Raw genomic sequence first — 72,089 nt, forward strand, 5'->3', positions numbered from 1 at the left:
GACGTACTTATGAATATAATTATTTTCTGTGACTGTATCTTACATTAATTTGTAGGATCCTTTACTATAGATAATTTAGCTGATCTGTAACAATAACATCTTCGTGCCTTATATATCATGTACTGTAGTACGCCGCTAGATTAAAACTGACGTGGAAAGGTAACATATGGCCACCGAAAGCTCTTTTATTTGAGAGCCCAGGTGGTCGTGTGGTCTAGCGGGACGGCTGCAGTGCAGGCGATTTGGTGTCACGATATCACAGTAGCATGGGTTCGAATCCCGGCGAGGGAAGAACCAAAAATTTGCGAAAGCAAATTTACAGATCTAACATTGTTGGGTTGATGTTTAGACGAGTTGTATATACATTATGTACACAGCCATGTATCACCATCATTGATGGCGATCCGATGGATACATCTGTTGTAGGGTTGTCACTGACTCAGACGTACTTATGAATATAATTATTTTCTGTGACTGTTTCTTACATTAATTTGTAGGATCCTTTACTATAGATAATTTAGCTGATCTGTAACAATAACATCTTCATGCCTTATATATCATGTACTGTAGTACGCCGCTAGATTAAAACTGACGTGGAAAGGTAACATATGGCCACCGAAAGCTCTTTTATTTGAGAGCCCAGGTGGTCGTGTGGTCTAGCGGGACGGCTGCAGTGCAGGCGATTTGGTGTCACGATATCACAGTAGCATGGGTTCGAATCCCGGCGAGGGAAGAACCAAAAATTTGCGAAAGCAAATTTACAGATCTAACATTGTTGGGTTGATGTTTAGACGAGTTGTATATACATTATGTACACAGCCATGTATCACCATCATTGATGGCGATCCGATGGATACATCTGTTGTAGGGTTGTCACTGACTCAGACGTACTTATGAATATAATTATTTTCTGTGACTGTATCTTACATTAATTTGTAGGATCCTTTACTATAGATAATTTAGCTGATCTGTAACAATAACATCTTCATGCCTTATATATCATGTACTGTAGTACGCCGCTAGATTAAAACTGACGTGGAAAGGTAACATATGGCCACCGAAAGCTCTTTTATTTGAGAGCCCAGGTGGTCGTGTGGTCTAGCGGGACGGCTGCAGTGCAGGCGATTTGGTGTCACGATATCACAGTAGCATGGGTTCGAATCCCGGCGAGGGAAGAACCAAAAATTTGCGAAAGCAAATTTACAGATCTAACATTGTTGGGTTGATGTTTAGACGAGTTGTATATATATATATATATATATATATACTCAGTATGCAGGCGCTGCTGGAATGTTACTACATCGAAATGGAAAGTTTAAAATCCGGAAGCTGAAATTATCTCTTTCGTTCTTAAGTTTTGTTTACAACCGATCACTATTACCAATATCTAAATGTGATTCAATATATGAGACATACTTATCTGTATCTGAAGTATCCTTTATCTAGAATTCGATGCGATAGATTTGCTAAAAAAAAAAATTGTTTAGAGAATAAAATAATAGAGTTTGAGCGTTCATGAAATAGAACATAGGAAGCGCGTTGGATGCAAGGTGTTTCTGAAAGTTTGTTTACATCTAAGTTCAGATTAACTTAATCTTATAAATATAATCTAATCGTTTTACGATAACTTATTTGCACGTTAATTTATACTTATTAGATCATCTTTTAATTACACATCATGAACACGATAATAGTTATCTAGCATTTATTGAAACCTTGTTATATTACATCTATGCGGAGTATCAATTACATTTATCTTATTTCATTCAAAGGCCTTCAACCAAGGTAAAACAGGATTTTATTTGATAGTCGTGTTTATATGTAGGCATATTTCATCTCGGCCTACATTTAATTACATTTTGGATTTACAAATAGTTTGACATAGATAATATTTTTGTCAAAATGCAAATTTCCAGAGTAAAATCTTTCACGTTTTTATTTGGCCATTAAACTGTTTCGATTCGAGGGCAACTGTTTTATAAGGACGAAACGAAAGTCTGGTGTACCTAAAAAGACGCTGAGTTTTGTACCATTTTATGTTCTTACAATCTTTTTTTAATATTTGCGTGGTGTTTCCTTATATAAAAAATTGACTATATTCGATATGAAGTCAGAATTGCTTACACAGTATTTTGGCTTAAACTAGTTCCAATGCAGCATACTATATGTGTTAAATGTGTGGAATCTTCGTAGGCTAAAATATTGCCTAAATTATAATAAGAAGCACAAAACTGCACCGTTGAGCACACCCAAACAACATAGTCAGCTTTAAATATTCCCAAATAAGATACGATTCAAACAGAATAATATAGCAACCTGATTTATGACCAAACAATAACGAAATATATAAATACTTCTGACTTGGAACTATAAAATATGGGGTTTAACATGATAATGTAACTCCGATTTCCCCCTAATCTGGGACAGTGGTAACTTTGTCTGTCTGTTAATTTTCTTAATATAATAGGTAAAGGGCTAATTACTTGACATAGTTCTGGATAAAAGCTTATTTATATCTACTACAATTAGTTTTGCTTAAAACAACCTACTAATACTCATGATATTATGATAGCCTATAATTGTTGCAGAAGTACTCGTATCTTAACGTCGCAATGAAGATCTTCATGGTGATGATAATACACGTAGGTATATGCAGCACTACTATTTTCTAATTATGAAACATTGGTAGCCAATGCTCTGTGTTAAATTTTGCACGTCAGACGCGCATTTTGTATGTATAAGGATCATAAGTGAGGCTTAAAAAAACAAGTTGGTTTCGCACCATAAGATGAAAAATGAAAAAGGCACCGTGTTGAATGCCGTACTTTGACTTATACTGGTTTACTTTTATAAATTGTGACTTGGATGGAGAGTTGTCTCATTGCACTCATATCACATATTTTTTATGTATCATTTAAGAAAATTAACTATATTAAGCATTATATACTAAAGATTTCGTTCATATGGCATATTCGTAGCATATGACTTGCTTATCATATTTGCTTTTGAAAAATTCTTTCTATCTTTTATTGTTATCAAGATAAAAGACACAACACTCAAAGGGATGAAACTTCAATGGAGGCCAACTATTCTTTTAGTCGTTGCCCAAAGATTTCGGCCATTTATTTTCATTTAAAGACCTTTGCCTTGCTGATCACTTAAGATAGTATTTTTTTTATGAATATATATAAATATGATACATGCATCATAAAACGCAAAAAAGTCTGAAGCGCTTTTCTGATTTCCCCTTCATCAGGAGCGTTCAAAGTAAATTATTTTAAAGGCAAGGTTGTATAAGAACCGAAGCAGTTGAATAGCTTTATCAACAAAAAGGACTTTGAAATAGCCAAATTCATCCAAGGTCAACTTCCCTAAAATAAAAGCCTGTAGAGATCTGAAATAAAAATGTTAAGGTTACACATCATATAAGTTTTCTAGAGAGTAAAAATTATAGTAATTAAAACAAAATATCTTCAGGCTTTTTGATATTAAAAATAAATCAAAATTTCGTTGAATAAGGAATGTCAGAAAATCTTAAGAAGTTCAACAAACCTGTCAAAACAACTTACTCCGAGGGTAATTCATAGAAACAGCATCAATTACTATAGAATGTTTCTCCTACACTTCCGTTTGTATGAATTGACATTTCAACTATCATTTAAATGTGTATCGTATTTCAACAAGACATTTCCCAATTATCTTAAGTAATTAGACAGTTCTAGAATAAAGATTCCTCCGGTCTTTAGTGGAAATGTGGAAAAACTTAAATACAATATTTGATTTCATATGATAAAATGGCAATTGCAGCTTGCAGTAATTGAAATATATAATTACTGATTAATTAAAGATTTCGGTAAAGTAAGAAACAAACAAGAAGTCCCACACGTTCTAAAACACGGCCTTCATTTTATCTTTTTCATTACTTTTCAAGAATTTTTCTTTTTAAGGAATTAATAGATAATTCTTATTCCAGAAATATTTATTCGGAAATCCGTTGTTTTAAAGATAAGGGGTGAAAGATCGTGAAATACATCGGCATTTGCTTCATTCTTGGAATCAGAATTGTAAAATCAAAGAAACTGGTGGAATTTCCGAATGAAGTGATTTTTATTGTATTTAGAGAATACGTATTATGATTTTTATATATATTGTTTTAAACATTTCTTAAATTGTAAAATTAGATCCACTACTAAAAACTAATGTTAAAAAAATATTAATCAAGATTTTGGGAAGTAATATATGTTTAACATTTATTTTCTGATGGTCACCTGGAATCCAACTCAATCAATAATATTTGGGAGAATATACCCCGTAGTTTAAACAATCAGTGCTTAGAATAAAAGTTCTTGTTATAACTTCATACCGATACGAAATTCGTCGTATCCACTATTCCTGCGCTTAAATTTAAAGAAACGACAATTATAGTTGCCTTCTTTTTAATGTTCAAGGTGAAACGTGTAGTTCTAGTTGCCTTCTTTTTAATGTTCAAGGTGATACGTGTAGTTTTAGTTTCCTTCTTTTTAATGTTCAAGGTGATACTAGTAGTTCTAGTTGCCTTCTTTTTAATGTTAAAGGTGATACTTGTAGTTCTAGTTGCCTTCTTTTTAATGTTCAAGGTGATACGTGTAGTTCTAGCTGCCTTCTTTTAATGATCAAGGTTAAACGTGTAGTTCTAGTTGCCTCCTTTTTAATGTTCAAGGTGATACGTGTAGTTCTAGTTGCCTTCTTTTAAATGTTCAAGGTGATACGTGTAGTTCTAGTTGCCTCCTTTTTAATGTCTAAGGTGATACGTGTAGTTCTAGTTGCCTTCTTTGTAATGTCCAAGGTGATACGTGTAGTTCTAGTTGCTTTCTTTTTAATGTTCAAGGTGATACTTTTTCTCTGTCTACTATAATATACATAAATTCAAGAATCCAGCTGTATACATCCAAACGTGAGGAATTCTGCACTTTTGTTTGATTATTTATCCTACTCGTTGAATAAAAAGCTTAAAGCTAGAGAATATTCAGATTTATGAGTTCATCTGCTGTTCCTTTAAACTGGTTCAGCTAAATGCCTTCCATAACTTTAAATAAAAGTTTGCACCAATAAATATTCAAGTTTTCATCTTAAGTGGTATATCAAAACAAGTCACTACGGCATAAGAAAAAGGTTTGCCGTTTCGATTGTTGACACCATGCATTAGACAAATTCCTACACCTATTCACGATCTCAGATTTCTGAAGTGATTTCGGGACATTGTTTATGAGTTTATAATTTAAGAATAATTGTCATAAAACAAAACGAAGAGATAAAAGCTTTAAGCGTGTTCATAAATTTAGTTATGTATGTATTTTATTTGCAAACTGTTTTATCGGTACCAATATCTTACAAAGCAAGACGACGGATGAGCGTATGGTACTACGCTTTTCACTACAATGCACATATAGGCTTTATACAATACTGTTTTGTTCCATATTGAAAAATAGATTCTGTGAACCAATGCAGTTATATGTTTTTTTGTTTCATTTTTGACATTAAAGGTACACGGTGAAGAAGTCAGTTTAAACACGGCCGTAGGTTAGTATTACTTTATAACTATAAGTTGTTAAACAGGGTATTATGATTTTAAGAAAAATGGGTTTCAAATCTTTTGAATGTTGGAACTATGGACCTGTAGCAGTTTCCGTCACACATACACCATTGCCCGTACACAATGTATTAGACAATACAACATTACTCAAATCATTATACTCTCATTGAATGATACACCATAAACCATTCTCCCTTCCCTATGAACCATACATGATAGTTCGCTAATTCAATTATGTATTATGTAATTCTTATGCAAAGAAAGTGATCAATGACAAATTACAAAAAACGAATGCGTGGACCAATTACACCGTTCCCTTTTTCACGAGACACTATCCCGGAACAATCTGCAAGTCCAATAGAATAACCTACGTTAACCAATGAAAAATCCACAATTCCTTACTGTACAACCTACTGTTCCTGTGTGAAATGCCTACTAATACCATCTGATTAACACACTTCAATTCATAATTGACCATTCCCTACTGAAAACCCTACGACTCACAACTTAACAGCCTATTAATTTATACGGAACAATACACCAGTTCCTATTGAACTATTATTCCCCACTTAACAATACACAATTTCACTTATTAACCATTGTTAACTGAAATTATTGAAATTTGGATCTTGTTGTAATTTTTGTTTTAGGTTTAAATTTCATACTAAGTGGCAACGAAAACTTAACTTATTTTCTTTATATCTTGAAAAAAATTACTTAGTTTCAATTCTTTAGAGAAAAAAAAATAAAAAAATGATCGATGAATCTTTTTCGGGTAAAAAGATATGAATAAAGGCAACAGTAGTATATCGCTGTTCAAACCTCATAACTCCATGGACAAAAAACAAAATCGGAGTAACAATCAAAACTGAGGGGAACGCATTAAATATAAGATCAACACACCATTAAAATGTAACACACACAGAAACGGAATAAGCATTAGATAAAATCCTATGAGAATAACAAATATAACTATGAAAGTGTTCAATACTCCGCCCTTAAAACTCATTAACGACGATTCTATTTTTAAGTTCTGGCCTGTTGTTATAAAAACAATTGACTAGAGGAATACTACACTTGTATTTTATTTGGTGATTTATCCTAAAAATAATATATCCTAATAGTCTTCAGTATGTTTAGACCTAAGAATTCATCTGCTCTCGTATCGAATGGTTTAATAAACCCCTTTCATAACTTCAAAACTAATAAATTTATCCATAAATATTGACGTTTTCTTCTTGTATGTCATAATAAACGAGAAATTAGGGCATACAAAAAAGTTGGCGTTTCGTTTGTTGAGAACAATAAATAAGACAAAATCTTACACTTATTCACGATCTCGCCTATTTGAAACAATACTGGTACATTGTTTATGATTTTGTAATTTGATAATTGTCATAAAACTATATGAGAACAGTTCCAAGCTTTAAGCGTGTTCATAAATTCAGTTGTGCATGTAATTTATTTGCAAATTGATTTGGCTGTATATCTTAAGAAGCAGCTGTCTTCGACAAATGATCGTATTTGTACTACGCATAGCACTACAAATATCATATATGTGTCAACGGATTTATATTTTATCATTTTGTTCCATATTGATAAAAGAGAACCGGTTAACTAAAATAATTAAATGTTAATTGGCCATTTTTTTTTTTACATAAATGTATCTGGATACGATTTTTTGTTGAAACACGGTTTTTAAATAAATTTCCCATAATGTTTAATTTAAAAGCAGTAAGTTTCTAGAAAGGGTTTTATTTTTTCAGATAAATTTGCTTCAAATACAGTTTTTTGTCCGTGTCAGCTGTAGACTAAGATCAGCCCCCATTAATATATGCATCATTTCCAATTAAACATCTTATACAATTCAACAAGACCCAATTCATCATAAACAGTTTATCATTGCATGATACACCACAGACTAGTCTTCTTTCCCCATAAACCATACCAGTAATTGCGATATTTAAATTATTTCTTATGCGATTTTAGAACAAAATGATGGCAATGAAAAAATAAAAAATAAAAAAGATCTTAGTCCAAACGAATGTATAGATCAATTTCCCGTTCCCTATCGCACGAAAAGCATTCTCTACTAAATCAATCACCATTCCCTACTAAAAATTCCACCATTCCCCACTGAATAATCCACCATTCCTAAATGAACATTCTACCATTCTAAACTGAGCAACCCATCATTTCCCTCTGAATAATTCGCCGTTCTTATCTAAACCACCAAACATTCCTCACTGAATAATCGACATTCCCGACAAAAGAACATACCATACCCGACTAACCAATAAGTTATATAAGCCAAAATTAATACCAAGACGATACTATAGGGCATACGAGAAAAGGTTTTTCGTATCGATTGTTGACAACATAGAATTAGACAAATTCCCGCACTACTGTGATACTCTGCATTTATTTATACTGTCATTCTTTGAACGACAAAATTATTTTATGTCTACCTGTGCGAATTTCAAACGCGCAATTTTACACCAGTACTGAAACCCTTCCATCCTTTACGGGTAGACTTTACATAGATAAATAAAGTCGCATAAGATAAGCAAAAGGAGTATGTTAAATTTCATGTATGCCTCTTCGTGCTTCTTCGTTACATTTGTTATTTTTATAGTGATATTAAGATGATAACACATTGTCAATATTGACTGCTGTACCCTATTTTTGACATTTTTACTCTTTCAGTATAAAATTGAGAAAGGAAATGGTGAATATGTCAAAGCGACAACCACCCGACCATAGAGCAGATAACAGCCGAAGGCAACCAATGGGTCTTCAATGTAGCGTTTGTTTTGTTCATGCATCGTTGACAATGTCATGGAATTTGATGCGACTGTCATACAAGTGGGGGTTTAGCTAGCTATAAAACCATGTTTCTACATTAGAAAATGCCTGTACCAAGTCAGGAACATGACAGCGTTATCCATTAGTTCGATGTGTTTGGACTTTTGATTTTGGCTTTTGATTTTGGACTCTCCTTTTTGAATTTTCCTCGGAGTTCAGTATTTTTTGTGTTTTTACTAGTACATTACTTATCATTTATAATGCAACATCATTCACATTCCTGATCAACCCAGCTTTCCTCTCTAAACATATCATAAACATTACATTGATAACATAACGACGAAGACGGATACCGTACAGACTAAATACTATAGGCTCCAAAGGATCTGTTTAACCTTGATATGTGTACATAATGAACAAAGGACACTGTCTAGTATTGTAAAAGAGATTGGAATTCAAAACAACTATCTTTTTTTAATCATACAACCTACCATTCTCCAAAGATGAACAACTATTCGCCACTGAACAATCTTTTTTGCTCCTACTAAACAAGGCATCATTTATCCTACTAAATAATCTATTATTCCTCTCTGAATCATTCACTTATCCCCACTAAACAAACTACAATTCCACACTATGATATACAACATTTTCCTTTGAACAACACTTCAGTTTCCAGTTAACAATCTACGATTCCCTACAGAACAATGCCCCTACTTAACAATCTACGATTCCCTACAGAAAAATGCCCCCACTTAACAATCTACGATTCCCAAAAGAACAATGCCCCCACTTAACAATCTACGATTCCCTACAGAACAACGCCCCCACTTTCCCCATTAAAATACCCTTACCAATTAAGCAGAACACAACTCCTCTGAAAAATACTCCATTTCTATCATAACATCAGACCTTTCCATATTGAACTAATTATTTTTAAGTGATGTTGCTGAAATATTGAGCAATGTTTTTGAAATATGTACTTGTTTTTTCTTCATGAAATTTCATGCTGAAATTAAGATAACCGTAACTTTACCGAAATAATTTGTTAGAGATTAAAAACAACACGGGTCGATGATTTTTTTTTAGGGAAATAATTCTTTATATACATGATTTATAGGTTACCAGTACCCCCAAAATAAAATCTTATGGACGACATTTTGTTGTGCACGTGGAAATTACTGCGGCTGTTGTCTGCTCTATGGTTGGGTTGTTGTCTCTTTTACATTTTCCTCCTATCCATTCTCAATTTTATATACATTGATCAAGAAAAAAACTTTTTTACTCTTTGTTTTTACAACAAAAATCAATTGAAGTTGTTAGCTGTTTGTATAAATATTTTGACAAGAAGAATAATGCACTTGATGCATTTTGTTTTATATGATTTATTCTACTCGTTATATTAAAAGCTACTAAGACTGCAGAATGATATAAGAGTGCATATGCTCTCCGTTCAACAGGTTCAATTGCTTTCTTTCATAACTTCAAAACTAACAGTTTTTACCCATAAATATTCACGTTTTCATCTGGTATGTCATACTGAACGAGACAATAGGGCATACGAAAAAAAATATGTGTTGTTTAAATTTAAAGAAATCCTACGCTTATTCACGATCTCAACTATCTGTAGTAATTTGAAGGACAATGATTATGATTTTGTAGTTAAGGATAATTGTCATAAAACAAAGCGAGGACTTTTAAAAGCTAAAGGCTGGTTCATAAATTCAGATGTGTTTGAATTTGATTTGCAATTGTTTTGGCTGTTTATTTTACGAAACAGCTGTCTTTGACAAATGAGCGTATGTGTTCTACGCATAGCACTACAAACAACATAAATGTGTCAAAGGTTGAGCTCTTATTTTGTAATTTGATAAAGGACTTTCCGTTTAGAAATTTTCCTTGGAGTTCGGTATTTTTTTTATTTTACTTTTTATAAAACGATACACTGTTATTTTTCTCCTCACTCTTACATAAAAGAGGGACAAAAGTTACCAGAGAGACAGTCAAACTCATAAATCGAAAACAAACTGACAAAGCCATGGCTAAAAATGAAATGGACAAACATACAAACAATAGTACACATGACACAACATAGAAAACTAAAGAATAAACAACACGAACCCCACCAAAAACTAGGGGCGATCTCAGATGCTCCGGAAGGAGACACTATATCGCAACATTCTCATTATCTTTAATTATAAAGTACCTATACACAAAAACAGTGTAATGACAAATTCACATAGAAACAAAAACTAAAATATCAACGAATGTATCGACCCCACACACCGTTCTCCATCACAGGATGTACAATTCTCCTTGCAACAATTACCGTTCTTATTGAAAACACTATTCCACATATAACAATCCCCCATTCTCAACTGAGCAATCCGCATTATAAACTGAGGAATTCATCACTCCACACTGAACAATCCACAATTCTCTATTGAACAATCCCCCATTCTTTACTGAGTAATCCACCATTCTCTACTGAAAAATCCACCATTCTCTACTGAAAAATCCACTATTTTCTACTGAACAATCCACCATTCTATATTGAACAATCCACTATTTTCTACTGAACAATCCACCATGAACCCCCTCCCCCAACTGAAAAAATATACCAATCCCCACAAAACAACCTACTATTCGAATTTTACAATACAGGATCTCGATTACAAATTATGTGTTAAATTAGGAAGTTTAGACCACTAACGAGTTTGGACAGAGTATCGTTAAGGGTATAAAGATAAAGAAAAATGCGGATGTGTATTTACGAATTAAGTTGATTTTGTGTAAACATAAATGAGACAAGCCGTAAGTCAAATATCAACATCCATGGGTTATTATGATAGTCTAAACGATTATTAAAGTCGGTACAGACATTCACCGTATGTCAAGGAATTGAAAACAACAAAAAGTTTAAATAAAAATAACATTTATAACATTACGACGAAGAAGATGTTCCTTATAGTATGGATAAAACACCTGAGGCTCTAAAGAGTTTGTTTCGCTCACCTTAATCTGTGTGCATATTCAACTAGGACACTCCCTAATATTGTAGAGAGAAAACAAGAATACATGACAAAGTGCGCTGTTTTGGTGAACTCGTAGTGCTGATCATTTATTCTGTTCAGTGTCTCTCTATCTTCTTAGGGAAGAAAGAAACTCATTTAAGGACATTTACTCCCATAAAGAGTGACAGCCTACTATACATATCGACATGTTCTATGACTGTAGTATAACTTTAAGTACCTTACAAAAAAAACCATATTACTTTGCTAAAAAAAAATGCATCAGTTAAATCTCCAAATGAAATTAAATTTTGCATCCTTAAACCTTCATTTATTGTTTTGTCTGTGCATTAAAGAACTTATTTGCCCCCTTGTGATATTGTACATTTGTAAATCTTTTCATGTAATTATCCCTTAAAAATGTAAAAAGATATTCTGTAACAATTCTTAATGATGAATTAAATATTGTCGTCCGTCAGTATATTTTATTCACAGCAAACGCTATTCTTATAAATAAACTTGGCTATACACATTTCATTTATTTTAGCTTTCAGACTTAATCCTTATTTGGAAAACACCTGACAAACCCGTCAATTGTCTTTGCAGTTAAATTTTTAATAAGTACGATCCTTTTTTTATCCACATTTGATTAACTGCGTGTAATTGATAAGATTTTTTATTTTTTCTACATATAATTAATACTCCTTTTTTCATATTTATAGCATGCTTTTTTGTAATTTTTATGAATGGCAAAAAAGACCCAAAAAATAGAACTTGTCAACAATACAAAAGTTTAAAGGTAAAGACAAAAAAAAGAACAACACAACATATCAAAGCTAAAACTACAACCACCTATAAACGATTACAAAATATTCATTTAAAGACATTATTTGCATATAAAAATATTTTTTGGTCGTCGTTTTTAAAATAACAACATCTTTGTGGACCAATAAACTCATCATAGATACCCGGATTGAAATTTTATATTTACACCAGACGCGCGTTTCGTCTTCATAAAACTCATCAGTGATGCTCATATCAAAATATTTAAAAAGTCAAACACTTACAAAGTTAAAGAGCATTGAGGATCCAAAATTCCAAAAAGTTGTACCAAATACGGCTAAGGTAATCTATGCCTGGGATAAGAAAATCCTTAGTTTTTTTATTTTTGTGTTGGTTTATGTAATATATCCGAGTTTTGTTTTCTGTAATTAGTTAATACTTCAGTTTTATTATGTATATCTTTTATATTCATTTGATAAAATTTACTGTTTGCAATAGCATGAATTGTTCTAAATAATAAAGATGTTCTTATCCCAAGCAGAAACTCCTAGCCGTATTTGACACAACCTTTTTCAACTTTTAATCCTCAATGCTGTACAACTTTGGACTTGTTTTGACTTTCGAACATTTATATCTGGGAGTCACTTGTAAGCCTTGTGTGGACAAGGCGCGATTCTGGCGTATTAAATTTTAAACCTGGTGCCTTTTGTTAGCTATTATTTCTTTTTCTAATAATTATTTGCATTGCAGTCCTGTAATGTTATGTTGTCATTTAATGTTATATTTAACATAAAGCGGGAGGGTTGACATGCCACAAAATCAGGTTCAATCAATCATTTATTTTCTCTTAAAAAATGTCTTGTACCAAGTCAGAAATATGGCTATTGTTATATTATAGTTCGTTTCTGTGTGTGTTACATTTTAACGTTGACAATGTGTCGTTTGGTTTCTCTTATATTTGAGCGTGAATTCACATTACTATAAGACGTATCACGGTACTTTTCTTTCCCAAATTCAGGTATTTGGTTTTAATGTTATATTTGTTATTCTCATCGGATTTTGTCTAATGCTAAGGCCGTTTCTGTGTGTGTTACATTTTAATGTTGTGTCGTTGTTCTCCTCTTATATTTAATGCGTTTCCCTCAGTTTTAGTTTGCCACCAAGATTTTGTTTTTTGTCCCTCGATTTACGAATTTTGAACAGCGGTAAACTACTGTTGCCTTTATTTTACAAAACATTCAAAGTTTTGTAAACAGAATATTTATTAAAATGACTAGCGTTGACTACTGTGCTAGTGATACCCTCGGGGGCGAAACGTCCACCAGCAGTGGTATTAACCAAGTGTTGTAAATAGTTATCAAAAGTACCAGGATTATAATTAAGTACGCTAGACGCGCGTTTCGTCTACATAAGACTCATCAATGATGCTCATATCAAAATATTTAAAAAGCCAAACAATTACAAAGTCGAAGAGCATTAAGGATCCAAAATTCCAAAACGTTGTACCAAATACGGCTAAGGTAATAGGTAAGAACAGACTATTACTTAACTTCTCCAAACTGTAATTGATTTTTCCTGTACTTCTCAAACCGTTTTTCCTGTGTGCTTTTACCTTTGTTTTTGGTATCCAAACTTCTTAAAACCCAGTGTTGGCTTCTAACGTTTATCTTTGTTTTATCTTCCTACACTTCTGTAAACTCTTGGCTTTTGGCGCTTACCTTTGTAACGGTTTCATACACTTTTCAAACTCTAGGCTTCTGGCCTTTGCCCTTGGTTAATATAATAAAAGTAGATGGCAATGAGACAACTCTCCACAAGAGACAAAATTACACTGAAATTAACAACTATAGGTCACCGTACGGCCATTAATAATAAACAAAGCCCATACCACAGTTTTCTAGACTAAGCACTTTGTAAGAAGTATATATATACAGAAAACCCAGTGAACGAAATAGTTAAGTTTTTATCATTTGTCATTTTTTCAAAACGTGTGCCTAAAATGATAAATTAAAAGGTATTTGGTTTCTCAACGTCCAGTGGCAAATATATCATGCATGTTCACGACAAGAATTAAAAAAAACTAAAAAAAACCAACTAAATATGCAGTTTCTGTGTTAGAGGTTGGTGACGAGGGTTCTTAGAATGTTGATCAGCCACTGGAAAATGAGGTATATTAAATAGGGAAAGATGTGTTGCCTTGCAACAAGTTACATCTTTTGACCCCTCAAAGAATAATTGCAAAGGTTTTTAACGTGCATGCCACTCTCTGTACACGAGGCATAGAAACAAACGTCCCCATCTCGTGTAAATAAATGTGCAGCTGATTTGATAATTTGTCTTGACTATAAACTATTTGTTGCTGGACAATGAAAATAATATGTTGTTCAACAATAAGTATTCTATGGAAAGTTTATACTGATATTGATTTTACATACATTGCAGTTTAATGCAATTGTTGTCTCGCCAAGCCTTAATGTCTGTTTACCTAAACTAGATGAGCGTTTTTTGTATTATGACTTAAAACACCTAGAATCAGGTAAATGACAGTTATAGAATCGCAGTCTGGTGGGAGAAATCTAGAATTATTAGGTCTAGACATATTCTGAATACGTTGACCAAAAATAAATTATGAAGATCAAAACAGTATTAGACAGATAGCCGCAAACAATTGCAAAATTCATGACTTTAACCGTTACATAAATATGTGGCAGGGTTACATAAGAAGTCAGGGTTACATAAGTATGTGGCAGTGTTCAGATATGAATGGGTACAGAAAATTGTAGAACTGGGCATGCCCAAAAAGATAAATATCAGATTAACCAGGCATGCACAATTTAGACTTTATGGATGGAGAAAGCCGGAGTGCGTGGTAAAAACCACCGACCTTCGATAGGAAAACTGAATATCCTAGTCGAATAAGTTAGGATTCAGGGTTCGAACTTACAACCTCAATATTAACAGACTAATCATTAGTAGTAAAACTACTGAGACCACTTACTCACCGAGGCCCTATAAAGTGTAAAACAGATAGTTGAAAACAATACAAATAATATCGTTAACTTACTTTAATAATAATGTAATACAAATCAAAGAAAACTTGTAATTAGGGAGGAATAATTGATGTTGATAATAATAATTCGAATCTAGCCTTCTTATACCGTGAAATCATATGCTGTAAAGCTACATAGTGATTTTCAGCACTATGCACATAACGTGCGGAATTCGAACTCACAAACTCAGTGACAGGCTAGTGATACAGTAGTTCGATTAATTACACGTCTACGTGCACCGGCCAGTTTATGGCTTTTTTTAATAACTAAGTAAGAGTCATTTCATTTGAATATCTACAGTGAGATTTTAAGTAAGCTTTGTCTGATATTGTTTTTATCATTCCAACAGAGTTAAACTATTTGCTAAAGAATTTAATTTACAATTAAATTCAATTTAATGTTTAACATGACAGATTTAGGTAGCACTTTGTAGATACGTATGTAACAGTTTCTTAAAACACGCTTCTTTTCTAAAATTCTAATTCTGAGGAGGTCCAAAAATGGAGGTATGGGTAGCATAGAATTTCAGCATATTAAGTTCAAACTCTTAGAAGTTCAGGGCATATTAATAATGAAAATATGCCGCACAGCCCTCTATCTTGACCTGTGAATAAATAGTAGTGCATATAAACATTCTGTTCTTGGATTTTATTTTTCACTATGCTTCATAGTAAAGTGTCATAGTTTTAGCCGCAAAGGGAGATTCTATCAAAAAGTACATTGTCTATATTTACAGAATTGTAATCTTTACTCATCTATATAATGTAAAACAAAAGCGTGATTTCGGACCAACCTACGTTGGGAGTACGTCGTGTGTTTACTGGGTACCTAGATGTAGGATAATAGTTGTTCTTGATTTTAGCTATACACAATTTTGAGTATCATTTCAAAGCTACATTATTTTTTTTTTCTCACAAAATAAACCCCAACGTATTTATAATGGACATGGGCGGTTTTAATTCTATTCCGCCCGATACATGTTAAACATATAAAGGCTTCTAATCTACAAATAATTCCTACTTCCGGGAGCATTCAATATTGAAAACTGTGCATATATGTATATAATGACGGAATATGTTTCCAATGGTATCCGTGAATATGCTTTCACTGGTATCCCAATTTAACTCCGAAAGTAAATATTTGGTAATGTCTGTTACAGATACATGCATGAACATGTCACGCACACTTCATTAGTTGATCTATACTAGTCAACAAAAGAAACAATACAGGAAATGTGTTTTCCATATATATAATGACTATATACCAAGTTGAATAGTTGTCCAATTGGTTTAATTTTTGCAATGTGTCATTTTTTTTTCTAAACCATTGATTTACATAAGAGTATATACGGTGTGTTTTGGTTTGTAAATCAGCAGATAACATGGAACATTGCACCTGCTCAGTCGCGAATATTGGAGAATAGACGGTACTATTCTATATCAGCAGGCTACTTGGAACATAGTGCTTGCTCAGTCGCAGTTATTAGAGAATAGACGATATGATTTTGTAATTATCAGATAACTTGGAATATTGAGCCGGCTTTTCAAATCTTCTAGTATCATAAATATAATAAAGTTTATCCGTGTTATGTTTTTACAAGTCTTTGTTTAAATTTATATCATTGTCATAGAGATAAGAGATGTATTGTAGTCCGGGTATCTATGATGAGATTATTTTGTACCGATATATTTTTTTAATCATCTTTATTGTACGTACTTTTGGGTTTCCTAGACTCTCTGATTTTGAACATCTATAAACTGTATATTTTACCCAATAATATAAAAAATCGATATTAAAACATTAAACTTATAACTTAAACATGGTCTGCTTAAAATTTTGACTGCCTTTGCAGATATTTTAAATATACTAAGTCTGCTCTTTGGCCGAGTTGTTGTTTGTTTGACATATTCCCCATTTCTATTCTCAATTTTATTAATTCTCATCTTCTAAATCAAGTGCCGACTTATCACCATTTTCCGCAACATTAAGTTGACCCCTGTGTTCAATAGCTCGGTATTTTCTAAATTTCCAACTTCGTCAGATTCTTTTGACCATATGCATTTGCTTTGTAAATCAATGTTTTTCATTGGATAATCTAACAATTTTTCGTTTTTATCATATTTTATGATTGTTTGCATTTTAAACGTGTGTATCGTTTCTTTTGTTAACAAGTATATGTCTAGTAAAAAGGTATTTTAATATTTCTATTTTCTAATTCAACAAATAATTATAAGGTGCGGAGAGGAGCAGGTGTTAATACAGATATGCACTAGCATATATATATGCGGAAATTATTACATAAAGTGTAAATGTAGTTACATGTACTGATAAAGATTTTTTTTTAACATTTCCTTAATCTACTTATATCAGTGTTTTAGTGCATATTCTAAAAGAGTTCTCAAAAATCAAACTTTTATAAGTCTAACTGACAATATCACTAGCAAAAGCAAACAAAAAATGACTGACGGACAATAAACTATTTTTTTATTTTTTTTATTAATTAAATAGTTTTATCTTTTATATGCGAATTGTGGATAATTTTGCTATTTGAAGTTTTCTATTTTTCTACAAAAATTGCAATTTAAAGATTCTCTTTTCTACAAAAGAGAAAATTTGAATAGCAAAATTATACACGAGACAAGATCTACGAATAAGTCCATATCAATGAAATTCTAAATTGACTCTTTACAGGAGTTTTAACACTTCCCCTAAACTAAATGACAAATGATATATAGATAGACAAAAAAATATATAGTTAACAAGATCTACGAATAATTCAGTCGATATTGACCAGGATTTATTGGCCCCTAATGACGAGTTGTCTTGTATGATTTTTATTCTTTTAGTTTGCCTATTTTCCTGGTAAGCTTCACATGATCTTAAGATCCTTTTGTTATTCAATAAACTCACAACGATAGTATGTAACATTTTATAGTATAAAATTGAGAATTAAAGGAAATGAGGAATGTGTCAGAGCGACAACAACCCTACCATAGAGCAGACAGTAGTATGCATTTTTCCTAATCAAATTAATATTTTTATAAACTATTATATTCCTTTTTGAAACACAGGTAAATGTTTGATAAATACCATTTCTGTTTTGTTGAAGTTTGGCATCCAGGGAACAAGCAGCTCCCCCCTATATTAGTTATTAAGGGCCAGACAAGTGCCTGTGATCGAAGGCTATCCTTCCTATCCCGGTAAACCAATTTCCTTCTTGCTATATAAACAATATATAAAATGAGATTACAATAATACATCTTATATTTTTGAAATGTATGAGATCTGTCCTCTGTCCTATATAAACAACGTTCAAATATATCTCTTATCATTTCCGACCAGATGTTTTAAACACATGTGTACATGTTTTTTCTTCAACCATGTGGGCTGGTGTGACATTGGATTATTTTAAACAATTACTCCAGCTTACAATTCCGATAAATCGAAGGTATTTAATATTTATAATTCATTATAGTGTAATAATGATATTAAAACCAAATTGTTTACTTGTATAAAATTACAAATATACGTCACATAATTTTGTAATACGTCACATAATTCTGAAAATTTTACGTCACAATCTTCAATGCATGTACAAGTCGCATTTTGCGTCACATCTTCTTACCCATATGGTACATTCTTTCCATTGTTTTGCTGGTTACAATTCAACAGATGATGAAACACGCTTGGTAAACCGCAAAATTCTGAAAGGATTTTTTTATACCAAATGTTTAAATTTTCCTTTGAAATCTTAAATGTTGAAGTGATACGAAAACACTTCTAATCTTGCACGAATGCACATTTAATCGGGCGAGACAAATTGCGAACATGTTTTAAAAACAAAAAGCGAAAATTGCATAAGCACATTAGTTAATTGTTTGGTTATTTTTAAAATATAGTTTGTACAAGAAAAAAGTAAAGGATATTTTCTAGATACTTAAAAGTTGTAATATCATTTAACTTTTATCTTAACGTGACACAAACAAAATATATATAACTTATATATATATAATGTTTTACAATCGGTTTTACGTGAAGGAAAAAAAAAGGGGGGGGGGGGGTCTTTTAGTGTCATTGGTTATTAGACCACATCTTCTTATATATTTTATTTTTCATTTTATAAAAACTCCAAAGCTACAAGGTAAATGTACCAGAAATCAGAAAAGAATATTTTTCAGATACTAGAAGTTGTAATATCACTTAATTTTTATCTGTAGGTGACGCAAACAAAATACGTACTGTCTTACGTGAAGGGGGATCTTACATCTACAGCTTAAATTAGTCGCATTGAAAATTATACCACATCTTTTTGTATATTTTATTTTTCCTTTATTTTTATAAAAAGCAAGAAAGCTACAATGACAACATAATAAAGAGACATTATCATTTATATTTTTATGAGAAGTTCGTTTAGTGCAACGAAGTTTTTCTGTAATAGATAAATATTTGAAAATATAAATGATTTGAAAATAAGACACTTCCTTATTACAGATACATGTAACACAATAAAAGATGTCATTTGTTTGTGTTCGTGAAGGGGTGTGTATAAATATAAACGCGTATGTGTTTTGGTGTGGTTTATTTCCTATTTTTCTTAAATTTTGTGCTACATCACCCTACACACGCGGACAATTTCCATTAACCATTGTGGAAGTTGTGTCAATATGTATGACTATTTTCTCCGGATATTTCTCCGGAATATGGCTACTTCATTTAATTTTAAAATCTACACAAATGTTTCTAGAAAATAATTGAAATGAAGTAGTAAATAGCTGATCCCATTAAATCAAACAACTACAACAGCTTGTATGTTCCAAGTTGGAAAATAAATTTCTTAATTACATTCCCTGACCTTAAGGAAAAAAATTTACACAAATTTAAAAGCTATTGTATAAAATGTGACTTTACTTAAATGTCAGATTATATTGATATATAGATTGTATGATATTATTCACATGTCATTGACTATAATAATGAAAAAATAATTACAAGATCACATAAAGAAACTGATGCAATGTATATACAAGAATGAATTCTAAAACGAAAACGTAATTCCGAAAGTGATTTACAAATCGCTTTCGGATGTTTACGTCGAAATCCTCTTTATGATTCTAGTAAATATGTCTAATACAATAAATATTGAAACTAGTCTAGATATATTGTATTAGGTTTATTAGAAAATTATGATTTTTTTTAAATTACGACAGAAGAAACGAGTAACTCTGCTTTAATTTAGGATTTACTTATTTCTGTAAAAAAATTTGTTTTTAAGCTCAATTATTTTTGTTTGCACGTACATGTGTAGTTAGTATTATGTATACTTCACACCAACCTTTTTTTATTGTATAATAAAAAATTTTTGTAACGTTCCTTTTTTATATATATATATGATATAAAATTGAGAATTGAAATGAGAAATGTGTAAAAGAGACAACAACCCGACCATAGAAAATACAACAGCAGAAGGTCACAAATGGTCGTTTTTCCTGTTTGCTGTGTTACACTAGTCCATTTGGTGCGTTTTAAAGCTTGCTGTATGGTGTGAGCCAGGGGTCCGTGTTTAAGACCGTATTTTGACCTATGATTGTTTACTTTTTAAACATTGTGACAAGGACGGATAGTTGTCTTATTGTCACTCATACAACATCTTATTTCGATATATGGACAGTCTCATTTCACGTTCCAAATATACATAGTCTTATCTGAAAAGTAATTTGAAGAGAATGTCATTTTCATGAGTAAGCTGACAAACAACTTGTTTGATTTTCCTGTAAACTGTAGATCAAATCAAAGTAGATATCAATAGTAGTACTAATGAGTGGGCTAACATTAGGACCTAATTGGTCTTTTGTCCGATGAAGAGGATATCGATAGGACTCCCCTGATTTTTTTTAAATATAAAAAGAAATCTGACAAACAATCCGTCTGTTCTTTCTGTTATTTAGATTATATTAATACTCATGAGTAAACTGACATTAGTTCCTTCTTACATTACTGATGTAGAGGATACCAATACTAATGAGTATACTGACATACATGTAAGGACACGTCTTGTGTCCTTTTTAATGTCGATGAAATCGATAGACAGGAGTACTCTGAAATTAGTTCCTCCTGATTTTTTTTTCTGTCACGTATGAATATAAAAATTGTAATTCGGCTTTGAACTACTTGACCGTATACTCCAGTTGATCTGAACCCACTTTATATTCTTGTCAGATGTAGAGGATACATTGATGTTCCTGTCAGATGTATATGCTCTTCATATTCTAGAGTTTAAACAAGAACCCACTTTATATTCCAGTCATTGGAAGAATATTTTCATATTGATAAGTAAGCGACATACGACTCGTTTGATTTTCCTGTTAGTTGTAGATGATATCGATATACATCAGTAGGATAAAATTATGACTCACCAGGGTTGAGTTCAAAAATCGTAGCAGCTTCGTAGCATTATTTAGCTGCTACGATGTTTAACACAACCCTGATCTTCCTGTTAGATGTAAATCCTATTGATAATCATGAGTAATCGTATATTCTAACCTGCTTGTTCTTCCTATCAAATGTGCAGGATATCGATATTCAGGGGTACGCTGAAATAGAAGCCACATCATCATTGTGTAAGATGAAAAGAATATGAATACTTATGAGTATAAGCTGTATTAAGGCCCACTTTATCTTCTTGTCATATGCAGAGATTTGCGATACCCATGAATAAGGTAACATTATAACTGACATAATCTTTATATCAGATATAAATCATTTCGATACGCATGCGTTATTTGACATACCTGCTTTTCCTGTGAGGTGAAGATGATATTGATATTCATAAGTATCTGGCATTATTATTCGCCTGGTATTCCTTTCAATTGAAGAGGATTTCATATTCAGAAGTAAGATGTTATTAGAACAAACCTGATCTGTTGGTCAGCTGAAAGGACTTCTTGATCTTCTAAACAAACGTCTATGATATCGATATTCAGGAGTTAGCTGAGATTAGGACTCGCTTGATCTTCTAATCAGATGTGGAAGATATTGATATTCATAAGTATTATTACTCGCCTGATATTCCTGTCAGATGGAGAGGATATCGATATTCAGACGTAAAGACCAGCTTGATCTTCTAATCAGATGTGGAAGATATTGATATTCATAAGTATTATTACTCGCCTGATATTCCTCTCAGATGGAGAGGATATCGATATTCAGACGTAAGGACCAGCTTGATCTTCTAATCAGATGTGGAAGATATTGATATTCATTAGTATTATTACTCGCCTGATATCCCTGTCAGATGGAGAGGGTATCTATATTCATGAGTAAGCTGACATTAAGACTCGCCTGATATTCATGTATACATAGTATTGATTATTAGTAGTAATATGTAATATGAAATCGTTTGATCTTTATATGAAATATAGAAGATATCGATATTAGGAGTAAAATGACATTAGTACTAAAATTATCATTCATTCAGATATAGAGGATTGATATATTGATAATCAAGATAAAGATAACTAAAGAGCCGCTTGATCTTCCTATAAGCAGATTTCAATGATCTGGAGTGAGTTAATATTAGGACCAAACTGATCTTCTGTCAAGTGTGGGAATTTTATATGTCAGCTGACATTGGGAATTGTCTAATCTTGCCATAAGATGTAAACAGTAAAATAACAAAAATACCGAACTATGATTAAAAAATTTAAAATGAAAAGTCCGTAGTCAAACATATCAAACGAATTGATAACAAGCGTCATATTCCTGACTTGGTACGTGTATTTCCTTGTGTAGAAAATGGTGGATTAAATCTGGTTTTGTAGCTAACTAAACCTCTAACATGTATGACAGTCGCATACATTTAAATTGACACAATGTGAACAAAACAAACACACATAGTTGGTAAAAATATCTTAAAAGGGTACAGCAGTCAACATTGAGTTACAATCTTAATCACTATAAAAACACTCAATGTAACAAAGAAACACAAAATGGCATATAGACAAAGCACATAAGCATAAAAGTCAAGATTTTGTTTTTACCATAGCACAATAACACAATGACTGGATGTAAAAGTACAGAGCAACGTCATATTAACAACGGAACGCCAAAAAAGGCATATAGACAAAGCACATAAGCAAAAATGAAAAACAAGAATACAAATGTTGACCGTAACACAATAAGACAATGAAGGGATGTATTAGTATAGAGCCACGTCAAATGAATATCACAAAAAAAACAGTCTAAACAGTAAAAGTGATATTTGTAAAGACAAATAAAAGAGGAAAGCAAGATACCAAAGGGACAGTCAAACTCATAAATCGAATATAAACTGACAACGCCATGGCTAAAAACGAAAAAGACAAACAGACAAACTGTACACATGGCACAACATAGAAAACTAAAGAATAAACAACACGAACCCCACCAAAAACTAGGGATGATCTCAGGTGCTCCGGAAGAGAAAGCAGATTCTGTTCCACATGTGGCACCCGTCGTGTTGCTTTTGTGATAACAAATCCGGTAAGCAGTCTAATTCGGTAGGTCACATTCATAAAAGGGAAGGGGATTGTAGTTACGACGTAAAGAACATATCCGATATCATTTGTGAGACGGTTATTTCATAACGGTCAACCAACTCGTGATGGCGTCCGTAAAGGGATGATTTCAACTTCAGCATTTGGAATTCTTGATTTAATGGCAACCTTGTGCGCAACAACCCTCTATCAAGAAAATCATGATAGGAAATGCAAGCACGGGAATATCGTATCAATTGGGATATATATACCCCGTGTGCAGGTGCTGCTGGAATATTGCTACCTAGAAATGGAAATTTCACAATTGGAAAGCTGAAATCATCTCTTTTGTCGTAAAGTTTTGTTTTCAACCGACTCTCATTGTCAATTTCTAGATGTTAGTCAAAATATGAGACCGACTTAACTGTATTTGCGAATTTGATACGGAATATATTTTTAACTAGGTCTTGATACCTTCAGATGAACTTTTTAAGAAAATGGACGAGAAGTTCTTTGAAAAACCCCTGCTTCATTAAAATTCTACTCAGACACTGGTGACGTTTTACAAAGTCTGAGTAGAAGCAGCAAGCTCTTGTATACCGAATAATTTGGGAATTATATATCCCATATGCAGGTGATTTTGGTATATTGTTACTAAGGTGGTTGATACCACCACGCGAGGAATTTTGTAAGTGTTACAACGCAAAAACAGTTAAAAATTCACTAGTTAGTGAGAATAAAAGTGGCCTGTTATTTTGAAAATATACCGAGGATCAGGTTATTCTACACAATACGACTAAAATTTTCATTATATTTTATACATATATCGAACCCTGGAAGGTGTAGATCTTCTACTTGAATAAGTAAATTTTTATACTTGTTTTAACCAAAATCATTTGTGAGACGGTTATTTCATAACGGTCAACCAACTCGTGATGGCGTCCGTAAAGGGATGATTTCAACTTCAGCATTTGGAATTCTTGATTTAATGGCAACCTTGTGCGCAACAACCCTCTATCAAGAAAATCATGATAGGAAATGCAAGCACGGGAATATCGTATCAATTGGGATATATATACCCCGTGTGCAGTTGCTGCTGGAATGTTGCTACTTAGAAATGGAAATTTCACAATTGGAAAGCTGAAATCATCTCTTTTGTCGTAAAGTTTTGTTTTCAACCGACTCTCATTGCCAATTTCTAGATGTTAGTCAAAATATGAGACCGACTTAACTGTATTTGCGAATTTGATACGGAATATATTTTTAACTAGGTCTTGATACCTTCAGATGAACTTTTTAAGAAAATGGACGAGAAGTTCTTTGAAAAACCCCTGGTTCATTAAAATTCTACTCAGACACTGGTGACGTTTTACAAAGTCTGAGTAGAAGCAGCAAGCTCTTGTATACCGAATAATTTGGGAATTATATATCCCATATGCAGGTGATTTTAGTATATTGTTACTAAGGTGGTTGATACCACCACGCGAGGAATTTTGTAAGTGTTACAACGCAAAAACAGTTAAAAATTCACTAGTTAGTGAGAATAAAAGTGGCCTGTTATTTTGAAAATATACCGAGGATCAGGTTATTCTACACAATACGACTAAAATTTTCATTATATTTTATACATATATCGAACCCTGGAAGGTGTAGATCTTCTACTTGAATAAGTAAATTTTTATACTTGTTTTAACCAAAATCATTGCAAGCACTGCATGCAATGCTACTCTTGATTGTCAAATATGATTGTACACCGGGAAAGGCTGTGGAAATCTGTGGATATTCTATAGTCCACATGTGTCGCATTGAAACACCAAAAGGGTACACTTAGCCCTAATCTAAGTAAGGCGTCATAATGAAAAACAAGCTTATTACTGATAAACATACCTATCCTTGGAAGTAATAATTCAAAGACTTTTCCCCCTTCCATTATATTTCAAATCATTTACATCAATAATCTGCTTGTTTTGCTTTCTTACCTAATAAGGAAATGCAAGTAAAACGTGAAATAATACCGTAATAAATAACAAACAAACTATAATTGAAAAAAGAGGAAGTATATTCCATATCTCACTGAGATGTTTGTAAAATCTGTTTCGTCGATCCTTGAAACCAAGAAAACTTAAATAGAAATCATCGATTGTATTGTAATAAGGCTTAGAGTTATTCTTACAAGCAATATATTATCAAGTTATTCTTTATTATGTCTCGTGACGTCATATAACTAATATATTCCTCCCGCAACATGACTTACACACGGGCAAATGTTTTTGTAGTAAAATTTATTTCAATGAAATCTTAATCTTAACAGACCTTACCTACAACTAACAACAAAAACATACCTCCATTGATAGAATAGCCTGCGTAAATTTATAACTATCCAATAAAATTTATTTAAATAAAACTTTATTCACATAATGAAATAAGTGAAAACAAAACATTAAATCTATTTTTAGACTTATTGTCATACATGTAACCAAACAAACAACTTAACTATCCAATAAAATTTATTTAAATAAAACTTTATTCACATAATAAAATAAGTGAAAACAAAACACGATATCTATTTTTAGATTAATTGTCATACATGTAATCAAACACACATCTTCTTTGTTAAACTTTCATACATTAGGAAAAGTACTCATTTGATAATACTAACAATAAGAAATAAGAGATTTATCAACCAAAACTACTAACTAAAACAAAAAATGAGATATTTGACATCTTAAAAAAACCAATCTACATATAAATGACAAAGGTTTGCAACATAAAGGAGCGTTTGTTGTTTCTTTACATTTTCATTTTCCAAATACTGCTATATAATCATTATACTCTATATAATTGCACATTATAACATCATCAGATATTAACAAATGTTGTTCTTAGATATTACTAAATACTCAAAAGTGTTCGTTATGCGTCCATGAAACAGAAACCAAATGACAAAAAAACACCAAAATGTATGTTAAAAGAGGGACGAAAGACACCAAAGGGACAGTCAAACTCGTAAATCTAAAACAAACTGACAACGCCATGGCTAAAAATAAAAAAGACAAACAGAAAAACAATAGTACACATGACACAACATAGAAAACTAAAGAACCCCACCAAAAACTAGGGGTGATCTCAGGTGCTCCGGAAGGGTAAGCAGATCCTGCTCCACATGCGGCACCCGTCGTGTTGCTTATGTGATTACAAATCCGGTAAATAGTCTTAATTCGGTAGGTCAAATTCATGAAAGGGAAGGGGATTGTAGTTACGACGTAAGGAACATATCCGATATCATTTGTGAAACGGTTATTCCATAACGGTCAACCAACTCGTGATGGCGTCCGTAAAATTTACGAAGGGATGATTTCAACTTCACCATTTGGAACTCTTGGTTTAATAGCTTTCTTGTGAGCAGTAACCCTCTATCAAGAAAATCATGATAGGAAATGCAAGCACGGGAATATCGTATCAATTGGGAGATATATACCCCGTATGCAGGTGCTGCTGAAATGTTGCTACTTAAAAATGGAAAGTTCACAATTGGAAAGCTGAAATCATCTCTTTTGTCGTAAAGTTTTGTCTTCAACCGACCCTCATTGTCAATTTCTAGATGTAAGTCAAGATATGAAGCCGACTTAACTGTATCTGTAGTATCCTTTATCTCCAATTCGATGGGATAGATGCGATCCACATAGTCACCAAATTTTGAATTGTTTAGTGAAAGAACGTCATCTATATAGCGGAAAGTAGAGTTAAAGGATATTGCTAACTTCTTATCTTTATTCCTAAGAAGTTCAGTTAAGGTTTACATAGGCAGCGATCAATGAAATATCTCAATTGCAAAATAATTTGATGTTCGGCTGATATTTCGCCAGGACACAGGTGGTAAAGATTCTTTGACAATATGATGGACTATTTGACAGTGCATTAAAACATGTACCGTGGTTTCAAAGAGATTGGCACATATCTAGGTTCTCGCAGTTATGAACATAAAAGCGATGCATCTGCTTATTATTATTGATGAAACTTTCATATAAGTGAGAGGTTTAGCTAGCTATAAAACCAGGTTCAATCCACCATTTTCTACATTAGAAAATGCCTGTACCAAGTCAGGAATATGACAGTTGTTATCCATTCATTTGATGTGTTTGGACTTTTGATTTTGCCTTTTGATTTTGGACTTTCCTTTTTGAATATTCCTCGGAGTTTAGTATTTTTGTGTTTTTACTTTTTATTAGATAGTTTAACCAAAAGTCATCGAACCTGTCGAAAATGCACATTACCATGACGTACGTGTGATAATAGCCAATATAACAAAATGATGAAAATCGTCACTTAAGAGCAATGACTCCCTTGAAAAATCTTCTGAAAATTATTTTTTTTATTAGATTTTAATTAAATCCTGAAATTTTGAACCGTTTTTTCCCCTGTCAGATTTTCTTTATCGATAATGGTTTACAAGATAATAGAAACTACTTTCATTTTTATCCCTATATCCTATTTTTATTCTCGGTGTTCATATTGGCTAGGCATCGGGCACATTTTCAAAACCAGATACCATCAGGATGATAATAGCCATTTGTTCAAGTAGACAACTTTCGAGTTCCTTGCATTTCCATCAAAAACTTTTGTTTTGGTGAACATCATTCGTGCATTTAGAGACATCGTCACTTCCGTTCCAATGTTGAGCCTGTGGTTGGAAAACTATTATGCTGTTTTGCACGAATTATTCCGCAAATTGAATTCTCAAAATTGACTGTCAGCACTGCTGTCATAAGGAAATTGTTATTAAGGACCTACAGAAAAAACATCATTTCTAGTTTATCATGCACAATAATGATAACTAAGACACTTGATGAACGTTATTAGTGCAGGAATACAGGTGATCCCCTCGGTCTGGTAAATGACGTCATAAAGGCGCGCATAATTATTGAGTTTTTTTCCGATGAGGAACAAACTCGAAAATGGTCTATTGGACATCTGGTTTTGGTAGAGTTATATATTATTTAAAATGAGAGAAAAACAACGGATATTATATTTGGGAAAGGCTTACACTGGCTTTTAAAGTCATCAAATATTGTTAAAATTTTTAAAGTTCTGATCTAGAATAACTTTTCTACATATGAAATATTCGCTGATAACGGCTACTGTCTTACATTGCAATTTATTTTTGAATGTTTTTTTAGGAACAAATATCTATTTGGGTTATGAATTTTGAGTTGTGTTATAAGGTTTCTTTCCTGGACAAAACAAACAATGGTAAGTACATATGCACTCATAATTGTTCATGTAAAATAAATAACTCTTAGTGGGGTTTCTCCTGTATTTACGTTAATTATTTTCTGTTTACGATCCTGTTTGAAGCCATACTTTGTTATTTTTTTCTTATTATTTCGATCTTTAATTGTCAAAAAATATATGTCAAGTCGCTGAGTAATACTATTTATTTCTCAAACTTCTTATTTATAAATATCATCAGTAACAATAACACAACTTAAATGCCCTCACATTTCCAACGGCAGTCCAGATTTCATTCGCCTTTTATCTTAGTTGATCCATTTTGACGAACTTAGGTCTATATGATTTATTTTGAATATTCTAAATATGCAAGAAATATTTTCCAGTGGTCGTTAAACACCAATCAATCAATCAACCTTATACCTGTTTTCTAAATTGACATCTGCAACTGGTATCGATATTAGTTTACTGATAATACATTGGCATTATGTGTTCTATTTCAGTATTCATTGTGATGGTGTTATCTTTTTTATTCTTGCGATTACTGCGAATGGATAAGTAATGCAATACTAGGAACTCGAAATCTGGTATTAGCTACATATAATTTTAAAGTTATGTTGATTTTCCTAAAATCACAATAAGTAAACTCGCATTATTGTACTTTCTTCTAAATAATAAATGCACGCAATAAGTTCTGGATTTACAGTAGAACAATTATTTTAATAATTATGACAATATGGCTTTAAATTTCGCAGAGACCATCAAAGATTTTCAATCAACATGACAAGGCAAATCTAAAAGATATATATAGCAAACGAAACCAAAAAAAATATTAACCTAAGATTAGTAATGGTTATTCTAACAATTGTTTTTAATAGAATTATCAATAAAGTTTAAGTTATGACCTTAATATTTCAGAGATAAAATGAGGCGATAGCTCAAATCAGCAAATATTCACAAATTAACCATGTAGATTCTTCCGGTTCAAAATAACTTGTTCTTGGAATATATTCATCGATGGTGTCCAGTGATAGCCTTGTCAGATAATATATTCCAAAATATATAATGTGAAGAATTGTTTGTCATGTTTCAACTATCCTGTATATTTAGGAAAGTCATATTGTTTTGGAAAGTTTTCTTTATAGATGATAATTATTGTTATAAAATTTAGAGTGCATACAATTTATATCATCGCAGACATAAAGCAAAACTAAAGAATTTCTCTAAAGAAAAAGTACCCTTTTTTTTTCATCCGAAAGTACTGTCAAAGTCAATGATTCAATGTCACCGATTTCAAGGAAAATTTCAAATGTTCCTGAAATAACTTCTATGAAGTTTGTTCAAGATAAACGTTTGGGATTAAATGATATATAGTTAAGGAGAATTATTACTAACTTACAATAGTTTAACTCTTTCTAAGGTCAATTCTTTTTTGTTTGCACATTTGTCTTGTTGTATGCTATTTTATTAATATAAACTTAAAATCTACAGGCAAACTATATAATTTTATTCAGTACGTAAAAAGTTATCAAAAGTACCAGGATTATAATTTTATACGCCAGACGCGCGTTTCGTCTACATAAGACTCATCAGTGACGCTCAGATCAAAATAGTTGAAAAAGCCAGATAAATACAAAGTTGAAGAGCATTGAGGACCCAAAATTCCAAAATAAATTGTGCTAAATACGGCTAAGGTAATCTACTCCTGGGGTAAGAAAAGTTACGTAACATAGATTGAAGTTTTCAAGAGTCATCGTGGTACAATTGAACATTGTCAGCCCATCATTATCGACATCAAAGGTATAAGTTAAACCTTTCCCAATACAAAAGTACGTTTTTTATTTTCGGTTTTGAAGGATGTACGGTGGGCTATAATTGCTTATATCCACTTCAATGAACCATGGTCAATATCTGTCATGATTAAGGGACTGTGAAAGGAAAATGTCACATAAAATAGTTAAACTAACAAATTATTCATCATACTAAGAAGGTTATATTCGGATCTGTTTGTGGTCAAACTGACACGAGCTGCATATACTTACATTTGAACTTAATCTTTGTAGCATCTGTTTTTAATATAAAATCAAGTAAGTGTCTTGTACTTGAGTTGCATAGGTGCACGAGTAACGCTGTGTATTTAAAAAAAAATATATGTATAGTTTAAGCAAACATGGCTTTAGAACATTTACAACACCCCCAAATGTTTCAATTAAAATATCTTGAAAACGAAATTAACATTTGAAGAACGTTTACGAACAATTCCAAATAACGATTTATTTATGTTTTGTAAAATCGAAAAAGGTCGATGGAGAAAATCAGAAAGATCAGAGAAAAACGGACTATTTGCAACAGACTCTAGAAAGTATCATATATTTTAGTACAATCTGCAATGTAAAAAGGAAGGGAAGTGTATTTACCCTCAATTTTCATGTCACTCTTATGTATTAATACTTCAGAAACTTCTCAACCCAAAGACAATTTCTCTTTTTTGAAAGTGTGTAAACTGATTAAAATAATAAATGAAAAAACGTTCCACCTGTCTACACCGCATTATTACCATGTTGTTATCTTTTTGCATGTTGTATTTCATACTATATCAATGTGAACTAACCTCTACCGATGATATGCATTATTTGTTTACCTTTATTGCATGTCATTCTCTTTACCTTTGTTTATATTTGTATTGTTCAATATATGTTTAACAACTTGTTTCCGGATCGTATGAATTATTCAATTGCATTAATATGATCATGTCAAATTGTGTACATTAATTTAATTAAATAAATAAATATGATTACTCTAACTGCCATGAAATATGATCTTCACCATGACCTAAAAGGGAAATGTGACAAAACATCAAAATAGAATAAAGAAAAAAAGACAAACAAATCAAAAGGGAAAGTTACTATCTAACAAGTGAGAGAGTTTATTTTTGTAATTTATATTTGATTACTATATTTAACCTAAATCATGATAGGGCTGACATGGCTGACATATCAAATTTTGGACATGTTGCGACAATCATACAAGTGAAAGGTTTAGCAAGCTATACATCTAGGCTCAATCCACCACTTTCTACAAAAGAAAATGTCTGTACCAAGTCAGGAATATGACAGTTGTTATCAGTTGTTTGTTTGATGAGTTGGAGCTTTCGTTTTTTTCCATTTGATTAGGGACTTCCGGTTTTGAATTTTCATCAGAGTTACTTTTTTTACATCCTCGCCAAATATACGTTTGGTTTTTTTTCCATTTAAGGAGGTGGTCGGCTTATTTTCAAATTACAGATTTGTTTCGATTCTGCACGGTTAACATTTGAATACTAATCGCGCCTCGCTGATTTGTTTTCATTGACAAAGATGGCGTTCAATCGTCAAATTTCAATGTTTTCATTTATCAATCGGGGAAAAAGAAAAGCAGATGACAATTATGATAAAGAAAATACTAGACCAAATAAAATTGATAGAAATGATGAAGTTGTGGAAATTGAACAAAAATCAACCATACAACAGAAAAGACACGCAAGTGAAGACAAATATGAGCAATACTTCAAATGGCGTCTGCCGACAGAAAAGACACGCAAGTGAAGACAAATATGAGCAATACTTCAAATGGCGTCTGCCGACAGAAAAGACACGCAAGTGAAGACAAATATGAGCAATACTTCAAATGGCGTCTGCCGACAGAAAAGACACGCAAGTGAAGACAAATATGAGCAATACTTCAAATGGCGTCTGCCGTACTAATCCTGGTACCTTTGATAACTTTTATAGTCACAGAGGAAGGATACTACTGCTCTGTGTGCCAAGAATACGACACAAAAGCAAGAAACAGGACAGAAAACTGAATCGAAAGGCCTTGCAATCGCAAGAGGGTGCTGATGCATAAAATTGTAAATGAAAGAAGAGAGAAAAGAGATAAATTGTTGAAAAAAATCAAAGAATATTTTACAATTAATATGACTACTTTTATTTATGTTTTATCAACTCCATTAAATGTGAATATCATACTAAACTTTATTGTTGTGACCCCCACGTGCTCCCACAGCAAATAAAAAACAAGGTTGGACATTTAAAAAAAACACACCGGGTTGCAAGTGATTTTTGTAAAACACCCACCTTACCTTAGCGATAAAAGGAAAACACTGATACCGAAAAAAAAATACATAGTGCATTAATTAGTATCATTTTAAAGATATAATTAACGTAAAATGTATTAAGCAAACAACAGTCACCCAAATATTTGACAACACAAGCAAACGCTGTTAAATTCTATATTACTGATGCTTTATCGTACAGTTTTCTAATGAGATATCATATGCTCGACTGGCCCACTCTTAATAAAAATTGTATATATGTTTTATTTTTATCATTTAATTAAAGATGTTATCAATTATAAAAAATGTGTATTTTGTTGTTGTCTTAATATGATGATAAGACATCCCTCAGATATCATACGTAGGTCAAACGTAATTAGCAACTTTAAAAAAATATTTTTGGCAATTAAAAAGACAATTATTACTAAATTATATATATAGTAAATTTGATATTGATATCAACTACTGTTTGTGTCAAACTTTAATTTAAATAATAAATCAGCAATATATTTAATAGAATAAATGACAAGCAATTTATGTTTTTTGTGAAGAATGGCAAAAAAATAATTGAATCCATATAATTGAGCATTACATTTAATATGTTATAAAAAGGGTATGCGTACATGTAAACGTGACATTGAACTAAAACACAGGTATACAAAAAGAAAAAGAAAAAAGAGAAAAGTCTAAATTTTGTATTTAATAATATTTATACCGGACATCAACCTATTATTCAACTTGATTCTAAGATATGAATCCACTGATTTGCAGGACAACAAAATTGAGATGATCTGTGTATATGATTATTGACCAATTTCCCGGTTTTAACAATATTGCGTCATATTTTAACATGTTACTTAATTGCAAATGCTGAAAGATGTAACAAAACTGCCTTATTGAAAGCTACGTGTTTTAATGATGGGCCACCTTTGGTTAAACATTTTACAAAAAATTATAAAAGCTATAAATATAAAATAAAGATGTTTGAAATATACTGGAGCAGGATCTGTTTGCCCTTTCGGAGTTCCTGCGATCACTCCCAGTTTTTGGTTGGTTTCGTGTTGCTTAGTCTGTAGTTTACTATGTTGTTTCTCCTGCACTATTATTTGTCTGTTTGTCTTTTTATTTTTACCTATGTCGTTTATTTTATTTTATTTTCAATCAATGAGTTTGACTGTCCCTCTGGTATCGTTCGTCCCTCTTTACTTTCATGCCAATATGAAATAAATGTTACACAATGTTTTCAATTTATGATATACACTGTTTCGTTTTTTTGAAATTCCACTATGTATCACCACTTTTCCATTCTATTCTAAACTAAAGACACATTGACAATTCTTACGTTGTTGAAAAACAATGATCAAAGTAGATACACGCATCTTGTTTTAAGGGAGGATCAGAAAAGAACCCGCCGATCAAATAAAATAATTTTAAGTTTCTTGGCTATGTTAAAGGCATCTATCTCTTTAGAAAAACTTTGCGAGAAAAGAGATGTTTTCAGTTTCCCAATTTATAACTGTTCATTTCTATATGCACATAGCAATAAATGATTAAGGATGTAATTAGGTGAGGTTAGGTGAAAGTTAATAAATTAAGAAGTTAAAATTGATACTATAAGCTGGTAGAGCATCAATTAAGGATAAAAATAAGCTAACAATATTGATAGGTCATGGACCTCCTTTTCGAGATATTTGAGAATTAAAATATGGCGGGAAAAGGCTGACTCGGACTTTGACCTTATATTTGCATTGGTATTATTGGGTATCAAAACAAAAGAAAGAAAATTAAGAATCTTCTAAAATTTTGGTAAATGACCTTTCATGAGCTATTTAGTCATATTTGAAAAAATAAATGGGTGTTATGGGGGAAAATATTTTACATTGTATTTTATGGAAAAACACCAAGGAGTCCGAACATTTGACGTGAATTCCAAAACCTCACCTAAGTACATCCTTAACTACATGAAAATCAGATCTGTTTGTTTCATGAAAAAGTTAACCTTAGAAAATAATTATCAAACGATTTGTTGATCGTCGACTTCAATGATTGAGCAAAGTATGTTAATTGCATGATTAATTTCGTTACATTAACACCAAACAAAATGAGAAAATAATAACTATACGCCTCGACATGTTGAATTATCAAATGGTCCAGCTTTTGCATATTAAGTCATTTATGTCATTTACAAATAAGGAGATATGGTATGAGACAAATATTGACCAAAAAAATATGAATATATAAACGGTAACGAGTACAATGAGGGTAGGTTAAGAAAAATGCTTTCCACTAAAGATACGATTTATCTCCCCAATCTATGTATCAACTTTGCAGCGCATGTACAACATCTTGACCATTTTTTTTAATATAACAGGGTATGGTATCATATTATTCAATTTGTGCGATGTCCATTTAAGAAAATTATTTCTGCAAAAGTACAGCATCTGTTTTCTTTTTTAAATTACATATTTATGTTCAATATATCGAATTGTGATAATAACGTTCTTTGATTTGTGATGTTCAGAGGTAAACTGAGTCATGAAACATCAGATTACATTTAATTTTAAATTCTCCTAAATAAGACCAAATTCTAAAAAGGTGCTATGAAATCCTCATTAAATACAGGCTAATACTAATGCACTGTTTTTGTTTCACTTCCAATAAGTTTCAGTCGTGAAATATCTGTCCTTTATTTTCTCATTTTAAGGTGCATTCTCCCTTATTTATTTTTATAAAAATGAAACAGGTGCATTAAAAGATATTGCACAATCTAGGAACTGATCGGTCAAAAATTTGTCCGATCAAGTATGCAAATTTTATCAAGTATGCAAATTTTGCAGTGAGAAATCCAGTTAATGGTAGAACGTTTTAATATAACATGATTCAAATTATTTTAAACTAAAGCAAAATAAATTATGATTGATTCCAAAATTGTATTTCTTTTTTAATGAGAGGAGAGTAGTTTTATGAAAGAATGTGATGTTAATAGATCTAATGCAGTGAGAGAAAAAAGATTTTATGATATCTTTACATGTCTTATTTCTTAATTATATCTCACATGGTTTAGTTTGTTTTAAATGCATTAAAATAACATCATATGAACCACAACTTAACCACCACAATCTAGACAAGTTCTTTATACATTCACCAAAACTTTAAAAACGTCTGCACCTGCTTTACTTATAGACAGTTTACATACCAATAAACATATCTGATATGTATGTTAATTTAACATAGATATAATCTGTATATATATTGATGATTTTTTTGATTGATTAATACATTTGATTATCAATCAAAAAATGTTTATATTGACATTAAATTTTTACTGTCATTGTGTCAACTGAGCTATGAAAATATCAAGGTTCTGTGAATTTCGTACAATTTCATTGCAAGTTATAAATAAATGAAGTTGCTTAATAACGTTGATATTAAGTTTAATCATTTTCAGTACTGTAATGTGAACTAAACGTGGTACAATTTATCGGAAGAAACTCTTATCATTCCGGCGAAAGGGTCACACTCTGACAGTTTAAAAACCGTGCAACGTTTCCGGTAGTCTGTTTCAGGTTGTATTGTTGCCCCTTTCAACACCACTTTCTTTTTTCCCAAATTATGAAACTCAATAACATTTTATTCTTTGTAGAGGACGACATACTCTGCAATCCGATGCATATTGAATGTATTGAAACAACGAAATCTATCTCAGTTTATTGTTTGATTTAATAGCAGACTTTTTTTATAGATTTAATAATAATCTTTATTTTTCATATAAGTAACATTATACTTGTGACATAAACAAAAGTAACAACAACTATAAAATAACTGAGTTGAACACACACATTTTTAATAATGACATAAATATATAAGACAATACACCCATCTTTCGTTAAAACATTAAAAGTCAGTTTTGAAATTACTAATATAATGCTACGTATGAAACATACATTCATACACAGCTACTTTTGTATAGGTACTATTTCTGTACGAAAATCTGTAGTACTGAAAATTTACTTTTAATATTTAGTACTTATTCTTTACCGTATAATTATTGTAATAGTTATGTACTTGTATTTTCCAGTACTTGATTTGTACTCAAAATACTGGTACAAAAAAAAATACCAAAAGTTATCACAGTATTCCATGTTTGAACATCATAACTTCAAGAGATTTGAAATAGACAAGCTTTGAAAATGCTGAAAATGTAACCGTGCAACCAAACATCTGTAGTACTTAAAAAGTACAAATCAAGTACTGTAAAATACAGGTACCTAAATATTACAATAATTCTTAAGAAACAAAATAGTACTGAATATAATAAGTAGATATCCAGTACTACAGATTTTTGGTACAGAAATAGTACCTATGCAAAAGGAGCTGTGTAGCCACTTGTACCTCTTGATAGTTTATTAAAAGTACTTCCTTAGTCATAATTATTGCTTGTTCAATGAAGCTGATTTTAAATTGTAGCTTATAACATTGCACCCAATGTTTAATATCAGCGTCATATATTGGTCTCAATAATTCATGACCTCACGTTACGCTGTATAGGTCATGTCCCTAACTAAATAATTCAAGGTTGTGTGAGTTTGTCGAAAAATATATTTCCGGTCGCATTCGGAATAAGGCATACAAAAGACACAGTTTTTGTTTGAATATTCCTTTGATATTTTTCTTTTTAAGTATTTCTCAAATCTGCGCTTATATCAAGAAATTTACCATTCGGGTAGGTTTAGCACAATAATTGTCAACAAATAGCAGAGTTCAGCTTCCTGATCGTAAACCCTCCATTTATATGTAGAAAGACGCATGCACGTGGAGTAAAAATCTCCCAAATGATATCCAAGTTCTTGCATTTCCTATCATGATATTCTTGATAGAGGAATGCCGCTTATATAGAAGCACTTTAACTCAGGGTCAAAGAAGTGAAGTTGAAGTCATGCCTTCAAACATTGACGTTCGCCTTCACTAGGAAGACCGTTATTGGATATCTGTTTTACAGATGAAAGCGGATATGTTCCAATAGCCTTAGTCAGAAATCATCTTTTCGTCGATTTTGTAATCACCGCAAAATGACGTATCTCCGAGTTTAAACTTTCGTGAGAAGCACACCGGGCGCCGCATCTAGAATAACATATGCTTACGTTTCCAAAATATGTGATATCACCTTGAGTTTTGATAGGGACCGTGTTGTTCAGTCTGTATGTTGCAATGTAATGTTATATTATGTATACATAATTTTGGTCTTTTGATCGTTATTTTTATTTTTGCCATGGCTTTGTCACTTTGTCATCGGGTTATGAGTTGTAATATTCCTTTGATATATTTCGCCTCTATTTCAGATTATTGTAACGCGAGTGAGTATCATAAAAAAGAGATAAAACTTTGTTCATCTATTATTTCCTTTTTCGGCCAGATGAGTGTTCTATTTCAATATGACTTTTTAAACACTTCTTCTTATAGGTCTAGTGTGGAGTGTTCCCAAAAGGTTTAAGACTTTTCCCTTTTAAACAAGTTTAACAAATAGTATATTGCAAGCTTCTATGACTAGCTTTTGTGATATCAGTTTGAGTTATAAAGAACAATTCCGTGTTGCAAATTCAAAACTAAACAGGGTTTATTGTTTGATATATAAAGCTCGGATTGAATTTTAAATCATTTTTTTTTTAAACTTTTCTTTTATTAGTTTGTACAGCTGATATAACAGCAGAATGATCGACTTGATGTACAAAAGCTGGGGCATTTTTAATCTGACAGGGGGTGGTATATAATGGTTATATATTATTTTGATACGTGTTAATTTTACAAAATAATTACTGCAATAGACATAATTTTCCTCAATTTATCGAATCGTGATAATGATGATCGTCAGTGACGTTCACTAGTAGTGTATCACGAAAAAACAGAAGCACCTACGGTCAACAAACCTTGGTCAATTCTCGGTCACCGAATTTGCGTTCGTAGTGATCTATATAGTATCTTACTTCGTTGATTTCTGAGTCGCGATACGATAGTCGTAACCGAAATTTTAATTCCATAACGCCTAATTTTTCAAAAACTTCTATTATAAATATCAACTATGCAAATTTTAAAGCATAAATCGGTGGTAGAAAATTCCTAGTTATATAAAATGTTATATATATAAAGGCAACAGTAGTATACCGCTGCTTGCAATTCATAAATCGATTGAGAAAACAAATCCGGATTACAAACTGAAACGGGGGAAACATATCACCTATAATAGAAAAATAATGAAATAACAGAAACACTTCAAATGCAACATAATTATGAGTTGCTTCAAAAAAATCTAATTGAAATAGAAAAGTCATTATGAAAAAAGAGTTCTGTGAATTTGTCTGTTCTATTTAGAAAATAATGACTATCAATTTTCCTTTTTTATCATTATTACCAGGTTTAATCCACCATTTTCTACATTTGAAAATGCCTGTACCAAGTCAGGAATATGACAGTTCTTGTCCATTCGTTTTTGATGCGTTTTGTTATTTGAATTTGCCATTCGATTATGGACTTTCCGAATTGATTTTCCTCTAAGTTCGGTATTTTTGTGATTTTACTTTTACATATAATTGATATCTTCACATATGGTATTTCATAGTTAAATCTTTTATCGTTCAGTTTGTTTTATTTTATCTTTAAAATACCATCATATGAAATACACCTTAATCGCCATTATCTCGACAAATTCTTAATACATTCAACATATCTTAAAAAACGTAGACGTCTGCACCTGCTCTACTAACCGACAAATTAAACCAATAGATGTAGGTGTATGTAAAGTATTTTAAATATCTAAAAACTAAATATATATTCTATATTTATTAATACACTTTACTATCATTCAGGGAATTTTAATTCCGATCGAACATTAACTGTCATACTGAAAATATCAAACTTCTGTACAATTCTTAATATGTCTTTAAATATAATAAATGTTGCGTATTAATGTATATATAAAGTTAAATAATTTTATGTACCGTAATGAGAACTACATTTATAGACAAAAACCAGGTTTAATCCATCATTTTCGACACAGAAAAATGCATGTACCAAGTCAAAAATATGACAGTTGTTATCCTTGCGTGTGATGCCTTTGAGCTTGTGATTTTGTCATTTGTATAGGGACCTTCAATTTTTAGCCCTCCTCGGAATTCGATTATTTTGTGATTTTGTCTTAAAAGTACTCATTATCAATTTACAGGTTTCAATGTTTTGTTTCTTTTTCAAACGCATATCGTTTGGGTACAAGTACACATACACGAATGTAAAATCTAATAGAAGTCCAGTTCATAAGAGTGACAATATGTGCATATACAACATGGATACGGTAAGAATTCCTGCAAGGTATATCTCCCGTCATTGGAATCAAACGTGATATATCATTAAATGTAATGCTTTACTGTAAAAGGGTCAGTTCAACAACCTTTCAACGTTTAATGTGGTATGTTGCCTTTTTATCAACAGTACTTTCTCTGTCCAGTGACAACACATTTTTTTCACGAAAAAGTTGTCATCAGACCTTCTTCTCGCTGATTATTTTAAAGATCATAGTATAACAACAAGTTCTGCTTCAGTATATACTTTTATTTATAAACGGACTTTGGAATACATTTAATTACGACACATACATAAGATAATAAACCAATCCTTTATTATAAACGTTACACGTCTGTCAAAGTCATGAATTGTCTTTCTCTGAGTAGCATTACAGTTACTTACAAATGACTGTATATTGAACATACATATATCAGCTTGTTTACTTCATGAGGTGCACATGTATTGATAGGATTGTATGTACTGTCTGAGTCAGATTGCCTGCTCATTATTTCAAGTCTTTACTGATATCATTGCACTAAGGTGAAAAGATCGCCATCACACATTGCTACAAATTGATTGTATTACAAACTTCTCTATTTTCTCATTTTCTATTTGACTCATGCAGAGTTGAGTTAATTCCCAAATTGGCTCTGTCCACTGAACAGAGTGGGTTTGTATTGCGACCACAGAGAAAAAGAAATCTTATTAGTGAAATGAGTATAATAAACATTAACACAGCAACAATTATAACAAAAATATCAATTAAAAGCCCATTCAACATTTCCTAAAAGGCGGGTTGCTGCTCACAATGAAGCTATTAAACAGAAAGTTCCAAATGGTAATATCGGGTATGTTCCTTATGTCGTAATGACAATCCACTTCCCTTTACACCACGAATGTGACATATCGAATTAGAATATTTACCGGGTTTGAAATAACATGAGTAACACGACGGGTGCCACGTGTGGAACAGGATCTGCCTACCCTTCCGAGATCACCCCCAGTTTTGCATGGGGTTCGTGTTTCTAAGTCTTTAGTGTTTTTGTTGTGTCTTTTGTAATATTATTTTTCTGTTTGTCTTTTAATTTTTGAGCCATTGCGGTTTCTGAGTTTATTTTCGATTTATGAGTTTGTCTCCCTCTGGTATCTTACGCCTCTCTCTTCTGACGTTTTACATTTCATATGGGTAGGTCAACATGTCAACAAACTGACAAATAAAGGTGTTAGATCGCATTTTGAATCCATTTTCACTTCTTGTACAAGATTTTACTGCACAACGATAAATCAAATAATTTGACCTACTGATGCCTTTTAAAGAAACAAAATACACATTACAGTCTTCATCGCTATTAAGATTCATAGGTATTCAGGAATTTATTTTTGGCATAATTTTAGTTTTTCTTTAGAAGACCGTTTGTTAAATAGATCTGAAAGAAGGGACGTGCAAAGTCATTACGGCCTGTATTTATGTCATTACGGCCTGTATTTATGTTACAATTCGAATAAATGTTGTGCTTTTTATTCATAGGTTAAATAAAGTATCAGGTACAGTAACATTGAGACACCTAAGAAAACAAGATCAGTTAGAAAACAAACATGTTCCTATTTGTACAAAGTATACAAATATGGCACTACTTTGAGTATACCTATTCTGTATTTTTAAGATAGATTAAATGAAGTGGACCAACATGTTTTACAAAAACGGCAGCCAATGTAGATATTGATAAAAAAAAATTGAAGTATGAACATGTGCATAAAAAGAAAACAGTTAAGTGTGACAGATTCCAAAATAGAAAACTTAAAAGAATGAGTCTGAAGACACGAATAACCTTTCCATGCTTGTTCATTATATAGTTCTTTTTAAATCAAGTTATAGGTGCCGCATGTGGAGCAGGATCTGCTTACCCTTCCGTAGCACCTGATATCACCCCTAGTTTTTGGTGGGGTTCGTGTTGTTTATTCTTTAGCTTTCTATGTTGTGTCATTTGTACTATTGTTTTTTCTGTTTGTCTTTTTCATTTTTAGCCATGGCGTTGTCAGTTTGTTTTGGATTTACGAGTTTGACTGTCCCTTTGGTGTCTTTCGTCCCTCTTTTATAGAGGTGTATATTGTAGAACGGTAAGTGCATAAATGCCTTAATGTATTTTGTTTTATCATTTTGTATCAGTTTTATTACATCTATAAGAGTAAAACTGAAGTAAGAGTGTGGAAACAAAAATGGGAAGGACGGCTGAAAAAATGGACGGATGGTCAAGGACAATACTTAATGCTTTTTTTTTTTTTACAACTTCAGATACTTTATTTTGCTATAATAGTTGTTAATACTTAATGCTCCTTCGTTGTAAACAGGAAAAGTGTTGGAACAGTACAGCATTACGATAAACTGTAAAAAACACACACTAAAAAGTGGTTTAACAGTACAGCATTATGACTGTTAATATCATTTAGAAGGGCATGACTTATTTAATTGGAAATATGCACTATAAAAAAGGACAAATAGACAAAACATAAGGTACCGATTTAAAAGTACTCGCAGTTGCTGAAACCTCAATTTGAACGTATTGATAAACAATATTTTCCCCAGACTTAGATATGAATCATATACTAGTACCTCTAAAACATTATTGTAAAGACGACATACATAGCCTGGGAAATACATCAGTGTTGCTAATAGGTAGGCTTCCAATCCCAATTGAAATTACAGACATCATTTAACCCCCGGATAAATGGTCTCACTTGGGTTCTAAAGTGCAATCATTCTTTTCTTCAACTTCTAATAATGCTTCCAGCATTCTGCATTTGGTAGTGCATAGTTCTGAATAGGATTGTGCCACAAATAAACCCTAGTATAAATGCAAGAAAATATTTGGTCAATTTTGCCAAAACAGATTTAAAATTGTTTATTATAGATTATTGTATCAATTTTTTTTTATCTGAAACACTTTTATGGATTTACTAAAAGGGAACGTTCAAATCCCAAAATTTGAATGCCAGAGATACATGATACTTAAATAGAATAAAAAGCTAAATTACAAAACGGAACAAAAAAGGAATAGCAAAATTCATGTAAGGTCAATAAAGTGATGCTATAAATCAGTTCAGTACCAACAACCTGACTATTGCGTCCGAAAAGTTTAATTTATTTACTTTCCGGAAGCATGCTTTCACACAAAAATGTGATTACGTCAGGGGCGATATCATCAAAATGGCCCTAAATGGAATAGCCAAATTCTTAATAAACTGTTCACGGAGGATTAAGCAATATATCAACAGATCAAACAACACATTGATTTATTGAAAAACCATATGCTTTATATATTATTGCGTTTGAATAATATATCTTTTTTTCTAATGTGTCTGCATTGATATTCTCTTATTTTAAACAGTATGTTTATGTAAATACGGGAATATCATACACAAAACGTCTAGTTTAAAGAAGTTATTAATTTATCTGTTAACTTTACAGAAGAATTGAATCCCTTTTCAAACATTAATGAACTACCAAATATTTTGGTTGCACTATGATTTAAGCATACAAGACATCCAGTGGTTTCTATACCTAATGACATACATTTTAAGGATGATTTTTTGTCGATTAACCAAATATTTTTAATGTCTGGGGTATTTCCCTGAGTAAATGTAACGGATAGTACATTGTTTTTGTTTTATGTTCTGTCAGTAACCAGAAAACTGAATTTGAAAAATACTATAAGATTACGAAATACTTCCTACACATATTTACGGGGGTTTTAATATCCGGAAAATATATAATTAACAAAATACAGAGGCTATAATCAAAACATACCTTTCATTTAAAATAGTTTTGTTTTTAATTTTATTCATTTTAAAAACTGAAAGTATACCTACCTAGTTAAAGTTACACAACCTGCGCGTAAAACCATGTCCTATAGAGAGTTTGAAGAACCTGTTCCACATGTAGCATCCGTCGTGTTGCTCCATGTTGAATGAGGCTTCAAGTAATATCTATGGGTAAGGACTTCAATAACGGAATATATAAACACTTCATAAAGCAGTTTAATAACTCATATAGTAACTATATTGAACAGCCCGACATAATATAGTTAGTTAAACGAGACAAACATATATAACTAATACCCAGAAAAAAATAATATTTTAGTGCATTTATCTAAGACTGAAAATGCAAATTCAAAATAAAGTACTTTCCAAAATATATAACACAGTTTGTTTGAAAAGTGTGTTCCTTGTTATGGAAAGGCTGTACACTCACAAAAACGTTGAACCATGTCACAACTATTTGCGCATGCCCAAGCCAGGAACCAAATATGTTTTTCCTGCTTTGTGGTATCTGTCAAACCGGTGGTATTCAAAATGATTGAATGAACAAGCATTGATACATTATAGCAGAGCATACTTTTCAATAGTTAGTTTTAGATCAAAGACATGATCCAGTACAGTTGTTTTTTGCTTCATTTAAAAGACAGACGTATACACGACAAGTGTATTGACTACAATTTAAGATAGATACTATACATGTTCAATAAAGATCGGAAATCAGTAGGTTCGACATGACTTTTGTTCCTTTTCTGGACAATTCCGGAAGATATATACAAAACAAATTCCCTGGGTAGTTTTCAGTATGACAGAATTGTGATACAAATCTGGTAAAACAGTGGGAGGTAGATGAGAGAAGTTGATAATATCTCACAGGGAATATAGTTTTATGTAAACGCTTGCTGAAAAATTCCCCTTATATTGTGAAATGATAAATTACCATTACGCAACAAGTATTTGAGTACATAACCTTACTATCTTTCACTGATAAAACATAAAATACATGTGTATAATGTTTAGGACGATTGAATCTGACATAAACTAAGTTTGTAAGTATCCTCCGAGATAATCGTTACACATATGACAAGTTGAAATCTATCAACATGTCCCAGGGAATAATTATTATATTGATGGTATTAGATATATGTATTTATCTGTAACAATTATCCAACTAGCAACATTCGTCAAGTCTTTTACTATACAGGTTTCCCGAAAGCTCTTAAACCCGAATGACCCCTGTATGTCTTCCTTTTGATAAATATTCGATTTGAAAGAACAAAAATCTTACCAGAAGGCAAGAATGAATAGTAGGAATTGTCTGGCGTCTGTCACTCAACTGCGATACAAATGAGAGGCAAAAGATACCAAAGGGTTATTAAAGTGCATAAACCAAAAGCAAACTGACTTTGTCATGGCTAAACACGAAATACGACTAAAAGATAACGTTAATAGTACACAAAAAACAACATGCAAAAATAAAGACTTGGCAACACAAACCCCACCAAAAACCGGGGTTTTCTCAGGGACAACCATATACACATAAAAAATCTACAAAATAAACAGACGTTTTTAAAAGTGCAATTAACATTAAAATCATGCGACATTGAGCGCCTTATATAAATCTATGATAACTGCAACCATCACTGTAGACCAAGCATCTAATTTATTATTTCACTCAAATCATGGTGTACCACTAGAGGAATATGACAGTGGTTATCCATTCGTTTGATGTGTTTGAGCTTTCGATTTTGCCATTTGAATAGGGACTTTCCTTTTTGAATTTTCAGTTTTTTTTTGTGATTTTACTTTTGACATTTGTTGATTAAATGCAACAATTCGGAATTTACTTTTCATGTCTTAAGTATGGCCAAACAGTCGGTGAATTGTTCTTGCATTGAATTAACATTTTATCTAGATCGATCTAAATAAAATACACATTGATAGTTTTCCTCAACGTAAGTTACTGAATAACACACACTATTTTGTTAAATAAAAGAAAAATGAAACAATTTTTAAATTGTGGAATATACAAAGATATCTTCATGTGTTTAAATCCAATACATCAAAAGTGTATAGTCTGAATGATTAGATATACCATTAGCAATCTTCAATTAGGTATAAATTTTGAACGTGTCACTTATCCATTGATTTTGAAATGGAATTAAGTCATTATAGGTACTATACAAGCTGTATTTTAATGGGTTTTGTATGGCAACGCAAAAAAGTTGTCTGTGCCATATAGTTTTACCCTTGTCCGTCATTCCTCAACAAACCATTATACGGACTTTTTATCTAAAGGCCTTCAGATATTGGGCTGATTTTTAGGTATGTGAGTTAACAATGATGAATTACAGATGAAGTTTATGTCTCGTTCCCCTCTGCTAATTTTTTGCAGAAATCAAAGGTTTAATACTTTGAAAATGGTTAAAAATCACAGTTATACGAATTTTTTTCTATACGCCTTTATATATTGGGCTGCTTTCTTGTATGTCAGTTAACCACGATAAGTAACAGATCAAGTTTAAGTTTAGTTCCACTACGCTGATTTTTTTTCCAGAAATTAAGTGTTTAAGATTTCGAAAATCGTTGAAAATTACGGTAATAAGGACTTTTTTTCTATAAGACTTCAGATTTTAAGTCGGTTTTTGATAAGTGAGACTATAATCGTGTTTGTGTCAACATGTGATTTTGAAATTGCAGATTTTTTCAACTTTTTGAGACGGGACCATTTGTGTCGTTCCGACAAATCTAGTTTGTAAATGGTTTTGATTGTCAAGTTTGATATCTTCTACCCATTTTATTATAAAACAAAAGTATACCCCAAAAATCTGATTTATACTAACATGTCCCTGTTCAAAAGGTGTAATACACAAAATCATAGTACGTCACATCCGGTGGCAAAAGAAAAAGGTAAACAAAATACTCCCTTGAATTGCAATAAAACAATTCTGGGTAATAAACATATATCTTGATTTCAAAGCACCATTATGTTTTTGAGGGGTTTCTGTAGTATATTTCGGAAACTTGAGGTTACATGGTTACTAAAGCTTGTACATAGGTGAAAAGAGGTGAACAATCGATCGGCAAAACAAGATAAACAGAAGACAATGCCTTTATGGTAAGGCCACTTCTATCTAATACAAATGATTGCCCTTGAATGATAACTAATATATATATAAAAAAAAAAGAAAAAAAGATGTGGTATGGTAAATAAGTGAACTATTCACCAGAGTTGAATGAAGTAGATGCAAGCAATCAAAGACCAATGACGGCCTTCAATAAGGAGAAAATCACATCTTACTAGTCCGCCAATAAAGACCCCAACATGAAAAGATTTAAACAATCCCAACTAGTTCAAAGCCAATAACAATTAATAAATAAAAAATGTATGTGAGCATTCAACCTTACCATAATCAAAGGTAATATTAATGCAGCAAATTTCCTAAGAGAATTTGTTTGCCTTTGAGAAAGAAACAATTTCCCTTGAAGAAAATCTTTTTTCCATTGGAGTGATTGCTCTAGAGGAAATGGTTGTTTAAAGGAGCATAACTTTTTCAACAGTGGTACTAGAGCCAAATATTTTAGGACAAATATCAATGAACCAATACCACCAAGTTTTCAACTTCATTTTGACTTTACTCCAAAAATTACGGTGACAGCTTTTGCACTTTCAAAATCGTCCCCCAGACTGTATACCTCAGACATAGATTACCTTAGCTGTATTTGGCAAAACTTTTAGGAATTTTGGTCCTCAATGCTCTCCAACTTCGTACTTTATTTTGCATTTTAACTTTTTGGGGATTCGAGCGTCACTGATGAGTTTTTTGTAGACGAAATGCGCGTCTGGCGTATATACAAAATTTTGGTCCTGGTTTCTATGATGAGTTTATTTAAAGTCTTGACTGCAAATTAAATCACTCTGAATCAGCTACAGATAATAACAACTATGGAAACATTGTTTTTATTAGTTGCTTTCGGCTGTTGTCTGTTCTATGGTCGGGTTGTTGTCTCTTTGATACATTTTGAATTTCCATTCTCAATTTATATGCTTAATTCCAAAAGGAATTCAGAACGACCGAATGCACCGGAAACTGTGTATTAAGATATTTCATTATTCTTGATTGTTTATCCAGCGTCCTTGTACTTAGTTAAGAAGTTTTATTTGTTATTCTGATCGGATATTGTTTTGTGTCTAATCGCTTGTAGTTTTGATTCTATTTTTTTTTTCTATTGCTATATATAAGTAAAGATAATTAATCACCCAGTTCATTTGTATGGTTTTAGTTTCAAGCAACTATGTGCACAGGATGTATTTGTTCTACTAATTTTGATTTAGTAGAAAATCACGACATAGTTATTTGCACAAATATTAATATTTTTATGATTGTTATAAAATACATGAAAGGAGAGAAACATGTATTCTATGTGTAAATACTGCGTATTATTCGCGTTTTATTTTCGGGAGTTATGTGATAATTATGGTTGCCGGTTAAGGCCATTCCGCGTTTTCGTGTTTTAGCGTTTTCGCCTTTCATGTTCTATAGGGCGAAAACGCAAAACCGCGAAATCGCGAAAAGGTGAAGTTTTCGCCTTATATGACAAGAAAGGCGTAAACGCGAAATGGCCTTAACCGGACACCATAGATAATCGTTATGGTTAGTGGAATAGTGTTTGTTATAGCCTAAAATGTCCCACAAAAACAAATATGTTAACCCTGAGTTCAAAGTTCATGGTAATATCGTTTCATGATAACTATCGTCAGTCAAAGTCAAATGATAAAAATGTCTGAGTTTGGACAAGTGGATATGAAAACAGGAACCAGATTCGGACCAAAGGAAGAAATACAACTAAAACATAACGCCTACATGCATCGAAGGGAAATATATATATTAGTACTCTTCTCTGATGTGTCATTAAAAGAAGTACATAAAAACTCTCTTCTGATGTGTCATTAAAAGGAATAAATAAATACTCTAATCTGGTGTGTCTTTAAAAGAAATACAAAAATACTCTTTTCTGGTGTCATTAAAAGAACTACATAAAAACTCTACACTGATCTGTCATTAAAAGGAATACATAAATACTCTAATCTGGTGTGTCTTTAAAAGAAATACAAAAATACTCTTTTCTGGTGTCATTAAAAGAACTACATAAAAACTCTATACTGATCTGTCATTAAAAGGAATACATAAATACTCTAATCTGGTGTGTCTTTAAAAGAAATACAAAAATACTCTTTTCTGGTGTCATTAAAAGAACTACATAAAAACTCTATACTGATGTGTCATTAAAAGGAATACATAAATACTCGAATATGATGTGTCATTAAAAGGAATAAATAAAAACTCTATTCTAATGTGTCATTAAAAGAAGTAAATAAATACTCTAATCTGATGTTTCATTAAAAGAAGTAAATAAATACTCTATTATGATGTGTCATTCAAAGGGATACATAAATACTCTATCCTGATGTGTCATTCAAAGGGATACAAAAATACTCTATTATGATGTGTCATTCAAAGGAATACACAAAAAAACTCTATTCTGATGTGTCATTAAAAGGAAAACCTAAATACTCTATCCTGATGTATCATTCAAAGGGATACACAAATACTCTATTCTGATGTGTAATTCAAAGGAATACACAAAAAAAATCTATTCTGATGTGTCATTAAATGGAAAACCTAAATACTCTATTCTGATGTGTCATAAAACTCATGTTTATGTGATATTAAAACAAGTACATACATGTATCATGTAACCAGGCAGCAAATAAAGACAAGACTGTTTTGATTAATATTAAATGTTTCCAACTTCATAGAAAGAATTATTAATGTGTGATTAAGCAAAAGTTTAAGTAATTCAAACTGTTTTAAATAGATAATTGGTAATAAAAATCGAAAATATTAGCAGCGTATTAAAAGACTTTAAAATTTGATATTAAGTCGATCGCGACTAAAATATCACAATTACTTTTCAAAATACTATTTATAACTATTTAAGTTATTACTGAACAAGAACTGGTCCAAAAAATTATCTTATTAAAGCGAAAAACTCTGATGAAAGAGTCGTTGAAATTTTTTTACATCTTTATATTTTTCATTTTAGTACTTGTCTACTTTTGTGTACTGTGTACTTTTAAATTGTTTCCTATTGTTTGTATTATGTTGATGTGTTCCTTAGAATCTCAAAATGTGTCTCCTTCATTTTATTGGTATTTCAAGATTATACGCGGAATATTAACAGGTTGAATAAAGAGAAGAAATAGAGAAAAAAAAATGCTATCTGATATCTAATTTGTCAAAATAGCATCTTATTTATCAATTGAATTATTTTCCTTCTCAATCAATTTACATCCACTCTACAATATATAAAGAAGGCAAAACAATGCATGTTCTTGGTTCATCATATAACTACAGATAAATACGAAACTATTATTTTGGTAGCAATAATATATAAAATCACATTTCAATAAAATGCTGGCAAACCCAGAAAGAAAAAAAATCCAGTCAATTTTGATAGGTAAAAAAACACAAACTCAAAATATTATTTTCAACCTAAATGGATTCAACATAAAATGTGACGACGAAATGAGGCAAGGAGCTTATCAACTTTTGGCCAGTTTAGAAAATGTATCTCCAACTGGTGATTTTCAGAAAAATGTACATGTTCTTCTTGTAAATAATGTACTTACTAGCTGCCCAATAACTTGATCTCAAAGCCTGCTGTTTGTTTTTGGGGTTTTTTTTTTGGTTTTTTTTTTTGTTTTTTTGGGTTTTTTTTGTTTTTTTTTGTTTTTTTTCTTTTTGCAGTTATTATTTTGGTTTTTTTTATTTAGCCATTTATTTTTTTTTTGCTTATGCATTACTTTCGCTATAGCTGCATGCAGTCTTTTGTTTGTGCTTATAGTGTTAATTTTGCATGTGCTACTTTGATATAAATACTATGTGCTGTATGTCTGTATGTTTGTGTTGTGTGTGTATCTGATGTAATTACATGTATGTTTTGTTTATTTTAAATATCAGTCGGTTAAAGGGCTCTTAAGAGCTCATGTTCTTTGTTATTATGTATATATGCAACCCGACTATAGATACAGATTACTTTACTTTACTTTACTTTACTTTACTTTACACATGTGAGGTTGTCTATATAATAAAATGTAGTGATTTTACAAAGTTAACAATAAACTTGGCCTTCTTATCTGAAATTTAAAAAAGATTATTTTGATATACAGAAAGCAAAAAACCTATCACCAACTTGAAGTAAAATAACAATCTTGAGGTTATAGGATAGCATCGGTGTCGAAACCTTCTTTGACAAGGTACGCTCATTTCCGATCATGATTGACTAGGATTGGCAGATTTATAGTCAAAAAGTCAGTAGCCGGTATCTCGCCTCGAGACTGAAAAGTTTAAACAACACTATTCTGGCTGTTTTGAATACTGTTTTTTTGGCCTGGGCCTGTTGTCTGCTTTGTGGTCTAGTGAGGCCTCGAAGACACATTCCTCGATCCCATTCTCAATTTTTAAAGATTCCAATGTTCTTTGTACTTGATTTGTGCTAAGTAAGTAACTTGTATTTTTTATTGTTAATCAGATCTTATCTGGCTTGATATCTATTAACAAACAAGGAAAAATGTGTAATTTATCATTCCACCTTTAATGAGCATTTTTAAACACCTTCGCGATATTGTTGTTCTTCGGTGAATTAATTATGAAATTATGAAATTATCAATATAACATCATCAATTAACAAATCAAGTTATTTTCACTCAATTTATTTAAATCCTCATTACAATAAACAGTTGAGTCAAAACAACGTTTTTTTTTTCAGTCTTCGTACATTTATTGATTAATATATAATTTTCATATTTGGTATGAATAATATAAACGACACATATGAAGCTGATACATCTTATCGCTAATTGTCCGCCATTGCTGAATGTTGCACAGGTTTCCGTAAAATTTTGACGTCATAATACAAAATATATGACGCCACAATGGAAAAGTGATGGTTCTATGACGTCAATAGTTTAAGCGGTACAGATTATCGGGTCAGCCTAGAATTGGTGTGTCTGTGATGGCTAACTTAATCTTCGAACAGTGTTTGAAACAATGTTTAGTGATTGATTGATAAAGCCATTATCAATTATATGCAGCTTCTCCTAAGAACAACATTTATAAAGCCATTATCAATTATATGCAGCTTCTCCTAAGAACAACATTTATAAAGCCATTATCAATTATATGCAGCTTCTCCTAAGAACAACATTTATAAAGCCATTATCAATTATATGCAGCTTCTCCTAAGAACAACATTTATAAAGCCATTATCAATTATATGCAGCTTCTCCTAAGAACAACATTTATAAAGCCATTATCAATTATATGCAGCTTCTCCTAAGAACAACATTTATAAAGCCATTATCAATTATATGCAGCTTCTCCTAAGAACAACATTTTACTTAATTTAACTGTTTTTATATTACAAAATGTAAAATAAACTTAGCCTTCCTATCTGCAATTAACAAACCGATTTTAATATTAGAAAGCAACAAACCTTTCATCTAGTTTAACTACAGTCATAAGCATCTGTGATATCATTGGTGTATAATAAATGGCGTCGAAACCTTCTTTGGCATTACTTGCTTATCTCTGATTTTAATTGACTAGGATTGTCAGATTTCCAGTCAAAGAGTCAGGAGCTGGTTTCTCGCTCGAGAGTGAGGAATTTATAACAAAAACTGTCGTCTGGTTGTGTTAAGGGTCTTGGTGGTCCTGGACTGTTGTCTTCTCTGTGGCTAGATTGTGGTCTCTTAGGTATTCCTCGATTTCATTCTCAAAAGATTTTAATGATAAATCACTCTTTAATTACTTCATATGTGCTAAGTAAGTAACTTGTATTTAAATGGTTAATCAGATCTTATCTGGAATCATTTGTCATGGATATCTATAAACAAACAATAACAAATGTAAATTTCATCATTTCGCTTTTTATCGGCAATTTTCACTTTTGCAATATCATGAATCTAAATTGAAATAATTATGATATTATCCTTGTTAATTTGTCAAAATATCATACTTCAATTATCAAATTAACGGTGTTTTCACTCATTTCTACAGGAAACAAATAAGTCAAAACAATGCTTGTTTTCTGTTTATCATTTAACTACTTATTAATACGGAATTTCGTCATATTAGGTTGTAATAATATAAAAGACACGTATGATGTTGACTATATATGGTAAAGAGGGTTTGTCATTGGCATTCATACAACATCCTCTTATTTTTTATAGTCGAAAATTTGAGAGTCTTTGATGGTTGACTCAATTCCGAACACTGTTTGAAACAAATAATATTAATTTTAGTGATAGAGCAATTATAACATATACGTAGCTTCTAAGAACAACATTTTCCTATATGTTACCGTTGTGATTTTACAAAAGGTAAAACAAGCCTCTTGAAATTAGAAAAAAAAAAGTATTTTGATATCAGTAAGAAACATCTTCAACTTCTAAAATAAATCTATAAAATAAACACAAGTGGAAGCGTTAAATTCACCATTCTTCTTTTGAACGGCATTTATCTAAGGGTTAATTATGAAACTATCTTTGATATGAGTGCCAATGAGACAAATCTCCATCCAAGTCACAATAAGAAAAAGAAAAATAAACCGATACAGTTCAAAGTACGGCTCACACCAAACAACAATCTAAAAGGGGTCCCAAAATGACTAATGTAAACCATTCAAACCATTAAACCACCGGCCAAATCAAACAACGAGAAATACGTAGGAACCACATCAACAAACGACAACCACTGTACAACAGGGTCTTGATTTAGGACAGATGCAAACAAATGCAGCGGGTTTAAACGTTTTAACAGGCGCAAAACATTCAACCTAACCTGAAGTAGTGGTGTATTGTCATCTTTAAAATGCATGATACCTTGTTTCAAAATGTCATTGACACCTTTAATTGTCAAATTAAGTTATTTACACCCAATTAATTCACACCAACAATAGCATGACCATATCAGGCAAACCAGTAAAATTTAAAATTGAGAATGGAAATGGGGAATGTGTCAAAGAGACAACAACCCGACCAAATAAAAAACAACAGCAGAAGGTCACCAACAGGTCTTCAATGTAGCGAGAAATTCCCGCACCCGGAGGCGTCCTTCAGCTGGCCCCTAAACAAATATATACTAGTTCAGTGATAATGAACGCCATACTAATTTCCAAATTGTACACAAGAAACTAATATAAAAAAAAATACAAGACGAACAAAGGCCAGAGGCTCCTGACTTGGGACAGGCGCAAAAATGCGGCGGGGTTAATGCATGTTTTCTATTCATTGCATATTAACTAAAAATTATAGAATTTCTTCTGTGATACCCGGCCATAAATCAGTACCACGAACCCACAAACAGAAACCCTCCCTTGGTAAATTATCATTTTATTACAACTGTGTTTAAATGATATTAATAATGCTTAGTTGAATATGTTAAAGATATTTTTCCTATGATCATGGTTACAACATTATCTTAGTCTTAAGTATGTCTATCAAACATGTCGAAATCTAGAAAAAGTCAAAGTAATTGTCCTTAGTTTATGTTATTAGTTTTGGTGCCTTAAGATGGCCCTAGGGTGGTTCTAATTTTGTGATATATGTTTGTGTATAGTTTTATAATGGTTAACTTTTTAACCAAATGCAGCCACGGTCTATATACGTTTATCAATGAAAAATATATATAGGCAAATAATTTTCGGAGAAATACACTGCCATTGAGTTTATGTATGTATGTTCCGTATTAATAGTTGATATATTTATTTTGTATTCCTTATTTTTTGTTACGCTAACAATTTAGAAAGCAGATGCGACATTATAGCTAAGATAATCCTATCATAGTTTCGATGTATATGTTCAGACATGTCGTCAAAGAAGAAAAGAGGGACGATAGATACCAGAGGAACAGCCAAACTCATAAATCAAAAATAAACTGACCACGTCATGGCTAAAAATGAAAAAAACAAACAGACAATTAATAGTATTCAGAACAAAAATAGAAAACTAAAGACTGAGCAACACGAACCCCACCAAAAACTGGGGGTGATCTCAGGTGCTCCGGAAGTGTAAGCAGATGCTGCTCCACATGTGGCGACCGTCGTGTTGCTCGTGTTACTACAAACCAGGTCAGTCAGTACTAACATTATCCTAATTCCTTTCTAGAATATTCCTTAATTTCGATAAACATGTCAGTGGCGGATCCAGGAATTCTCACAAGTGGGGGCCCACTGACTGACCTAAGAGGTGGCCCGCTCCAGTCACGCTTTAGTGATTCCCTATATAAGAAACCAAATTGTTTACCAAAAAGGAGGCCCGGGCACCCCCCCCCCCCCCCCCCTAAATCCGCCTCTGCATGTGCCAATGTCTCTATTCAAAGCAATCTCTCTACAAAAACATTAAATAGTAAAATAAAAAAAATACCAAACTACAATGCAAATTTAAAACGGAAAGTCCTTTGATAAACGGCAAATAAAAAGCTCAACATATCAAACGACTTGACACTTTCCACACGTTTATGACAACGCTTGGTCATGACAGGCAATATCTTATGTAGAAAATGGTGGATTTAACTCGGTTACATTGAATGATTAATAACCTGTGATAATATCAAGGTCATTGTAAACTAGGAGTAATTTGCTGTAAGTTCTTTTCACTCAATTAATCCACATTAACTCTTCATTGACCATATAAGGCAAAACAGTGCTTGTCTCCGTTTTTTCCAATAAATACAGAATTTTTTCAAATTATGTGATACCCATAATGCAACACCACGAACACCCAAACGTACTCATTTCTTGGTAAATTATCACTTTATTATAGCTGTGTTTGAATAATATAATAATTTCTTAATTTCTATTCAAAATAATTTTCCCATGATTCAGTAAATGATATTTCAAGTATAATAGACACTCAATTAATTCGCAACAATTCTGTCATGTCCTTTTATGGTCATCTGTATACACATATTGGCGTTTCAATTATTTGTAGAATGTCAAATCAAATATTCTATCTTCCTACAAATTTATAGGTTTTTTTTATTCAAATGAAGTTAAATAAAAATATCTTTAATTGTACTAAATTTTAAAGTGTATTAGTTTGACAAATTATGTTATTTTGCTTTATCATTATACGATTTATTTAAGTTAAAATATTAAATATTTTCAACTTTATGATGCATTAAATACCAAGCAAGCGTTCTAATCTTTCAAAAAATAAACGGAAACTTTTTAACTGGTTTATATGTGTCTTTATACTATGACCTTTGTCTACAACGATGACCTAGGCTACATAAAGTTTTTAAAATGAACAAAATTAATTAAGTATTAGAATATGATATTAAGACGATCATATGATTTTTCACGTTTACATTTTTTATCAAATTTTTCCGTTCTCAATTTTAGTAAAATAAATATTTTCAAAAATGGCAATACGATATAGTTTAAGATCTATTTGAAATGAGACGTAAGGGTTTACTTAATACCACAGAACGGCTTATAGGTATTTGATTCAACAACAACCAAAATACCGCTTTGTGAATACATAAATAAAAGTAAGATTTTATATTAAAAATCATTTTCAATACGATATTACATATTCTTTATTTAAAAAATGTGATTTTCAAATATCTCGTACAAACTATGAAATTTGTCTTGAATTATAAACTAATTGTTTAATGTCATAAATCTGTTTTTATATATTAATTCTTAAATTTTCCAATGAAAATGAAAGATACAGTACTGTCCTGGTAAACAGTCTGTTAATGTTCTGTTACACTACTGTAATAGGTTAAGTTGGGTGTTGGGTGCTAGTTATCATTCTTTACCCCGGCACATTCTGTATGTACCTGTACTAAGTCAGGAAGGAGACTGTAATTTGTTGTTTCTGTGAATCATATATCGTTCATTACATTCAACATGAAGTAAGCAGTTAGTGTTCTAATTTTAATTGCTTACTTTTGTCATTTCGGTGCCTTTTATATCTGACTATGCGGCATTAGTTTTGCTCATTGTTGAATGCCGAACTTTTATAGCTTAAATTTACCAGTATAAAGTGTAAAACATTGTAAAAATGGATCAGTACGAAAATGAATCAAATTGTTTTCCATTTGCCTATCAATTTACACATGGACGACGGAGTAGTAGTTGATAAATTATTGTCCCCCGCCCCATCCCCCGGACAAAATCTTTAATCAAGGACTGAATGAATCTCATAATAAATTTGTTATTTACTCATTATTATTTTTTTTTAAATAGAATATAATACACTTGAGGGTGTCCAGGTCCTCAAGGTTTTTTCCTAACACTTTTTCTAAATCATTAATTCTTTTTACTAAAAAAAATAAATCTAAAATTGACATTATCATTTTTTTCTGAATCGTTTTCTTTCCAAAAAAATACAAGTTCTCAAATTTTCTCCAACTGGTCAAATTTTCATGTTTGATTTCCCAATAATCTGGTATTAAGTAATATATCTTGTGACATGCACATCTCAGGTTCTCAAATTTTCACCAAATGGTCATTTATTTATGTTTGTTTTTCATATAATCTGTTATCAAGGCTAGATATAGTAATACAAATCCTTGCTGGTATTAAGTAATATATCTTGTAACATGCAAATCTCAGGTTCTCAAGTTTCCCCCAATCATGGTTTCTCTTTTTTAAACATGATATGTCTGCATTTACTTATTTTGAATACCCGTATAATGTTTCATGTACATATTTCTATAATAAGATTTATAGTTTATCACATTTTCCCTGAACATTTCCTTGTTTACCCCCTAAAACTACCATTCCCCTTTTTATTTGATATCCACATTCGACTGTGATCAGGAACATACTGAAATTTTAAGATTAGGAATAGAAATGGGGAATATGTCATAGAGGCAACATCTCGACCTTAGAGCAGAAAACGGCCGGTGTATGTGACCTACCGAATTAGACGTTTTACCAGATTTGATATCACATAAGCAACACGACGAGTGCCACATGTGGAGCAGGATCTGCTTACCCTTCCGGAGCACCTGAGATCACCCCTAGTTTTTGGTGGGGTTCGTGTTGTTTATTCTTTAGTTTTCTATGTTGTGTCATATGTACTATTGTTTGTCTGTTTGTCTTTTTCATTTTTAGCCATGGGGTTGTCATTTTGTTTTAGATTTATGAGTTTGACTGTCCCTTTGGTATCTTTCGTCCCTCTTTTAAAATAAATTTCCTGAAATAAGAAAAAAAAGTATTTTGATATCAGTAAGAAAAATCTTGAACTTCTGGAATAGATCTATAAAAAAACACAAGTGGAAGCGTTAAATTCACCATTCTTCTTATGAACGGCATTTTTCATAAACATGATAACATGTATCTAAGGAATAGTTATGAAACTATCTTTGATATGAGTGTCAATGAGACAAATCTCCATCCAAGTCACAATTATTAAAAAAAAAAAAACATTATAGTTCCAAGTACGGTCTTCAATACGGAGCTTTGTCTCACACCAAACAACAATCTAAAAGGGGTCCCCAAATTACTGATGTAAAACCATTCAAACCGTAAAAACAACGGCCAAATCAAACTACGAGAAATCCGTATGAACCACATCAACAAACGACAACCACTGTACAACATGGTTTTGATTTGGGACATATGCAAACAAATGCAGCGGGTTTAAACGTTTTAGCAGGCACCAACCTTCAGCCTAACCTGAAGTAGTGGTGTATTGTCATCCTTAAAATGCATGATACCTTGTTTCAAAATGTCATTGACACCTTTAATTGTCCAATTAAGTTATTTACACTCAATTAATTCACACCAACAATAGCATGACCATATCAGGCAAACCAGTGCCTGTTTTCTATTCATCGCATATGAACTACAAATTATAGAATTTCTTCAGTGATACCCGACCATAATACAGTACCACGAACCCACAAACAGAAACCCTCCCTTGGTAAATTATCACTTTATTACAACTGTGTTTTAATGATATTAGAAATGCTTATCAGGTTCTCAAATTTTCCCCAACTGGTCAATTTATTCATGTTTGTTTTTCATATAATCTGTTATCAAGGCTAGATAAAGTAATACAAATCATTGCCGTTATTAAGTAATATATCTTGTAACATGCACATCCCAGGTTCTCAAGTTTCCCCCAATCATGTTTTTCTCTATTTTAAACATGATATGTCTGCATCTACTTATTTTGAATACCCGTATAATGTTTCATGTACATATTTCTATAATAAGATTTATAGTTTATCACATTTTCCCTGAACATTTTCTTGTTTACCCCCTAAAACTACCATTCCCCTTTTTATTTGATATCCACATTCGACTGTGATCAGGAACATACTGAAATTTTAAGATTAGGAATAGAAATGGGGAATATGTCATAGAGGCAACATCTCGACCTTAGAGCAGAAAACGGCCGATGGCTTCCAATGCACGGGGGCTTCAATACAACGACAAAATCCCGTACCGGAAGCGTGCTTCAGCTGGCTCCTTTAAAAATTGACGTCATACTTAACTCCGAACTTTTGTCTATTTCACAATGCTTTCATTTTGACCAGAATGATTCAATCAATGCACATTTTTTCAAGTGGTCTTTACTATACATTCTTTCTTCAACGTCGCTCAACTGATGTTAAGTTTGTCACCAAATAGCAACAAGGAACGCTACATAAAGACATGATTCCCCTTTTGAAGTTAAAAGTTGTGGGTGTAATATAATTGACAAAAAATTACTGTTAAGTTAAATATGCTTAAAAAAATATGTATAAATAGATGATTCTAACCGCAAAAATGTGAATTAAAATTAAATTTCAAAAGCAAACAGTCGCGAAAAAGTAATAAAAACGTTATAAAATCTGACCTTATGGTAAGAAACAAAAGGCAGATGTTTAGACCCAGGCTATAAGCATGTTACCCGCGGGGGTTAATGTGAACAATCTTATATATTATATAATTATAGGATTCTTTAAATCATTTACACATCTATAATAAATTAATGGTCGTAGCTTTTAATAGATCATACGAAGGATTAATATAAAAGATGGACTAAATACGCCTTGGTTACGCACTATAGCTTACTTTCAGTAAAACGGTGCACAATATAGCATCCTAATGAACTTAGACCCAAGTCAGGAGCCTGTAATTCAGTGGTTGTCGTTTGTTTATGTGTTACATATTTGTTTTTCGTTATTTTTTTTATATAAATAAGACCGTTAGTATTCTCGGTTTACATTGTCTTATCGGGGCCTTTTATAGCTGACTATTCGGTATTGACTTTGCTCATTGCTGAAGGCCGTACGGTGACCTATAGTTGTTCCTTGTCATTTTGGTCTCTGCATGCATCTAAAAGAATATTTGAAAAGAAAAGTTAAGGGTTCGTAGAGGCCTTCTAGAAAGGCTAAATGTCTTCCCCTAACATAACTTTTTTCTTAGTGGCAGAATAATTTACTTTCTTTCTCGTTGTATACACATACCTACTCCAATCCCAAAACATAATTTATTCAGTTTATTAAAACCCTAGACAATAAAGGCGATGATAAGCACCACCCGACCAAACAAAGTTTTAGATAGCCGAAGTAAGAAACTGTGTAACCGGTGTTGTTAATTCTGACCCATTTGAGAAGGGTATATGTATATAAGAAGTTAATTCTGACCCAATTGAGTAGGTATATGTAGATGTATATGTATATAAGAAGTTATTTCGGACCCATTTGAGTAGAGTATATAATTATAAGAAGTTAATATATAAAACATAGACAGACGACTATATGACTGTTCTGTTCAGAATACAGACGAATTCATCGATCAATGCTTTGATACTGACCACTAAGTGACTGTTCTGTTAATTATACAGCCGATTATGACTGTTATAAATACTGTACATGTTCATATTATGGCTGTTCTGGTTATTATACATGAACATACTATGGCTGTCTTGTTCAGTATACAGACGACCTTGACCGACCTGTTTAGTATATAAAAAACTATAACTGTTCGACGACTATGGTTGTTCTGATATTATACAAAAGCCTTTGACTGTTGTTAGCATTATACAGACTATAGATATAAGAAGATGTTGCATGACTGTCGATGAGACAACTCTACATCAAAGTCATAATATGTAAAAGTAAGCCATTATAGGTAAAAGTACGGTGTTCAACACGGAGCCTTGGCTCACACCGAACAGCAATCTATAAAGGGCTACAAAAAAGACTGGTGTAAAACCACTCAAACAGGAAAACCAACGGTCAAAATTATTAAAAAAAAAGGAGTAACGAGAAACATTTATGATACACATCAACAAAATTATGACAACCACTGAACATCAGGTTCCTGACTAAGGACAGGTGAAAACACGTGCTTTGTTTTTACTGTATACGGACGACTACTGGTCCGTCTGCTTAGAGTGCAGATGACTATCACTATGCTGTTGTTCTATCAACAGGGTGATGTTTGTTTACAGTTTTCATTCACAAGTTCCCCCACAATTTCAAATAACTCTCGACGCCTAATAATTACACCTCGGATGACACCTACAGTGTGAAAGTGAAATGAATGGGTCGTCTCAAAGGTTAACAAATAATACAAGGGTAACATAAGCTTGTTAACGATACTCAAACTTAAAAAAAAAAAAAGAACGGATATTAAGCGAATGGTTATTTGCGGATTTACATTTTTAAATTATTCAACAAAGTTTCGGAGCAGATAGTGTACCGTGACTGTGACCGTCAGTCTACCCGTAACACACTGTGTACCGTGACTGTCCGTCAGTCTGCCCGTTACAATTTAGTAGATACTGTAGAGTTTGTGTTTCGTTATCAATATATTATAATACCACTCTATATGTAATAAGGCTTTTGGTTTTAAAATCATAGGGAAAGTTCACTACGCTACTTTTAACGGTTGCATGGGATTTGATACACCAAATTGGGCAGAGATGGTTCGTTTTATTTCACAGAAGACTGTTTGCTCGTGTAAAATAGAATATACAGGTGTTCTAGTAGCCAAATAATCACACATTGGCAACCCCATTTACTTCACATCAACTGAAAGGCAGACAATTAAAGCGAAAATGTCAAAAATAAATTAGTATGCCAAAGTCAAATTACACAATTGAGTTTATTTACCATCAAGTGTAGTCGTCAGACTTTTTGAGAAACGAATACTATAGCCAAAATAGACAGTCCAGCGACATGTCAATAGTCGTAAAACAATGTTAAATAAACTTTAACAAGTAAACTACATTTTTTTCTTCATTTTCACAGTTTTGCCAAGGAAGATAGAAGCCCATCGTATAAAAAGATGAAACAGAATATTTAAACAGTGCATTGTCTTCGCACTCAAGCAAAAAACAAAATAATTTTAATGAAAAATGATTAACAACACAAAGCAAATTATTGATTTTGTTATGATTTTAAAAAAAAACATAAAGAGTGAGACAATGAGTTCTGCAGGCCAGTAAACTACAAGTTGTACTATATTTCAAAATTCACATCAAATCTTTACTATTTTGAGATGACCCTTTACTCTTCGCCCGTTGGTCTCGTCTATAGGTGTTGAGAGTTATTAAAAATGTCTACTACAATAATCATCGAGTGCAAACTCTACTGATGTTATATAGTACGTTATACAATGTGAATGCTAAAATATGATAAAGTATAGAATTATGAAGGCTTAAGTACGTGATTTTTTAAGGGGTAAATTACGCCATTGAGTATATTCTAAACGAATTTTCAGAATTTAATATATAATTTGTATAAGTAGGTATAGTGTAATTTTTTATTTGGGTATTTGACTTTTTTAAATTATAATTTTTCCTGTCTCTACAGTGGGTAGCGGTGATATACCAAAATTAAATCAATATTGCAAAAGTACTTCTACTGTTATTTCTGTTGGTTTTCTGTTTTCTGTTTCTTTGATGCTTTGAAATTCAGATGGCGAATCGCTAGCTATCTGTACCCGAGCAGTAGTAGATATTTTGATTTTTTTATATAGTTAATTCCGAGGGCGACTGAGGTATAAACTGTGATGTATTAATATATCTTGGTCTTTTTTTCTACCTGCAGTGAATTCCAAGTGGGCGTCTGTTTTGGCTTCAAGGGTTTATAAATTCGCAGTCACGTCTCGTCAGAATGGGGACGTTTAATCTTATATTTTTATTGTACAGAGAAAGTACCACGCTACCTTTAGAACACATTAGGAACATTTGCAATAATTATGAACGGCTATTGTACGGTGGCAGAATGCGGCCATGAAAGAAAAAAATAATTTGTCGTTCCCTCAAGGTACTATGTCGTTCCCTCAAGATGCTATGTCGTTCCCACAAGATAGCTATCTCGTTCCCTCAAGATGCTATGTCGTTCCCTCAAGATACTATGTCGTTCCCACAAGATAGTTATCTCATTCCCTCAAGATACTATGTCGTTCCCACAAGATAGTTATCTCGTTCCCTCAAGATAGTTATCTCGTTCCCTCAAGATAATATGTCGTTCCCTCAAGATACTATGTCGTTCCCTCAAGATGATATGTCGTTCCCTCAAGATACTTTGTCGTTCCCTCAAGATGATATGTCGTTCCCTCAAGATACTACGTTGTTCCCTCAAGATGTTATGTCGTTCCCTCAAGATACTATGTGGTTCCCTCAACAAAGTTTTAAAATTGTATTGATATTGCTATGTTGAGAGAACGAGATAACTATCTTGAGGGAACAACATAGCATCTTGAGGGAACGACATATCATCTTGAGGGGAAAACATAGTATCTTGAGGGAACGACATAATATCTTGAGGGAACGACATATCATCTTGAGGGAACGAGATAACTATCTTGTGGGAACGACATAGGATCTTGAGGGAACAACATAATATCTTGAGGGAACGACATAGTATCTTGAGGGAACGACATATCATCTTGAGGGAACGAGATAACTATCTTGAGGGAACGACATAGGATCTTGAGGGAACAACATAACATCTTGAGGGAACGACATAGTATCTTGAGGGAACGAGATAGCTATCTTGTGGGAACGACATAGCATCTTGAGGGAACGACATAGTACCTTGAGGGAACGACATAAAAAAAAATCTTTCATGGCCGCATTCTGCCACCGTACTATTGTGTGGCCTGTTGCAAGGCTGAATTTCTGTTCCTATCTCATTTATAAAAAAGAAGATGTGGAATGTTTGCAAATGAAACAACTCTCCACAAGAGACCAAATGACACAACAACCATAGGTCACCGTACGGCCTTCAACAATGACCAAAGCCCATACCGCATATATATTAAGATATGACAAAACAATTCAAACGAGAAAACTATATACCCTTATTTTTCAGTGGCATTATAATTGCCCGTTTATCGTACCTGTCGATCCCCTATTTGCAGACCCTACCTACGATATTTACTGATAAGGTGTTTTTGTCTTTTACATGCTGTTGCATGAAATATGTGTCACTTAGCATAGAAAAAAATATCAATTAAGAATACACTCTGAAAATAATGGTGCAGATCGTAGACCCCAACGGTATTCTTTTCTTTTTAAACAAATACTTTAAATATTCACTTAAGTTTGAAACTGCTTTAATAGTTATACAAATTGTATTTTTTTCTCTTTTTTTTTCCGTGCTAAGGGTTTGTAACAGCAAATTTTTTTAGGAAAAACCTTAGTAGTAGATGGTATAAAAAACAAATAAACTATTTCAGAATTAAAAATAAAAATTATAACGTAAACGAGTTTAATACTGGTATTTGGAAAGCTGAGAAATGCAGTTGAACGTAACAAGAAGTTTTACAACACAAAATTTTCTTAGGTATGGTTATAACCTCTTAAGGAAAAGAATCAAGATGGGGAGAGATGTCAACCGTCCATTCTACAGTATCTTGCTATGACCTTTTACAATCCCCGGATCGGTAAAGAATGTCTTTGTTTTACGTATATCGTGTTTACTATTATAAATCAGCGAATTGTAGTTACAAGAAATATATCAGTAAAAATAGCTGTATGTGATATATATCAGTCAATTTGTATTATATCTATAGGATATCATTTTCTTAATGAGAATTTCATTCATTCCCCACGCCTTTCACTGCATTTCTTGGGATGATTCAGTGATTTTCTCTTTTATGTTTTATTAAATATCTTAATCACGCTAATCGATCTCTTCTATCCCTTTATGATCTTTTATGAATCGAAAGCATCCACTCGTATAACGATTTTTCAATTATTTAACGGTTACTTTAACGCAGAAATTTGATGAATAATAATTAAGAATTTTTGTGATTCATGGTCAGTACCGTAAAAAAAAGGTTATATGAATTAATTTGACGGAATTTAGGCGTACTTTTAAAATACCGCATGGTCTATAACTTTTCCCAATATTTTGGGCTAGATAAGATAATGAAATATATTTCATTTCCGTTATAATTTAAAGCATCATGTATTAAAAATATTCCTTAACTATTTGAAATTTAAAAAAAAAAATTTACAGGTGTTAACATGAATATAACCTGTATAAGGAAATCAGTTATTTCCTATTCGTACTTAGATCGCTACACAATGTGTTAACTTGTTAATTTCCACGTGTTTAGACACGCCCACCAATCAATAAAACAATCCAATCGTAATAATCGGTTGCAATAGTGGACGGGGTTTTCCTACGTTCTTAAATCCAAATATAGGAAGCTAATTTGCATAAAAAGTGAAATGAAAAAGTATATAAAGCAGTTGTTGACAAAGAATCATTAAATTATTCTACTGTATTGAACAGAGAAACTTGAAATTACTAAAATTCAACTAATTTCTGGAATTTTTTAAACGATACTGCTAACAGAAACATATTTGACCGTAACATTTTCTACTGTTTGAATTAATAAAGCTACAAAGATGTCGATCGTATTACCGCAGTTTGTACTGGAAAAAGAATGTGCTGAGGAGATGGTGTTGTTTGCTGGAAACTCCATCCATCCAATAAATTTACCGTTAGTTACAGAACAAGACAATGTTTTAGTGATGGCTTTAGCCACACAATCAGAAGTTGTATGTTTCTTTGGAAACGGACAGAAATTACATGGAAATGGACAATAAACTTGTGAAAAAGTAAGGAAAGAAACAGTCATCCGTCCCATCTTATCGTTATGTTCTTGTTGTTGTTGTGAAGTTAAACTCAGGGAGATATCTAAACTGTCATCTTATAAAAGCCTGTCATTTTCTAAATGTAAGTAAAAAAAACTAATACGAATAATTATTTTAGTGAAAATTTGAGAGAAAAAAATTATAGCGAAATTCGGTTGATTTATGATGTAACTTGTATCGTTATAAACCTCAATTGGATATATATAATCAAATAACGTTATTGGAAATTAATTCACATTTGACATTTATAAAATAAATCTTGTTGTACGCTTAACATTTTACCTTAACAACTTTACAATGTATAAATACTACGTTCATTCAGTAAAAAGGAAATGCACTATTATCGATATTTTCTTAACTTGTATTTTCTTTAATGTGTAAAACCTATTTCTAATGTTCACGTAATCGCACAGATTATAAACGCATGTACATTTATTATTTTCATTGTATTTGAATAGATATGATATGTTTATGCTCAATTATTGTTATCTTTTAAATAAATTATAACGGTTTCTTCTCTTTTATCATTTCAGATTCTTCATCAGCTCATTTCATCAGTGTCAGACTAGTCCATTGTTTGCGTCACAACCTTCCAAATACTTCAGATGTTTTCCAAGATTATCATCTACGCATTACAAACATTGCTAACAAAACTGGAATACTTGTATGACATGTTCTGATTGGAGTAAGCGTCGACATAAAGCATTATGTGGCAGGGTGAATGCACAATTTCCTTTTAGAGACCTTGTTTGTCAGTTTAGAAACATTCCGTTGATATTTATTGTCTTATTTTCTGTTTTAGTCTATACATCTACAGATGATAAAGTTGTTTTTTGTTTACAAAACTGTTGAGTTTTTATTTGTTAATTTTATTGAAATAAAATGCTATTTATTGAGATTATTTTTCGTTCAATTTGTCAAAAAAATGTAAATATTCTGACTGACTGTGTTACATAGTAATAACCATGTTCAATTTCGAATTATTTTGTACGGGCATATACAATTTCCGACTCTTTCATTCCGACAGTTGTGGCATATCGATTTGATAGATGATAGCGGATACGTTCCAAATGTTGCAACCACTATTGTTTTCCCTTTTCCCCGAACGTGAACTACCGAAATGGACTCGTGCGGTCTTGTACTTACACGATCAACACGACGGGTACCAAATGTGGAGCAGGACTTGCGTACCGGTCATGAGCACATGAGAACACCCCAAGGTTTTAGTTGGTATCGTTTTGTTCATTCTTAAGTTTTCAATATGTTGCTTTTTGTGTACTTTTGTTTGTCTGTAGGTCTTTTTCTTTTTAAGCCATGGCGTCATCGGTTTATTTCCGAATTATGACTGTGATGTTCGTTTGGTATCTTTCGCCTCTATTTTTCAAGTTTAGTCGAATCAGGAATTTTATTCGGAGTTTGAACTTTAAAATATAAGCAATCCCCAACCTAATCATATTCACCGGCTTCACATATTAATTTGGATAGTTCAAATAATCACAACTTTGCGAGTACCTCATTATTTTGACTGTACTGAGTATTTAATTGCAATAGTACAATGTACCCATCCAGTAGATGTCAAATGATAAAAATAGTGTGTTCTTAAATTGAATTTTTAAAAGCAATACAAAGGTCAAACTTTTGGATTGAGACGACACAAGAAAATAAATGACTTAAGTGACATACATATATACAATTTCATTTATTTAGTTCAAATGCTTTGTATACCATTCTGATCGATATCCGCATTTGACTGCAACCAGCGATTTAAAACGTATTTATATTTTTGAAATTACAGCACATGAATTGAAAAAAAAATTACAAAATTATGTCCTTATCAACAACCTTACATATTGGTATTTCGTTTCATCTTACATAAAATGTCAAGAGAACTTTATCCTATTTTGATACTCCTTGGAAAATACGCTCGAGAATATAATTTCTCTGAATGAAGTATTTTTTTAGGGGAACATCAGTTATATTTAGATATATATCTGATTAAAACCTCATTTATTATTTTCCGTTTAAGCTTTAATCTTATCGTTTGATATGAAAAAGTTAAACTTTGATATGAAAATATTTTTTAATCCCAAGGTAAATTCCCTCAATATACATACACGAATTCGCATATTTCTACAAAAGTACTTTTCGTGAATTGACAGAACTTGGAATATATTTATATAAGGAGAGAAAATATACCACGAGAAAACTCTTAAATCAAAAGAAAAATGCACAACACACAAACACCATGTCAAAAACAATCATCATGGTTACAAAATACTACACAGAAAAATTCAAAATTGAGCAAAACGAACTGTAATCATTATCCTTGCAAAGGTCTCCCTGAAGTTCTTTCTCTTCTTGTGGCACTCGTCATGTTAATCGTACAAATACTAGGTTGAATAAACTGGTATTTTACAAATAAACCAACAGAAGGAAAAGAGCATATAGGAGGGATACTATTCTTTAGTCGCCTTTCTTCATCTAACAGCTGCTGTTTTTCGCTTGTTTTAAGATATTGACTTCGGTTGTAACTCTGGCTAATCCCGGATTCTATGCAGATACTCCTATAATCTGTGCCTTATAAAGTACTTTTATGCCTCTATACTGTATAAACAAATTTCACATGACATACACAATTTTTCGTTCAAAAATTGGTTCAACGGACAACACAGAAACAACGTTGACAGTATAAACTTGATGTTCCCTGAAATAAACAGAATTTCATCCACAGGGGTAACAGTAGAAATACACCAACTGACTGCTAGATTGAAGAATGTAAACTCAAGATGTATAGGCAATATAAAAAGACAAAAGAGTGGTACAAACGATATACACAGAGATATGCGAGAGGAACGTAAATCAATCTATCAAATATATATATATAATTTCTAATAAAAGAAAGTTTTGTCTACTGGTATACGAAGAAACAATTCGGTTTGCGAATCAATGTACATAAGCACTTTCTTTAACTTTATGCAATCAAAGATGGTGTAAATCAGTGTGTTCTTGAAAGGGGAAATGCCAAATTAATACTTGTAAATGTTATTTACTAAATTTGTAGTGACAAGCATTTCCCGATATTCAGGACAAGAAAAAGCGCGCACAATCTCATTACAAGGATTCTTTACTTATAGATATTACAGAAAAATACCAACAAAAGGAGAATTGACCCCTGTTGTGAACGGATGTAGGTACGTTTTTATGCATCCCATGATGTACCCAAACCGGACACCCCGCAGCTGAGGTGTAACTGCATGTCGAACAAGAAAAGTACAGGCGACCATATAGAAATCTAATACTATGTAAATTCTTGTGTTTATGAAAATTAAGACATTTTAAATGCTTTGAAACAAAAGAATGTTACACGGTTCAATTATTTTCCTCATTTACCTTTTCATGTACAATTATTGAAATCTTCATATCCTTCACGCATTAAGTTGGAATGGTCTTAGAGTTAAAAACTTTAAATTAGTCTCCAACCCCATTTAAATGAGATTTCTGAAATATTGGAACAGTTTAGTATATGGATTACGACGTAAAGAATGGAAATGGTTGTACTGGAAGTACTACAGATGCGTAGGTATTCACACGTTCGTTTTGCTGACTATTATCATTATTATAAACCTAATTATTATCATTACTATCATTATTGTTAATATCAAAAACCTATTATTTTTATCATTTTAAATCGTCGTTATTTATTTATTTTAATTAAGGAAACTACATAGTTAAACAGACAAAAAAAATTTAGTCCATATCTAGATCTTTTTATTAGCTATTGAAACAAACGGATGACTGAAAGCTATGATCCATCTTTTTTTTTCACAATTTTGTTCTTGCTGTGAATCCCCAATATTCCCATATCATCCATTAAGCATACAGCGTTTTGTACGATTTAGTACATATCATTTCATTCACACATAGGAGTTCTTTCTGTTATTTGTGCTGATGATTACTGTTTAATTAATAAACGTATATCTCTGTATACCGAAAAAAAATTTAGTCCCACTATTTTATAAAAGCCGGATAAACCCATCACACCTCTATAGACTTGATCAGTATCTCTGTCTAACGCTCGAGATCTCACGTGCTACACCTACGACCATCATGTCTACGTTTTTATAGATCCCACATCACCTCTATCTTTCAATGGATATAGACCAACGTGAAATACGACATGGAAATATTTCAGCGATGCGCAAGTTTCAAAGTCCAAATGCCATGCAATGTAGGGCTAAATACAAGTTACCCCCGCATTTGGTTTCAGGCCGTTGAAGGGAAAAATCAAAAGGCAAATTTTTGTGGCTTGACATTCATGTTTTATTTTCAACAGTTGGGGGAAAAAAAATTCAGAAACCACTAATTGAACAGAGGGCAAGGTGTTTCTTTTTGGATAATGATTAAGCGTTCTTGATTATAGAGTTAATTGTAGAAAAGGGTGGTTTCTAATATCAATAAGTGGAGTAATAAAATAACGTTATAATATAATTTCATCTCAGAAGAATTTAAAGTAGTCATAATTTTTTTTCTTGCAGTTACAACTGAGTGCTTCTTTGAATTTCTGAAAAAGGGGTCATATGGACATTTTGACACCGATATGAAACGTAAAAATAAACACTAATTTAAGTTTCAATTTCATAGTTTAAGCAATAAAACAGATTTAATTTTCAATTAGGAATTTTCATATCGTCCATGTATTTAATCATAACTAAAGTTTATTTTCTAGATCGTCTAAGACATGTAAATATCTTTCAAACTTTCTCCTTTGTATGTTTTTATAGCATAGATTATCCTTGAAATTGCTCACATACCTTTGTACAATGAACGTTGCATCTGAGTGAAGGATAGCAATTATTCTGCATGAATGCACATTTAAATATAGACTTGACTGCATTACATACATCATATATAGTTCATTATATAATTTATACCGCTATGAATAAACACCTGATAGTATAAACATACGTTAGTGGCATATATTTTTAACCCAACAAAACAAGTAATCAAATGATGTATTCTTACAAAAATAGATATGTAAAGGTCCCTGTTCGGTCTTTGTATTTTGCGTCACAATAATACCAGACAAAACTTGTGTTTCCTATGACATTTTGTTTTACCAAAATTCGTTGAGAGATGTTTATGTTTGAATGAAAAAAAAGTTATTGGGTGTCAATTAGATATAACATATCGACTGCACAAATAAACATCAAAACAATTATAAAGGCAACAGTGTGCATGACACAGACCTACCGTTTCAAGAAATATACATACAAATGCACTTAACGACCCGCAACACTATAAGTGTTCTCCATCATGTGAATGTCCATTAAATGTACAAACTCTTAATTAATTTTAATGTTGTTGTTAGGTTGCTGTTTTATTGACATTTTCCCCAGACACCCGTTTTATTTATTAAGTTCATACGCATAGTCTGCGGGAAAATACAAAGCACATAGATAATTGGGAACAGCAATTTGTAAACCGTTTAACGAGGTTGGCAGTTCTAACATTATATTGTATTGCAATGTCGACAACAGTAAGAGTTGGAAAAGTTATAAAGATAAGTAATACAATTGAGAATGGAAATGGGGAATGAGTCAAAGAGACAACAACCCTACTATAGAAATAACAACAGCAGATGGTCACCAACAGGTCTCCAATGCAGCGAGAGATTCCCGCACCCGGAGGCGTCCCTC

This window comes from Mytilus trossulus, chromosome 6 (assembly GCF_036588685.1).
Source record: "Mytilus trossulus isolate FHL-02 chromosome 6, PNRI_Mtr1.1.1.hap1, whole genome shotgun sequence".
In the NCBI taxonomy this organism is placed as follows: Eukaryota; Metazoa; Mollusca; class Bivalvia; order Mytilida; family Mytilidae; genus Mytilus; species Mytilus trossulus.